At 49.2% G+C, this 54,013-nt stretch overlaps 2 protein-coding genes and 1 pseudogene across 5 annotated transcripts; 1 reads left to right on the top strand and 2 right to left on the bottom strand.

Annotated features, from left to right (window-relative positions):
• Positions 1 to 1,002: 1,002 nt before the first annotated feature.
• On the bottom strand, positions 1,003 to 21,816 carry TMEM43 (transmembrane protein 43). Of its 3 annotated transcripts, none has more exons than XM_070776980.1 (12): positions 21,598 to 21,816; positions 10,614 to 10,763; positions 9,570 to 9,704; positions 8,933 to 9,027; positions 8,518 to 8,567; positions 8,229 to 8,298; positions 7,472 to 7,542; positions 6,326 to 6,447; positions 5,968 to 6,042; positions 5,440 to 5,541; positions 4,739 to 4,856; positions 1,003 to 2,866 (listed from the first exon to the last, which is right to left on the bottom strand). In XM_070776980.1, the coding sequence occupies exons 1-12, from the start codon at positions 21,607 to 21,609 to the stop codon at positions 2,664 to 2,666; spliced, it is 1,203 nt and encodes a 400-aa protein (XP_070633081.1). In that variant the 5' UTR covers positions 21,610 to 21,816; the 3' UTR covers positions 1,003 to 2,663. The 3 variants fall into 3 exon arrangements, with proteins under 3 accessions (XP_070633081.1, XP_070633083.1, XP_070633082.1); XM_070776982.1 differs by lacking the exon at positions 21,598 to 21,816 and adding an exon at positions 21,101 to 21,294; XM_070776981.1 differs by lacking the exon at positions 21,598 to 21,816 and adding an exon at positions 19,159 to 20,838.
• A 147-nt stretch (positions 21,817 to 21,963) lies between these two features.
• Positions 21,964 to 28,611, top strand: CHCHD4 (coiled-coil-helix-coiled-coil-helix domain containing 4). Of its 2 annotated transcripts, none has more exons than XM_070776983.1 (3): positions 21,964 to 22,144; positions 26,775 to 26,873; positions 27,553 to 28,611. In XM_070776983.1, the coding sequence occupies exons 1-3, from the start codon at positions 22,123 to 22,125 to the stop codon at positions 27,846 to 27,848; spliced, it is 417 nt and encodes a 138-aa protein (XP_070633084.1). In that variant the 5' UTR covers positions 21,964 to 22,122; the 3' UTR covers positions 27,849 to 28,611. The 2 variants fall into 2 exon arrangements, with proteins under 2 accessions (XP_070633084.1, XP_019840602.2); XM_019985043.2 differs by lacking the exon at positions 21,964 to 22,144 and adding an exon at positions 22,233 to 23,032.
• A 13,624-nt stretch (positions 28,612 to 42,235) lies between these two features.
• On the bottom strand, positions 42,236 to 44,496 carry LOC109575912 (vomeronasal type-1 receptor 90-like; annotated as a pseudogene).
• Positions 44,497 to 54,013: the final 9,517 nt, after the last annotated feature.

The following is a 54,013-nucleotide window of genomic DNA, read 5'->3' on the forward strand; positions in this document are numbered from 1 at the left end:
CTAATGAATAGTCAGGGTTGATTTCCTTTAGGGCTGACTGGCGTGGCTCACAGCTCCACAAGTCTGGTCCATGAAGCAGGTACACAGATCAGGACTACATTAAAGATCGGAGTTTGTTTTCCCGCAGGCTGAGAACATAGCGTTACAGAGGAATATTTTTCTGTTTAGTTGAGGAGGTATTACTTAATCTTGATAGTAGCCATTAAAAATCAGAGTCTGTTTTATCCAAGGGAAACAAACAAAACCCTCTGGAGTGTGACTCATGTGGCAGGAACTGGCAGGAAGGCTCTTGTTGAGAAACACGGGGAGTTGCCATGGAAACCACTAGCTGTGGCACTTTCTGAGTCAGAGCTCGGTCTCACCCTCCTGCAGGTGAGCGCCCTGTTTTCTGGGAGTGGAGTCAAGCACTGCCCGCTTTCTGCAGGAATAACCTGTTCTTCAGGCAGACAGCAGGCAGCTCCTGGGGACACACTGTGGAAATGGAGCCTAACCTTGGGTTCTGAAAAGTTAGCACTCACCTGCCTCGAATCCTGTAATAAGGGGAAAAGACGTTCAAACTGCAGGATGGATGCTTGGCAACCGTCTGCTGCTTCAGAACGGGCTTGTGGGCTTCCTCTCGCTCCGTGCCCACCAGCACCCGTGGGGTAGACACACCCCCCACGTCACAGAGGAGGAGGCTGAGGCTCAGGTCACCGTCATGGCAGGTGCCACACAGCTCATCTGCCAAGGCGGGGGACGCCTTCTGCGCTGGGTCCCGCTCACTCCCTCCCACCTCCTAGAACCATCTACAGACGGGTGCCGGGAGCCACACTCGGTCCACACAGAACAAAGGTTTTCAAGTGCTACAAATATCGAGGTGCCGTTTAAAAAAATTTAAACCAAGTTTAACTACTAAAAGCAATATATAAGTTGCAAAAATTCATAGGTTCTAAATAAACTCTATGGCTGAATTCTTATGAGATAGAAATTTCAGAAAGAATGCAAAAAGGGGAATATGGCAAGTTCTATATCAAAAGATGTTTAGAAGTTTATTTTGAATTTTTGTCAAAAATACAAAGGTAATACAAGTTTCATTATGATTTTCCAAATGCTCAAAATATTTATTAACATTCTTTTGTTCTTTAAGAACACTTGAAATTGGCAGTAACTTAAAATCTGTACTAGAAAAAAGTCACACAGATGTCAAGGATTTTGTATTTGGCCATCATTTTGTTGCTGTGCTTTCCAAACGCACCTTTAGGAGTTGATAGAATAAACCATTGATTTAACAAGCAATAGTGAACACTATTTCAGTCCTTAAACCCAGATAACTCATCCCTGGGGCTGGCTGTTTTGTACATGAAAAATCTCAATTTACACCACAAGTCCCCCAGGACACTGAGAGAGATTACTCACTCACTAAAGCAGCCACCCCAGCAAGGCATAGCAAGTTCCAAATAGTCAAAGGACGTACCATCTCTTAAGACATCGACGTTACCACACACTTTATCTTTCGAAGGGTGTGAAAGCCGTTAGGAAACTTAGAAACTGTGAACTAAGTGTGGGTGGATTTGAGTTGGGAATAAAGCTGTGGACACTGAACACGTAAGGCCCCCAGGAGCAGCCACTTGGGGCCGGGTGCTAACGGCAAAGTGTGTGGTGAGCAGAGCTGGGCGAGAGCTTCCCGACACGCAGCCTCTGAAGCCCGACTGTGGTCGAGCTGTGTGTGTGCGCAAGGGGGTCAACGTGAAGCAACACACTTGGGACAGCTGAATAACAAAATCATCTTCAAGAAAACAGTGCGTTTTGATGCCAAAGAAAGGAAATGCCTTTCAGACGCAGAGACACCCGTCTCGTCTCAGAGGGAAAACAAGCCTTCTGCTAACACTGGTTTCAAAGCACCTGAAGCTTTGAAAACCTTCCCAGGGACCCAGAATACGGATGGGTAACTTCCTCAACCAGGTAAGTCACAGCCCCACCGAACTTCCCATGCTCTGAACTGACTTCAACAGACAGAACACAGAGGGCTTTTGTGTAACAGTCTGAGATATGAATCGTTCAGGAGGGATTTTGTTTTTTAAGTCTTATTTGAAACAACCCCCACTTAACAACGCCCCAAACAATCCCCTTGTCAGGGAGTTTCATGCAGAGACAGGAAGCGATAAGAAACTAAGTAACCAGACCTTCGAAGATCCTGTGTACCAAAAGGGTTCTGCCAAACTGCAACATGTGTGGGAGGCCAGACAGACATCCACGGTCCTCATCCAGACTCCCGTGGCCTCTGAGCACCCAGCTGAGTCGCACACAGAGTGGGTTTGGGGTGCCCGGGCCACCTTGTCCTGGACCCTGGTGTGGTGGTGGCTGTGGCGGGGCCTGGCACCGTCTCTGGTCTGAGTGTCACCACCTTTACAGACATCAGCTAAGAGACACAGGTGGCCACGCGGTGCCCAGAGAGGGAAAGGAGACAAGCAGGAAGGCGGAGGTCATGCTGCCAGACAGGAGCTGCCTCCTGCCAGCAAAGCTGCCCACTGCAAGAAGGGGCATGAAGGGCTAACTGACGGACACCAACCCGCTGCCTGTGTGCACGGCCGGGGCAGGGTGTGTGTGGAATCCGAGACCCAGGCAGCTCAGGGGAGGGCGGCCTGGGTCTGAGGTGCGGGGGTGTCTGCGGGCACTGCGCCCGCTCACTCCAGCTTCTTGGCCGGCACCCGAGTCCGAGCAATGATGATGGGCACCAGGGCCAGGCCAGCGATCCCGAGCGCCCACAGGGGCCGATAGAAGAGCCAGCCGGCGGCCACGGTCAGCAAGGTCAGTGAGGTGGCCACGCAGAAGGCAAAGGCCTTCACGCCGATGTTGACCAGGTCTCGGAAGACAGGGAACCAGTCCACTGTGGGGAGAGAGCGGCAGTCAGGGTTCCCAGGCCCCCGGCTCGGCTCCTCCCTCCCCCTGCCGGCAGCCCGCCTGTCTCTGGACCAGGTGTGGAGGGAGAGGCAGCGGTGGGACACACGCAAAGAGCCCCACGCACGGCCATGGCTTGGCTCAGCCCAGCCCCGGTGTGCCCTGGGGCAGATGAGCGATGCTGGCGAGCACCTCTCTGCTACCCGACAAAGCAGCAGGGCTGAACCCCCCGCGGGCCTGTTCGGCGCCCAGCCCTTCCTGGAGGAGCCTGTTGCTCACCCAAGCTGTGACCGGTCACCTGTGTGCCAGCTCCAGGGAGGACCTGTGAGGGCTCAATGGACCGGAGGAGCCGCCCACCCGGAGACCCCCACAGGCCGCCACCCAACGTGGGCTCCATCAGCCCTTCTGCAGTCGCCCTGTCCTTGCCTGTGGACTGCTGAGGCAGGCCTCCCGTGGCCGGCACGCACCGGGGGCCTGCACTCAGTTCCCAGGAGGCCGGGGTCTGGTGCCTGTGAGATGCAGGGGCCCGCAGGCCGCCTGGGGCCCATCTGGGTCCAGCCCCACGTGGGCCCGACAGCCCCCGCAACAAGCAGGGCTCGTGTGTGGGCGCTGGCTGGGGGACCACGAACCTCATCCAACCCTGCCCTCCTGTACACCGGTGCCGTTCCTAACCTCGGTTCACCCACAAGATCGCCGAGGCCTGGCAGTTAAGTTCACAGCCAGAAGGTGCCAGAACCACAGTTTAAACCCAGGCTGTCTGAGTGCAGAGCCTCTGCTCTTGGCCACCACGCTAAGCCCAGAGGACTGGTACCCTGCCCGTCCTGCTGGCGGCATGGCCTCCAGGGCCCGCAGCCCATGGTCACGCAGCAGGCTCTCAGAAGGTGCTTGTCACAGGAACAGAGGGTGGGGCGGGGTGGACGGGCACCCCGCTAGCAGCTTCCCTCGTCCCTTCCCTGCACCGAGTCCCTCTGTGCGCTCACTCTGTCCTGACCCTAGAGGCTCAGCCTCTGGCGTGGAGTGAACCAGTCAGAGGGCAGCCCCCGAGACAGACCTGATGAGGGGGGACTGGGCCCCGAGAGGAAAGGGCCTAACCGAGGTCGTGGCCACGATGGGCCTAGTGACCATGCAGGTTGCGTTCCTGGGTGCGGTTCCGCCATCTGGGGGAAGCGGCCTCCCCCACCCCCACTGCTCCTCAGTCTTCCCGCCTATAAAATGGGCTGATTGTCTGGGGGCTGCAGCCAGACTCTCCCAGCTGGAAAGGCTAAGCGGAGGAGGGGTTTCTGGGAACCATAACCACCTGACTGGATGGGACTCAGCCCCCTGAGAAGCCCCATCCTCCTGCACAGCCCCCAAGCCCAGCGCCAGTCACCCACCCTGGGGTTGGGTCCTGAGCCGAGCGCCTGGGCTCAAGCAGGCCAACCTGGGGCCATGAGCAGCCTGGCACAGCCTCCCCTGCATTCCAGACCTGCTGCGGCTGTGTCAAGTCTAGTTCAGGGTTTGGGGGGTGGGGTGTGAAGGATGACGGCTCTTGAGTGTTTCCTATTTGCCAAGCTCTTCACTAAACTCAGCAAGTTAGGTGTGAGGAACCTGAGGCTAGGCAGGAAAGGAACCTGGAGCTCTCCCAGCCGGCCAACCCCCAAGCACGGCTCCACAGCTGTGGGTGAAGGGGTGAAGGCTGAGGGGATGCGCAGTGGGCAGGGCAGGGAGACCGCAGCCTTGGGGGCCAGCGTCCACCCCCGGCTCACCCATCCCAAGGCCCTGAGGTCACAGCAGGGGCTGAGCACACCCAGTGGGGTCACAGCGGGGGCTGAGCACACCCAGTGGGTGGTGGGGGCCAAAGAGGCCCTGTCTGCCCACCTACCCAGCGTGTAGAGGATCCGCGTCATGAGGTTGAGGCCCATGAACATGGCAGCCCAGCCAGCCGCCCTCAGGCCCCACGTCTTCAGCGAGTTGCTCTTCTGTTCCCGCCGAAACACCTCCTGCAGGACAAGCAGGGAGGGGAGGTGGTCACAGCCCACCGAGGAGTCCCACGCCGCCCCGCCAGCAGGCGCTGGACTAGACGCCCCTCTCTGCGCCCTGTCCTCGGGGTGTGGGTGGGGGCTGACCCTGTTTCGGATGGGGTGCAGGTCTCCCTGGGGGCGCCCACTCTCACTCACCTGGTCCTGCACAGCTCACCCTTCACCCCAGCTCACCCCCAGCTCGCCTCCCGCTCTGCACAGGGCCACTCGGCGTCCCGGCCCCGGCAAGGGGGGCCCGGGGTTGCGACATGACTGACCCACCCGGCTCTTCACTTGGGACTCAGCAAAGACGTCGCTCGCCACCCACTGCCGAAGGAGGCTCCTGTTACCACGTCTGTTACCTCCGAGCATCTTGGGGGGTCCGGGGGATTCTCTGCTTTGCTCACTGCTCCCTCTCTCGGAGGGCAGCCGGGCCGCACACACAAGGACCCCTCACCCCTTCCATTGCCTTCTCCTGCCTCACGGCCCTGGCTCTGCCACCGTGGGGGCAGGCTGGTGACCAGAGCACTGAAGCGCGGCGCACAGGCGCACCGCGGCTGCTCACCTCTGCCGAGAAGTCCCCATGGTGCAGGAGAAGCAGGGTGTCCCCCGACTTGGTGGAGTAGGGGACCAGCTGGTCGCCCCGCTGCCGGGCAATCACGGTGACCTGGTCAGAGAACTCCGCCTCAGAGCTGCGGGGCCAGCGCCCTCCTCGCTGTGCGCCAAGGCAGTGGGGAGCCGCAGGCCGCCCCAGCCCCTGCCGCCACGTGGGCCTGGGGGAGGCGCTCCCGCTGGCCTGCTCTCTTCACAGCCCTGGGGAGGACCCGGGGGCGGGGGGTGGAGGCGGGGCTGGGGTGACAGGGTCTGGAGCGCAGGACAGAGCATTTACAGGGCAGAGGTCAGTGGTCGGGGAAAGCGCCTGCACAGGGCTGGAAGAACCTCTTCAAGCACCACGCTGAGACCCTCACCACTCCCCCGCCTGGGGCCCATGGAAATGCACACACACGAGGGGGAGGGGTATGCCCTAAGCATGCACTTGGGCCCGGGTCTGCACCCAGGAAGGCCCCCGTTGTCTGCCTGGGGAGCCGCTTACCACATGAGCTGGGCCCAGGTCGGGGTCGTCGCTGCTCAGGCCCGCGTAGGAGAAGGAGACACGCAGATCTCCAACCTGGGGTGGAAGAGAGGCGAGTGAGGGAGGTGGGAGTCCAAGCTGGGGCCCAGGGCGCCCACCTGCCCACGAGGGGGTCACACCACCCCCACCTGCACCCAGGCAGCCCCAGTGCGCAGACAGCCCCTCCCTCTACCCTCGCCAGCGCCGGCCGGCCGAGTGCAGCCGTGAGTCATGGAACCCGATGGGAGCTGAAGCGCGGCTCGGACTCTCCCACACTGTGGAGGGGCGGGACTCAGGGGCCCCGACCTCTGCCATCGGAGCGCCCGAACCCACTGGGTACCTCGGGGTACTTGGGGTTTTCACTGTGGTAGAAATAGTCCCCCCGGCGAATGATGTCCACATGCGGGTCCTCCAGCTTAGACAGGCTCAGCGTCTTGAAGTTGTCCACTTTATCGATGAGCCCTGAGAGGCCAGTGGTTAGAAACAGTGTGTCCACTGCAGCCCCGTCTGCAAACACGCAGCCTGATGGCCTTCCCAGCCCGCCCCACAAGCCCGGCTGCGCGGCCACCTGCCGGCTCGTCCCCCCGGGGCCTCTGCATGCCCGCTCTCCCACCCGGAGTCCCTGCTCCAACTCTGTCCGTCCACAGGACCAGCCCCTTCAGCCTCCAGCGCCTCCAGGAAGCCAACCCCGTCAGGCGGTGACCACAGCCCCGGGAGGGCCTCAGCCCTGCGGCCACTGCTCCCCAGGTCCCGTCACCTGCGTCCCGGCCTGGCTCCCTGCTGCCCTGCAGCATGAGGCCGGGCTGCCTGACATGGCTGGCACCGACTGGGGGCCAGAGCACACCACCGACAGGCCAGGCCCTGCTCACGCGGTCTCTGCACTGCCCCTCGACGCATTGGCCCCAGGGGTCCTCTCTCCCTCGTCAGGTCTGGCCCGGGGGCGGGCCCCAGGAGTGTCGGTGGCAGTCTCACAGCCACACTGACCCCTGCAAGCCCCTCTCTGTGGGAGGCCCTCCGGGGTCTGGCCCGGGGGCAGCCCCAGGAGTGTCGGTGGCAGTCTCACAGCCACACTGACCCCCGCAAGCTCCTCTCTGTGGGAGGCCCTCCGGGGTCTGGCTCAGGGCCGGGGGCCCGTGGGGCTCAGGAGTGGAGGCGGGGCCTTGTGTGCGCTGCCCTCCAGGGCTGCCTGAGGAGGGGCTCTCAGCCCCGCCTGCTCAGCCCGGCAAGGACCCACACCTGGCAGCTGCTCCCTGAACAGGTTTCGGGGGGTTCCACACAGACCCCCCTTCCTGGGGACAGACCTGCCCTTTGGCCCCAGCCCAAAAGTATGACGCTGGAGAAGTGCTGGCCGACCCCTGCCCAGGGCAGCGGGAGACCCCTTTAACCACCCAAGGAATGAGTGCAGGGCCCCGGCTCCTAGGAGGCGACCGGGTGGAAGTGCAGGGTTCTGGGTCCACGGTGGCTCATCTAATGGCCCTAGACTTACCCGCCGAGAGGAAAAACCTGCCGATCTGGACGAAGGGGGCTGTTGCGGTGAACGACTCCACGGCCATCGCGCTGGGGAGACAGGGGGAGCTGTTGGCGATGTGGGGTGCCAGGGGAGCTGCCTGGGTCCCCGGGGAGGTGCTGGGCAGGGTCCGCACCCAGGGGGCTCCTGCCAGCCCAGCCCAGCCCGGCCCCGCAGTCTTGTCTCTCCCCGACCCCATCCCCTGCCGAGGAAGGGCAGCTTCCGCTGGCTTCTGTCGCCCAGAGCTTCTTACGATCTTGCCTGGACCCCTGCCAGCCTGTCCCACCCTGCCCCCCAGCCGTCAGACGGCCCTGCCATGGACTTCACACCCTCCCCTCCAGACCCTTCCCGCCAGCATCCAAGCCTCACTGGGAACGTTCAAGGCCCTTCCTGGCCTTGCCCAGCTCGTCACAGCACACAGACCACACGGGGCCTGTCCAGTGTCACGCCCGTCTCAACACCCTGACCCCTGCCCCTGAGCTAACTGTCCTCAGCCAGACCCCTGAACGAGGGTGTCAAATGCAGCCGCTCCTGAAAGCCCTGGGGATGGTCTCCCCACACCCACCACTGACCACCCCTAGGGCCAGGGGGGTCAGGCCCCGCCTCTGCTCACAGTGCCGGAGCGGGCCTCCGAACCCTAGCCCACATTTCATCAGCCCGCGAGACAGAAGTAACTCAGCCCCATGACTCAGATGAGGACGCTGAGGCTGGGAACCTGCCAGGGGCTGGTTCTCACCTGGGGTTTTTGTGGCCAATCTCTCGGTCAAAGTTTCTGCTGTTGACGATCTCTGACCTCCATTCTGTGTCTGTTTTGAGCAGAGAGAACATGCGGAAACCACGGTAAGCCTCAGGTTTGAGGCCCGCCGGCCCCACGTCCTCTCATCCAAGCCTGGGACCACCTGGCAGCTCCTGGAGCCTCACTGGATAGACGGGGGAGCAGGGCTCCGAGGACCAGCATGCGGGGAGCCTGATGCTGGCTAAGGAAAGACACAGGCTGCGGGGAGCAGGGAGGGCCCGTGACTCACTGTAGGAGTACTTCCTCTCCGTCTTCACCTGCCCGTCCTCCGTGTACTCCCTGCGGGGAAAACACAGGCGCCCGAGTCAGCCCGCCACCCCCGAGGCAGCCCCAGCTCTGGGCGTATCCAGCCTGAAGCAGCCTCGGGGCTCCCAGGCCAGACTCCCCACACGGCGCAGGCTTGGTCCACACCAGCCCAGACACACGGCGATCCCTGGGAGCTAGCCCAGCCACTTTCTTCCCCCAGGCACTCCGCAGGAGACCCCTGCCGCCTCCAATCGAGACCACGGGCCAGTCTCTGGGGGACAATCTGATGTTCCTCCGAAAGGAAGACTTCCCATGGTAGCCTTCAGCAGTGCCGCAGTGAAGGCCGGCTGCCCATCCCCCTAACCCCGTGCCTCCCGCAGCCCCAGCCGGCCCCTCACCTGGACTCCTCGGTCTCCACCCACTGATACATCTCCACGTGCCGCCGCAGCTTCACGGCCGGGAGGTGGACCCCGTAGTTAGGATCAGACAGGAGCTTCACAGAGGAACAGACCAGGAAGACAAAGGACAAGAACGCTCAGCTCAGGGAGGCCAGGCTGGGGAGAGACAGGCCCAGAGGGCAGGCCAGCCCGGAGAACTCTGCGCTGCTCGTGGGGCGCCAAGCGGAGCCACCGCCCCAAGAGCTGAGCCTGTGACCCAAGCTGCACGCGTGGCTCAGGGTGCGAGCCCGGGGTTGCAGGGCCGGGCAGCGTGAAGGGTCTTCAGACAGGAGACGCTGCCCCAGGCACGCGGGCCCATCATCACTGTTAAAGCGCCTCTGTGTGAGGCTCTGGCCAAGGGCCATCGTGCCAGGACGGGAGACCCTGAATCTGGGCTGATCTGCAGAGCTCACTCAGGCTGTTACAAGGTTTCTCCCCATTTGACAGAGGAAGACTCTGAGACTCTGGAGAGACGGGTCCACAGCCACCGAGTGGTGTAGCGCGACTTACACCAGGAGTCTGTTTCTGAGGCCCAGGCCTCCAGACGACACCCACAAGGTGCCCGAGCCCCCGCGGTCAGTGGGTGCCACCGGCCTACCTTGGACGTCCGCAGGGCCCCGATGACATGCACCAGCCTCCCCTCGTTCTCTGGAGCCACAGTGTGGATGCTGCTGGGAGACACCACCAGCGACAGCCCCTCGGCCAGCGAGGTCGCCGTCTTCAACGCGCGGCCCTGTGCACGCCGGAGAGAGAGGATTTCAGCTGCTGGACACCTGCTGCCCGGGGCAAGGAGAACCCAGGACGCCCGCTCTCCAGGCCTCCCCGCACCCACGCAGCACCAGCTGCGCCAGGAAGAACGGCGGCTGCCTCTGCCCTGCACCCCTCCATCCATGTGCTTCACTAGGGCTGATGGCACAGCTGTTCAATGTGACCCAGGCCTCACCAACCGCATCCTGTGTTCACTGGCCCCACAGAGTGGTTCAGAGAGGACTGAGGACACTCAGAAGTCTCCCTGGGCCTTTGGCTAAACTGACTTAGAAACAGAGACGCGTCCTCTTTTCTCTGGGGTTGCTAAGCTGCTGGGATGTGACACAGGAGTTGCCGGGCCACCTTTGCCACCACAGGGGAAGAGCCCGCTGAACAACAGAGAAAAATGGGCAACAGACGGAGAAACGGAGGCTCCTAGGGGCCCAGCATGAATGCCTGGATCCAGCCACGCCTGCGGCTGAGACTGTCCCCATTTCAGAGTTTAAATAGCTCAGTTGGTAAAGAATCCGCCTGTAAAGCAGGAGACCCTGGTTCAATTCACAGGTTGGGAAGATCTGCTCGAGAAGGGATAGGCTCCCCACTCCAGTATTCTGGCCAGGAGAATCCCATGGACTGTACAGTCCATGGGGCTGCAAAGAGTCAAACACGACTGAGCGACTTCACTTTTCACCTTTTCTTTCACCCCATTTCAGGTACGTGAATTGATCCATTTCCCCTCCTGCCTCTGTTCGTCATGAAGTGGAGCACAACACAATGAATTGACTGATTCAACCCTCCTCCCCATAAAATCTTGACCCTTATTACCATATCCAGCCTCTGCACTGAGATGCTGCAGGGACCCTCACTCTGCACAGAGGGACCCCGAACATCATACCTCATTGGTGAAGATTAAGTAGAAGGAGACCAGGAAGGTCATGAGCCCCACAAACATTCCACCCGAGGTCTCGCTCAGCCGCTCCAAGAAGCCCGGCTGGGACTTGTTTGTGATTCTGACGTGATCTTTCTTGTTACTCGTACTGGAATACTGAAAAACACAAAAAGGAAACTGGTTTTCAAAAAACAAAGTGCATTTACACTCAGTCAAATGCACAGACTGAGTGTTCAGTTTTGACAAGTGCAGAGCCGTGTCCGTCAACATACAAAGTATGTCTCTCGCCTGAAAGCTCCCTGTGCCCCCTCCCTGCCAGTACCCCGTCTCCCCACCGCCCAGAGGTAACAGCGATCTGAATCTGTATCACTGCGATTTAGTCCTGCCTCTTCCCGAACGCGGTACGAATGGATCGTGACACAGCATGAGCTGCTTCTGTCCAGGTTCCCGGACTTGGCCTGACGCTTGGGGCCACCTGTGTCATGGCATCAGGAGTCCGCTCCTTCTTGTGGCCGAGTAGAATTCCCCATCTGTCAATTTACTCACCAGTCGATGGATACCTTGGATACTTCAGGTTCCTAGCGATTATGAGCAATGCTTCTGTGAACACTCATTTACAAGCTGGTGACACGTAATTTCTATCTGAGGGCAGGACATGAAAATCTGAACAGAAAACTCTGTGCCGTGTGGGTCTCCCCGCTCCCTAACACACAGTCTGCATCTGCATCAAAGACGGGGGCGCCTGCTCAACCATAAGGACCTTCTCCCCTTTCTTCTGACGTCTGCAGTGAAACTTCTTAAAAGAGCAGCATTCTTTCGCAGCTCTGCGAGGGGCCACGGTGACTGACCGCTCGCTTTGTACGCGTGCCTCCCTGGCCTCTGCGTCCCTGGTGAACCGTGTGTAAACCATCAGTGTACCCCTTTCGTGCGTGACCCTGTCCCAGCAATGCGCACAACTGTGTCTTCACCTTCCAGCAGGTGAGAGTTCTCAGAGCTTCTGGGAGGCTGTGTCCAGGGTTACAATCCTGTTTGGCTCAAATAAAATGCCTTTTTCTTCTTGATTTGATTAACTAAATTTTCATCCACTTTTGATTGGCGTAGTTGGGGGGCTGTCAGATGCATCCACCAGAGGACACTTGGAGTCCACCCCAAACTGGGGCCTGGTACCAGCACGGGCCCCTGGGGCACCACCAGCTTCTCTGTGTTCCTTTGGTGCTTTCGAGAGTTCTCCTGAGTTCTCCTGACACCTGGACATCATCGCTTTAAACCCCACTCTGAGTTTTACTCAAGCTGTTCCTCTTGGGACTTGGAGTCTTAAAAGGGTTACTGGACTGTCTCCTAGGCAGAGACCTGGGATGTGCTTTGGAGTGAACGGGGCTCTCTGGTCTTTCTTAACAGACTGACTTAAATTGGAAAGACTGTTGCATATATGGTGTGAACAAACCGCTGGTGGAATGAGAGATTGAGCCTGCGCAGCTCCACAGTTAAGGGACACTTGCTCCCTCAGCCAGAAGCAGCTCCCAGGCAGCGGAGGACCCAGCAGAAGTGCCTGAGCATCCGTCCCTGAGACGTGCAGCGGCCCCACAGGGCCCACTACAGCCACTAAGTCAGTTCTGCTCGCTGGGCAGCGCCGTGGCGGCTGGCCACCCGGCACTCCCAGCCCCTGCAGCACGCTCAACTGCTGGAGGGAGAAGCCGAGACACAGGAGAGCCAAGCCCACCCCAGGGGAACATTCCATCACAGGGCCCTCAGAAAGTTGTCAAGATCCTATCTGAACTGGGCTGCCAAAGTAATAACGGGAAACCATCCCTCAAAGGCCGAAAGGTCTCCTGGCTGGCATCATGACAAAACCAATGCCTGCAAACACATGACTCTTGAATGGCCAGGAGGGAGCTTCTTAGATGTTCCAACACCGTAGAGAAAGCTGGCTTGGTAAAACATCTGTTCCAAATTCAGACCTTGAGGGAACAGAAGCATTCCTAGGAGAAAGCCTGAAGTTATAATCCTTATCATGTTCCTGAAATGTGAACACAGCCCACACTGCCTTGAGTCTACAGTCTTGGCTTAGCATGCCAGGCCTCTCTGTCCTTCAGCATCTCCTGGAGTTTGCCCAAGTTCATCTCCATTGAGTCGGTGATGCCATCTAGACATCTCATTCTCTATCACCCCCTTCTCCTCCCGCCTTCAATCTTTCCCAGCATCAGGGTCTTTTCCAGTGAGTCAGTTCTTCACATCAGGTGGCCAAAGTACTGGAGTTTCCGTTTCAACATCAGTCCTTCCGATGAGTATTCAGGGTTGATTTCCTTTCGGATTGACTGGTTTGATCTCCTTGCAGTCCAAGGGACTCTCAAAGAGTTTTCTCCAGCACCACATTTCAAAGGCATCAATTCTTCGGCATTCTGCCTTCTTTATGGTCCAACTCTCACATCTGTACATAACTACTAGAAAGACCATAGCTTTGACTAGATGGACCTTTGTCAGCAAAGTGACGTCTTCGCTTTTTAAAACACTGTCTAGGTTTGTCACAGCTTTCCTTCCAAGAAGAAATTGTCTTCTAATTTCATGCTGCAGTCACCATCCACAGTGATTTTAGAGCCCAAGAAGAGGAAATCTGTCACGGCTTCCACCTTTCCTACCCTCTATTTGCCATGAAGTGATGGGACAGATGCCATGATCTTAGTTTCTTTAATACTGAGCTTTCAGTCAGTTTAGTTGCTCAGTCGTGTCAGACTCTTTGCGACCCCGTGAACCGCAGCACGCCAGGCCTTCCTGCCCATCACCAACTCCCAGAGTTTACTCAAACTCATGTCCATTGAGTCGGTGATGCCATCCAGCCATCTCATCCTCTGTCGTCCCCCTCTCCTCCTGCCTTCAATCTTTCCCAGCACCAGGGTCTTTTACAATGAGTCAGTTCTTCGCATTAGGTGGCCAAAGTATTAAGCCAGCTTTTTCACTCTCCTCTTTCACCCTCATCAAAAGGCTCTTTCGTTCCTCTTTGCTTTCTGCCATTAGAGTGGTATCATCTGTGTATCTGAGGTTGTTGATACTTCTGGCAATCTTGATTCCGGCTTGTAACTCATCCAGCCCTCATCCAGTACACCACACGGCATTTCGTGTGGTGTACTCTGTGCCTAAGTTAAATAGGCATGGTACCAGTAAACATTCTTGTCATACTCCTTTCTCAATTTTGAAGCAGTCAGTTGTTCCATATAAGGTTCTAACTGTTGCTTCTTGAGCTGCGTACAAGTTTCTCAACAGACGAGTAAGCTGGCCTGTTATTCCCATTTTTTTCCAGAGTTTGTCACAGTTTGTTATGATCCACACAGTCAAAGGCTTTAATGTAGTCAATGAAACAGAAGTCGGTGTTTTTCTGGAATTCCCTTGCTTTCTCTATGATCCAATGAATGTTGGCAATTTGATCTCTGGTTCTTCTGCCTTTTCTAAGCTGGTACATCTGGAAGTTCTCAATTCAAGTACTGATGAGGCCTGGCTCAGAGGATTCTGAGCACACGCTTACTAGCATGGGGAGTGAGCGCGACCATCCGACAGTCTGAGCATTCTCTAGCACTTTTCTTCTCGGGGACTGGGATGAAGATCGACCTTTTTTCTTCTTTCCAGTTTTAGAGTCTACTTGGCTTAATTAGTAGACTCAAAAGAAAAAAAGGGGGTGTGTATGTGTGTGTGAAAACAGATCTTTGTAAAACTCAAGCAGAACAGCTATTTCTGTGTGTATCTGGATATATGTACGTCTGTATACACAAGTATGATCCATCTCTAACTTCAGAGGTTACTATCAACGTTAATGTAAAAGAGTTCTACTTAATTAATTTAAAAGTAAATGTTTACAAATCAAATATTTTACTTAAACTAGCCCAAACTGTCAAAGGATCACATAATCTAGGATTAATCTTTAATGGAAGAAAACAAGTTAAAATTGATGGTCTAATTAATACAGACATGGATTTACACTCATCATTAAGTGTAATATTTTAGCTGTACCCAGGTTTCCTGAAAGTTAACATGCTCATGTTATTGTGATTATAAAATGTGTCAACAAGAAAATTAACTTGGTATGGTAATATTTTCATAAATAATGAATACGTTTTGGGGTGAATTCTTTTAAGAATAATTTTGTTTTAGGATATATGTACCCAAAAACAGGGCTTCCCTGGTAGCTCAGTTGGTAAAGAATCCACCTGCAATACAGGAGAGCCTGGTTTGATTCCTGAGTTGGGAAGATCCCCTGGAGAAGGGAAAGGCTACTCACTCCAGTGTTCTGCCTGGAGAATCCCATGGAATGTATAGTCCATGGGGTCGCAGAGTCACACACAACCAAGTGACTTTCACTTTCACATGTAAAAACAGTTTCTCCCAGTTTGGGGGGATTTGAAATTTTAGAGTTCTGCTGCTGCTACTGCTGCTAAGTCGCGTCAGTCATGTCCGACTCTGTGGGACCCCATAGACAGCAGCCCACCAGGCTCCACCGTCCCTGGGATTCTCCAGGCAAGAACACTGGAGGGGGTTGCCATTTCCTTCTCCAATGCATGAAAGTGAAGTCGCTCAGTCATGTCTGACTCTTCACGACCCCATGGACTATAGGCTACCAGGCTCCTCTGTCCATGGGATTTTCCAGGCAAGAGTACTGGAGTGGGGTGCCCAAATGATGGAATTCACTGAATGTCTAGATTGTTTTCTTAATAAGAAAATACTGGAAGATTAACTGCTAAATAAGTCTTTAATTACTTACTTTTATGGCAACCCACTCCAGTGTTCTTGCCTGGAAAATCCCATGGACAGAGGAGACTGGCGGGCTACAGCCCATGGGGTAGCAGAGTCAGACATGACTGAGCAACACACACACACACACACACACAGAGACTAAATGTGTTTGAGACTATTAATAAATATAATCTGCGCTTCACTCAAAGACTGAACTATAAAGTAACATATATTTTAAAAACGGAACCCTGAAAAAAGTTTTTGTACATGGCCAGGACTTACTAAGATCAGATTAAATTTAATTAAACGAATGAATTTTAATAATAAAGGTAAAATGGTGAAAACCAACTTTTTTATCTGTGAAGAGGACAAAGCATTCTTGAAACACTGATCTGGTTTTGGTAAAGATTAGAGAGTTTCTTTACCTCTAACTTATCTGATGTAGCTCTCTGTCATTTACTTTTGAAATCTTTTTATTATCCCTTTGGTTGAAGCGAATAAATAGTTTCACAGTGACTTATGATCCTACTTAGTCAAACATTTAAAACCTTTTCATATCTTTCACAAACTTCCTCAAATCAAATTTTTTTTTTTAAACTTTACAATATTGTATTAGTTTTGCCAAATATCAAAATGAATCCGCCACAGGTATACCTGTGTTCCCCATCCTGAACCCTCCTCCCTCCCCATACCCTCCCTCTGGGTCGTCCCAGTGCACCAGCCCCAAGCATCCAGTATCATGCATCGAACCTGGACTGGCGACTCGTTTCATACATGATATTATACATGTTTCAATGCTATTCTCCCAAATCTCCCCACCCTCTCCCTCAGTCCATAAGACTGATCTATACAGCAGTGTCTCTTTTGCTGTCTCGTACACAGGGTTATTGTTACCATCTTTCTAAATTCCATATATATGCGTTAATATACTGTATTGGTGTTTTTCTTTCTGGCTTACTTCACTCTGTATAATAGGTTCCAGTTTCATCCATCTCATTAGAACTGATTCAAATGTATTCTTTTTAATGGCTGAGTAATACTCCATTGTGTATATGTTCCACAGCTTTCTTATCCATTCATCTGCTGATGGACATCTAGGTTGCTTCCATGTCCTGGCTATTATAAACAGTGCTGCGATGAACATTGGGGTACACGTGTCTCTTTCCCTTCTGGTTTCCTCAGTGTGTATGCCCAGCAGTGGGATTGCTGGGTCATAAGGCAGTTCTATTTCCAGTTTTTTAAGGAATCTCCACACTGTTCTCCATAGTGGCTGTACTAGTTTGCATTCCCACCAACAGTGTAAGAGAGTTCCCTTTTCTCCACACTCTCTCCAGCATTTATTGCTTGTAGACTTATGGATTGCAGCCATTCTGACTGGCATGAAATGGTACCTCATAGTGGTTTTGATTTGCATTTCTCTGATAATGAGTGATGTTGAGCATCTTTTCATGTGTCTGTTAGCTATCTGTAAGTCTTCTTGGAGAAATGTCTATTTAGTTCTTTGGCCCATTTTTTGATTGGGTCATTTATTTTTCTGGAGTTGAGCTGTAGGAGTTGCTTGTATATTTTTGAGATTAGTCGTTTGTCCGTTGCTTCATTTGCTATTATCTTCTCCCATTCTGAAGGCTGCCTTTTCACCTTACTAATAGTTTCCTTTGATGTGCAGAAGCTTTTAAGTTTAATTAGGTCCCATTTGTTTATTTTTGCTTTTATTTTCAATATTCTGGGAGGTGGGTCATAGAGGATCCTGCTGTGATGTATGTCAGAGAGTGTTTTGCCTATGTTCTCCTCTAGGAGTTTTATAGTTTCTGGTCTTACGTTGAGATCTTTAATCCATTTTGAGTTTATTTTTGTGTATGGTGTTAGAAAGTGTTCTAGTTTCATTCTTTTACAAGTGGTTGACCAGTTTTCCCAGCACCACTTGTTAAAGAGATTGTCTTTAATCCATTGTATATTCTTGCCTCCTTTGTCAAAGATAAGGTGTCCATATGTGCGTGGATTTATCTCTGGGCTTTCTATTTTGTTCCATTGATCAATATTTCTGTCTTTGTGCCTGTACCATACTGTCTTGATAACTGTGGCTTTGTAGTAGAGCCTGAAGTCAGGTAGGTTGATTCCTCCAGTTCCCTTCTTCTTTCTCAAGATAGCTTTGGCTATTCGAGGTTTTTTGTATTTCCATACAAATTGTGAAATTATTTGTTTTATCAAATCAAATTCTTAATGAAGCTCTTTTGACCTCCAGCTAACTCTGGGATGCTTCAGAAAACCCCTGAACATCTCAAAGAGAAATATTAAGCTAATTGGGCTCATTTGGTATGTTACATTACATGGGAAACACTGAGTAATGATAAATTCTTAGGTCATATTGTGTGGATAAATATATTAATATAAACATTCTAGAACTTGTAGGAAGTTCCTAAAATTTGAAATCTTCTGGTATGTGTCAGTCATGATTCTGGCTACTCTCTTAAAATGTTGTATGCTACATAAATAGCCAGTTTCCTTGACAACTGTACTGTAATCAGGTCTTTAACCAAGATTTTAAGTCTTCTGTCATTTATACACAGTTACGTCTATACATAACTGATGCTTTTACAAAACTGTTTCATGACTTGCTTTAGGCTCTCAAACTAGACTCGGCAGCCAAGGGACTCCCTCCTGTACAAGGGCCATTTCGGCCACAGCTCTCCTGGAAGGCCCCGAGGAACGCGCTCCCCTCTCGGTTCGCGGCCGCACTCAGCTGAGTTTCTTTCACACTCTCACCACCCGCAGCGCCGCGCAGTGAGCTGCCCAGCTTCCCGTGAGGGTCACTGCCTGGTGCCACCTGGGTTCCACGGAATAACCCTGACCTGCAGCTCTGCTGCCTGTGCCACAGTTAGAAAACAGCCACGACTGCATTTTGTGAACCGGTTAGATCACCTTCTTGTTCCCAGGAAGCCCGTATCGATAATGCTGATCTCTAATTTAATTTACAGCTGGTCCCACTTAAGGGAGGAGCAGGGACGTTACCAAGATGGATATGCAGTAACGCCCACAGTGGGCATCATTAAAAGCTTTTATTTACGGGAAACAAAGCACAAGCTGAATGAACTGCCTTAACTCTAGCGAACGACCCCAGTGACACATATTCACATTGACAGTCGCTGTGCCTCTGGAGTGACAGACACCCCACTCTGGAATGCTATGGAAACAGTGAGGTGTTTAACCTCTTCAGGACAACCTAATAAAAAAAAAAAAAAAAAAAAAAAAACGGAAGAGTTATCGTTCTACAACTGCCAAAACAGTTTACTGCTGACAACACTGGGCGTTCTAAGGTCAAGGCCATGGAAGCTAAAGGCATTGGCGCGCTAAGGCAGGGTTAAACCCCCATGCTGTCCACCCTCCAGAACATCCGCGGCTCTCAGGGAACGCTCCTAACCCAGCGCAAGCGTTCCTTCCACAGGGTCAAGACACTGACACCCCGCCACCCAAATCCGGTTTAGACCTGATTTAAAAAACAAACAGCACACAAGGCTCACACCTGGAGCACAGATGCCGTCACCCCAGCAAGTATCTCCTTTAACTCTGTGCACCCAAGAAAATGGGTCATGGGGAAAACAGTATTTTTGGAAACTTTCCCCTGTGGTGGCTCAAGGGACACATTACATTATTGTCAGGGTCTTATTGAGACACTTAAAAAAACAAAGTTGGTAATAAGTTTTTTTTTACAGCTTCCAGAAAACCCTACAGATCACGGATTATAACAGAAATTTTGTCTATTGAAAAGGACATCAAATAAATGATTCTTTGCAACCACGACAGACAGCAAGTGCTTTATCCGTTGTTAACTTACCTCTGCTCAGCCAAATTGAACATTAATTCATGGATTCAAGTCTCTCATTTTGAAAAGGCACCTCGACTTCGACCCCTGTTTCTATACCCAGTTTCCTCTAACACAAACATCACCGATGGTCTTGACTTTCCAGGCCATTTGGAAACGTCAGTGGAGCAGTTTGCTGCAGGCAGATAGGTGACCACCAGCCATTATGATGATGGCAATGGCAAGCACTCCAGTCTATCAGACGCCAGTTCTGCACAAGCCCGAGGAGGTGGGCACCGTCACGACCGCACGTCACAGGTGGGAAAACAGGGGTCGGCCGTTACAGCACCAGTCCACACCACACAGCCTCTAAGAGGCGGACTCAGGACTCCTGTCTGGGCAACTGGGGGCCACTCTCTGCCACTCTACTCCGGACTGCCTTCCTCACGCCTGGGGCCACAACAGGAGCTGAACACTGGGAGCCCGAGTAGGCACGCAGCACAGGAAAAGAAGCCAGTCCCCAACTTGGGCCCTGGAAGGCCTGGCTTCCTCCTGGGCCTCCCCTCAGCCACCCCTAACAGCCAACATCAAGATAAGCGGCTCAAAGATGGCCTTCAAGAGAAGAAAGAAGGTGATCCTCAGGCTGGCATGACACACTCGGCCCGCATTCTAGACCAAATTCCCAGTAAACAAGGACAGGGAAGATTTCCTCCCTGCCCGCTCCCCTACTCCAGGCTTAGAAGCAATGAGCAGTGTGTGGCGGGATAGGGGCTGACCTACCAGGATTTTCAGGTCCTGAAAATCACTTCCTGTGCAACCCAGAGTCAGCTGCTCTACCCCTCTGATCCTGTTTACTCATTTATAAAGCACAGATGTCAACAGTAACTCCATTACTCGATGGAGTTTACGGTGATTAAGAACCCTGTGTCCTTCCTGCCCCAGCCCACCATCTGATCTTTCTTTGGCACCGGGCCTCCCAGTCCCTGTAAACGTGCACCCACTACAGGGTGAGTCAACGAAGGTTTGGTGGCAGAGGATACCCAAATTCATCTACACTCTTTGGCAAAGATCAGGACCCTACGTATCCAAGATTCTCTGCCCATCAGGACTGAAGATAAACTGTTTTTTAATGTAATTAAGGACCTACGGTGCACCAGGCACTGTGCTAAAAGCAGAGTCTTCCTTAAACTTCACAGTAACTGGGCCCATGAGGAAACAAAAATCCCAAGAAATTAAGGTCACATAGCTACTGAGAAAGAATCTGGATCTTTCCCCAGGTGGGCCTGACTCCAAAGCCTGCCACACCTTCCCATGACCCGCCAAGCTGGCTGTGGGGCCCTGGGCAAGCGCGTCCCCCTGCTGGGAAGTCCCCATCTGTAAGGTATCGTGGTGGTGGTCTGGGGCACACCTGTCTCCTGACACAGCCCAGGCCTCCCCCGGCAGACCCTGCATCTGGGGGACCACCTCTAGGTGCACCACTTAAGGCTTCTCAGCCTCCCAAACAACTCTAAACCAGGCAAGGTGTACTGGGGCCGTGGGTGACGAAAGCCCTGGCTTCTCAGGGGGTGTGGGAAGCAGAGAGAACGCTTAGGGACAGAGGAGGAGCCTGGAAGGGTGTAACAGAGCAGCGGAGAGTGGCTAGGACACTCAACCAAAGCAAGAGGGAGGGAGTGCCCAGGCTGGCAGGGCTCCGAGCTGGCTCCAGACACTTTCACAGAGGAGCAGAGCCTGAGTCACCAGCTCCTTCTTCGCCCAACACCCTGGTGGGAGGTGCCCCTCGGTTTGTTGAATGAATGTTTGGCTTAAATAGAAAGGTTCCTGAGAAAGGCTGGCTGCTGGCAGTAGGCCAGCAGCCTTTCCAGGGGCACCACATTCAGCGAGGGGCTCTGCAACTAAACCCCTGCTAGGAGGACGAGCGCCCGGCCGTAGGGAAATGCCCCCCTCTGCCCGCCGCCCTGAAGTCTCTGCTCCCCACCTGGCCTGCGCTCCTGTATCATAACAGCCCCGGTCTTACATATCCCTCTGGGCACGGAGCTCACCGCCCGCCCCGTAACAGCACGTCGCTGGACAGCTCCACCCGGGCGGATCGGCTTCCCCACCGCCCCCGTGGACTGGCCACCTCTCTGCGGCCCCGTCCGGCCCTCCAAGTCCGCACATGTGACAACCCCGAAGGTCCAGGAGGGAACCGGGAACGAAGAGAAGGGCTGCGGGGAGGGGCCCCGCGCCAGAGGACCCCGAGGCGGAGCCACGGACCAGAGGCCCGGTCCCCAACACCGCGGGACCCAAGGAGTCGGCCCGCGCTGAGCAAGACAGACGGCACAGCTGCCGGAAGGCGCGGACACGGGCGTGAGAGTGAGGCCGGCGGGCTGGACGGAGGGGACCACCGGGCAGGGGGCCGCGACACGCCCGCGGGAAGAGGGGGCCGGAGGACCGGGAGGCCTGGGTGTGGCCGGCGGACCAGGAGACACTCACGTTCGCGGCCATGGTGGGGCCCGGTCGCCGCCCGCCTCGCTCGGCTCAACGTGGAGTAGGGTTTACGCCAGCAGCACTGAGTCCGCGACCTCTCGCCAGCCGAAGAGCAGCAGAGCGCGGCACAAGCCCAGAGCCCGGGACACGCCACAGAGCTACCGTCCAGAAAGCCCAGGCTTTTTTGGCTCCCGCTCGCCGTGCCGCACTGCCTCCTGGGAAACGTAGTCCTTTCGGGTGCTTTGCGAAAGTTGCAACCCACTGACTCCTCACTGACGAGCCCGCGCACTGCAAGCTATTCTGGGAAATGTAGTTCCTACTGCCTGGGGCGTGGCCGCGAGGCGCGCAGCCTGCCGGGAAATGTAGTTATCGGCTGAGAGCGCCGAACTGGAAGCGCCGAGGCAGGCGCGCGGCGGGCAGGCCTGGGGGGCGGGCCCGTGCGGGCCTCCGAGCCGCCCTCCCCGCCGCGGAGAGGTCACGGCGTGAGGCCGCCGCCGCGATCGCCGCGAGGTCGGAGCGCCGGGCTGCATCATGGCCTACTGCCGGCAGGAAGGTAGGAGGGCGGGCTGCGTGGAGACGGCCTCCGAGGCCCTGCAGGGGACACGCGGTCCGTGCAGCGCCCCCACTGAGGGCGCGGGGCACAAGTTCTCGGGAGGAGGGTGCGGGTTGGCGGCGGGGTCGCCAGCCCCACTTTTCGGATGAGAAAACCGAGGCCCGCGGAGGAGCAAGGCCGTCCCGGGTCGCCGAGAGACTCGAACCTGGACCTCGGAGGGAACAGCACGTGGGGAGACTCGTAAACTAGGCCCGGGGGTTAGGGCGGCACGAGTGCGCTGCCTGAGGCTGGTAACGGGAAATGTGCTGATTACTAATTATGTTGCTACGCCGCTCGCCACACACCACGTGTTCCCGTTTGCACCGCCTCTAACTGTCCCGGAAGGTCGCCCCTCGGTGGGCGCGACGCTGGCGGTGGGAGTGCCGCCGGCGGGCACGGACCAGGCCCTGCGCCAGGAGCCTTGAGTGGCCTGTCTCGCAGCGACTTTACTAAGTCAAGCCCTGCTCTTAACCCAAAGTAAACCAAGACCCCAGAGGTGACTTGCTTGAGCCACGCGGCCGGCTACTCGCGGAGCTGGGGTTGGAGCCCCGCGGTCTGATTCCAGAGCTTCCCCGTCTGGTGCCCAGTGGACTCCAGGGAGCCCTCCGCTGGGAAGACATCCCGCAGAGAAAAACAAAAGTTGGTCCCCGCTTGCCAAAAGTTGGTCCCCGCTTGCGGTCTCTCACCTAGGAAGTCTCCAGGCCGCGGTCCGAGTGTCTCCCCGCGCAACCACGAACTGTCCCTGAGCTGACACCCAAACCCTCCAGGCCCAGTTGTCCAGTCTTGTAAAATGAGAAGTTAGTCTTCATTCATTCCGCAGATATTCATGAAGCACCTTCGCCATGTCAGGTGAGGGGGAGGGAGGATATCTGAGACTATGAAGTTACAGAGAGAAGTGGAACTCCCTGGAAATTCTCTAGTGAATACTCCAGCTCCCTCAGTTATTTCAGGAAATCCTGAGCCCAGAGATGGAGGTGACCTGCCCAAGGTCATGTTTCAATTAGGAGAAGCGTGTCAAGCTTCAGCTCACAACTCAATTTAAAATGCTAAGCCTTTTTGCCAGTGGCCTTCCCTGGTGGTTCAGATGCCAATGCGGGAGACTGGAGTTCGATCCCTGGGTGGGGAAGATCCCCTGGAAGAGGAAAGTGAAAGTGGCTCAGTCCTATCTGACTCTTTGTGACCCCAGGGAGTATACAGTCCATGGAATTCTAATAAATGGCAACCCACTCCAGCGTTCTTGCCTGGAAAATGCCATGGACAGAGCAGCAGTCCATGGGGTTGCAAAACAAAGAGTTGGACACGACTGAGCGACCACGCAACAATTTCCCAGTACCCCATTCTGCCTCTGGAACCCTCCTTCCCTGGGTCGCAAAGCCATAATGCTCAGTGATGTCTCTGAGAAGTAGTTTCCATTGACTGATATTGAACTCTGCCATGAGCAGAAGTCCTCTGCCCTCACCAGTTTGTTAGAGAGTAGGTCTCTAGTTTTTTATTTCATTGTCCTGAGTCTAATGTACTCCTTTATGTAGCAGATTTTTTTTAGTCTTTTGAGTATAATGAGGCTATAATCCTCATTCTTGTGGGTTTCTAGGAGTCACATGTTATCTGGGAAGCAGAGGTAAGTGTTCAGACCCATATCTTTTCCTGGATCAAAGATCTCTTTCTTTCTTTGGGGATAAGAATTAAAAGCACTCACTTTAGGCCTTGCCTAGTTTTTATCTATCCAGGCCACTGTCCCCTCAGTGCCGAACTTCTTGTTTTGCTATCCATGGCTTCTTTATGCTTCCCATGGGACTTAGAGAACTGATCCCAGCTCCTTCCTGATTAAGGCCTATGTGACTGAGGCCTGACCTGGCTCCTGCTGGTCTCTACGCACCAGTCACTGTGCAGCCAGGCTGGCCTCTGGCTATTGCCTTTGCCTGGTGCATCCCTCCCCCAGCTCTTCTCACGGCTGCTTCCTCATCCTTTAAGATTCAATGCAGATGCCACCTCCTCAGTGAGGTCTTCCTTGGCCTGTGCGTCTTCCACATCCTAAACTCTCTGAAATACCTGGTGTATTTTTGTCCTCTTTCGGCTTGTTTGCGTTGCAGCAGGCTGAGAGCATTAGATGGGCCGTGTCCCCGCAGCATTACCCAGTGAACCGGTACACAAGGGAATCACTTGCCCATGCACTTGACTTCAGGGGTCCGCCCCCTGCCTTGGGGTCAGAGGCCGAAGCTGGTCATTCAAGGTGTTAGGCAGCATGGACTCAGGCTGGCTCCCTGGCCCAGGGCCACACTGCTCCTGTCTTTGTTCCCCCTTTTCTAATGCTGGTGCTGCTCTTTCCTGTTCCGTCAGCAAACAGTTACTGAGCACCTGTGATGTGCCAGCCCTGATCACATGGCAGAGGCAGCTGGCACAGGTGGGTAGTCTGCCTTGTGGCCTGGTGGAGGCAGTGGAGGGGGCAGGTTGGATGTTGCAAGAGATGATGTGTTCTAGGGGAAACGAGACCACCCAAACAAGGTTTGATTTTGTTCCCTGTAACCTACTTCATGGTGAGAGCCATCTGTCCTCCATACTCAGCTGGGCCTGGGATCTTCATGTCTGAATTCAGAGTTCATTTCCCCATTCACTTTTCCAACAAATACTGATTACTCACTATGTCTCGGGCACTGTACTAGGCTCTGAGGTACTGCAGTGAATGGAACAGATACATCCTTGCCCCTGAGAGCTGACATTTCAGTCGGGGAGATGGATGGTAAACAGATATGTAATTGTGGGTGAGAGAAGGCGGGTTAAGGGCAATGGGGAGAGATGAAGGAAGATGCCATCTGAGCAGGAGGTCTAAAGTCAGGGAGAGGTGGCTGTGAGGTATCTGAATACGCTCCTGGACGACAGAACGGCCTGGCAGGTCCCCGAGGTAGGCGTGTGCTCAGCGTCTTCGGGTAGAAGCAAGGAGACGCTGAATGGAGGGAGCGGGGGTGGGGGTGGCGTCCTACAGGTGAGGGATGCGGGTCTTTCTGGATGGACTTGAAGGCAGAGCCCGCCGGGCGGATGAGGGAGGTGGAGAGAAGGACGGCAGTCAGTGTGACTGCATAGAGTACAGCTGCGGATCCGGGCGTCGGCGTGTCTCTCCGCTCTGTGCTTCCTCTGTCCTCAGCCAGCCCTGAGCTCCTGCTTTCAGAGCCTCCGGCGCCCTGACTCCCAGTCCTGCCAGGCTCTGGCTGGGGACTGCCCCTTCTGGGGACTCTGCGGGCACCTTTCTTCAGTCTTTCAGGGAAGAGCACGGCTCTACCCGTTTTCCCACTTCCAATCCTTACTGACATCTCCAGCCCCGTTCGCTCTTCACAGAGATGTTTGTCATTTGATGCCGCTGAAAGAGTTACTGTGTTTTGAGCAGAATTCCAGGTGCAAGTAGAAACCCAGTTCACCTCCTTGTTTTCCCGATGTCTCTTGATCCTTGCCCGAACCAGGGAGAGAAGTGGGCTGAGCTGGGAGGTGCCTGAGCGCACACAGCTGTTGTGTGCTTATGCCCCGATTTGAACCCCAGTCTTGAGCCTCTGGGATGCTGATGGCACCAGGAGCCAGAGCCTCCCAAACTGGCCCTACCTCTCCCGCGCAGGGCCGCGCTCGCGCTCTTCCTGCAGATGGTGTCGAGCCCTGACTGTCAACTGGTCTGTTCAGCCAGCATGGCCATCGAGCACCGGGGCTGGAGATATAAGATAAGTCACTGCCCAGGCTTGGACCCCTTGGCTCTGGGCCTAACACCAGCCTCCGCACTGGGCTGGGCCTGGCTGAGATCTTGGTAAACAAAACTGTCAGAGCGGAGCTGAGCAGTCGTGTCAGCTCATGTCTTCTGCTTAGCACAGCACTTCTGTGGACTGCTTTCGAGTGTTCTGAACTCTGGCCGGAATGACCGAGGTCTTTAGGTTCTTCAGCGTGCCCTGGCTGCCTGGCCTCAGGCCGTGTGGGACAAGCCGTCTTCTCTGAGGTCAAGTGTGGGGTGCTGGAGCGGGCCGTGGGCCTGTGTGTGTGGAGTGTCAGCCGTCATTGCTGTCACCCGCCTCTGAAATGGTGTACCGCCCCGCACCTTCCCTCTGTCTTCGCACTGCCCTCTCCTGCACGCCTCTCTGAGCTCCATACGGTCACCCTGGCGCTCTTCGCAAGCCTCTGCCGGAGGAGCCTGGCGGGCGGAGTGTCATCTGAGGGCGCCTGCTGGCAGGTCCCTCGGGGCCTGGACGAGGTGCTCCCAGGCCACGGGAATGAACAAAGCTGTGGAGCCATGGGAGTTCAGAGCAGGGCAAGACCGCCTGTTAGACATCATCAGACTCGGGGGCTGAGAGCAGCTGCAGTTGAGGGGTTGGGGCGTCTCGTCTCCACCGAGGATGCGCAGTGGCACCAAGACGTGCTGTCTCCCTCTCCCCACTCCAGCCACAGGCTCACGGTGTGCTGGTGCCGCTGGACTGTCCCCCAGGTCGGCAGCGGGTCCCCGGGGGAGCGCATCAGGGTTTCAGAGGGGACAAGCTTCACACAAGGCTTCCGTGGCTGCTTGGGTTCAGGCTGAGCCACAGCTCCTGGTGAAACATGGCTCCCTCTGTTCTCCAAACTCTAGGGAAGGATCGAATCATATTTGTGACCAAAGAAGACCATGAGACTCCAAGCAACGCAGAGCTGGTGGCCGACGACCCCAATGATCCATACGAGGAGCATGGTGAGCGTGGGGGCCGGGGTCGGAGGGTGGTAGTCCGATGTTCCTGGCCGCAGCTGGGTGTTCACCTCGGCCAGCACTGCTCCCAGGACACGAGTGCGTCTCCCTCAGGTGGGAGGGGCTGTGCGCTGACCAGGCCATCAGGCCAAACCTAGGAGTTGCTTCTGAGTTTTGAACAGTTTTCCACTTTGACAAAATGGAGGAGCCTCAGTGCTCTGACACGCCCAGCGCCCCTTGGACACCATCCAGCCTCGCTTTTTCCAGTCCTCGCACTGTGCTGAGAGCAGCTGAGGAACAGGAGGGGCTTGAAGGGAGGGCGTGGGGGGTCCTGACCGTCCATGTGGAAGGGGGAGGCCAGGACTCCTCCTTCAAGCCTTTGGACTAAACAATTTCCCCTGTGTAGTCCTGAGCACAGGCACGGCCACAGCCCTAAGGGGTGGCTTAGCACATCCAGTGGAGCTGCACCTGGAGAAAGTCGTCCATGGTGACTTCTCTTCAGCTGAGCCGAGAACGCTCGGTGGGTTTCTGCCGGGAGTTTAAACCCCATCCCGAGGGGGAAGCAGGGCCACCAGCCGGTGCCAGCCAGGCAGCAGTTTGTCTTACCATTATTCCTGTGAGGCCCAGCCTTGGGTTTGCTTTTTATGAAACCTGTCTCACTTCCTTGCCCATCTTCCCGTCCCAGGACTGATCCTGCCAAACGGAGACATCAACTGGAACTGCCCGTGCCTTGGGGGGATGGCCAGTGGCCCGTGCGGAGAACAGTTCAAGGCGGCCTTTTCCTGCTTCCACTACAGCAAGGAGGATGTCAAGGGGTCGGACTGTGTGGACCAGTTCCGGGCCATGCAGGAGTGCATGCAGAAGTACCCAGACCTGTACCCCCAGGAGGAGGAGGAGGAGGAGGAGGAGCAGCCAGCAGACCCCTTACCGGAAGCTGCCTCCGAGGCCAGCGCAACCAAAGAGGCGGCGGCGTCGAGCTAATGACGGCCGGGGCCCTGGGCTCCAGCCGCCTTCAGAGCCCAGATGAACCTCTCCAAGAAAGTGTCTTTTCCCTCCGTTGTTCTGTGCACTGTAATGTACAAAATAAGTTATTGTGCTGATCAGGGGTCTTGGCCCCTTGCCGTATTTACACTGAAAGATGGGGTTGTGTGTATGTGTGTCTCACATGAACCTGTCGGTGAATGTAGCTGCCACTTTTGAGTTCGCAGATTGTCCTGAATTTTGCCACTTGGAAATAACGTGCTGAATCATCTCAGCAACCAGAAGTCTCTGTCTGGGAGGGACTCTTGTGAGTGAGCTGATTTGTTTTGACTCTTTGTGTTCCTTTTAGTAGATTTTATACCCAGTTGGAAAGTGAAATAGAAACAAAACGTTTTCCCTTCAAATGCTGGGGTGGGGCCATTCCTTGTAAGCAGAGGTGAGTTGATCAGACCTCGAGTATTTGAGGAGGCGCTATGCTTCATTTCCGGTTCCTTCTGGTTTCCAGTTTTGCCTTGAGCTCCAGGTTTTCTGCAGTTAGAAAGCAGAGCTTTGGACCCTCTGAGTGAATCCCTTTGTAAGTGAAAAGAAAGGCTGATTTTTGATGTTCTTATTATTCCCAAAGCTCTGCTCTGGGACCGTGTTCACACTGGTTCTGTCTCAGCCTGTCCAGATGCAGTGCTCCTGAGAGGTGGGGACCTAATCATTACCAGAGTGGGAGGCAAGAGAGGACACAGTGTCAATTAAAAGGAAAACATGGTTTTTACCTGATTGTGAGTGTGTCCTCTGTTTTTACTAATTAAAAATATTTCTGATACAAGGAAATAGGAATTGTGAAAAACTCAATTGAAATTCTCTGAAGATACCGGTAGATCAGTTTGAGTCAAGTTTTCTGTGTTACATTCAAACAAAGCTCAGGTGATTTTGTCTGTGAGCAGATGCTGTCACATGGGCATTGCTGTCAACGTTTCTGTTGTATTTGTCAGAACTAAGTCACAGCCCACAGTGCCCAAGGGACATGGAGACACAGCACAGGAGGCTGCCTCTGACACCAGAGAGTAAGCCTGCAGGCCCAGCTCCGGGCGAGGGCACGGAAGCTGGAATGGCCAGGTTTGGAAGCCTTGACACCTGGAGAAGCCCTGGGACTTCTTTGAACTGCAGGCAGAGCCTTGCGCGTTTAACAGACATACCGGAAACATTTTGACCAAGACGTCACTGATCTGTGACCATGTCTTGGATCCCATGCATTCCATGCATTCAGGGAACCTCTACGGTCCATGTCCTAGGGACATGGGAAGGTGACCCATCTTGTCCCTAGCTGCATGAAGATACAGTCCAGCCAGGGGTCAGCATTTACTTAAAAGCAGAAAAGTAAGGAGAAAGGCAGATCCCCGGGGCTAGGACAAAATGGCCAGCAGACGGACCTGACCTCACCTTCTCTCATGAAAACACCAAGATCACAAAGAACCGCTGAACAACCTTCGACGAAAAAGGATGGTCTATGTCCAGAGAAAACGGAGCCACTACGAGACGCGAGGGAGGGGTGCGCTCACAACATAATCGAGCAGCACACCCACTGAGTAGGTGACCTACAGACGCAAAGAACATATTGCAGAGGTTCTCCCACAGGAGTCAGAGTTCTGAGAGCCTGGGGGTCTGGCAGTGGGAGGAGGAGCCCCAAGAACATTTGGCTTTGAGGGCCCTAAATCCCATGGACAGAGGAGCCTGATGGGCTGCAGTCCATGGGGTCGCTGAGGGTCGGACACGACTGAGTGACTTCACTTTCACTTTTCACTTTCATGCATTGGAGAAGGAAATGGCAACCCACTCCAGTGTTCTTGCCTGGAGGATCCCAGGGACGGGGGAGCCTGGTGGGCTGCAGTCTATGGGGTCGCACAGAGTCGGACATGACTGAAGTGACTTAGCAGCAGCAGCAGGGCTTGATCACAGGAACTCCATAGGACTGGAGGTAACAGATGCCACTCTTGGAGGGCACACACAAATCTGGTGCACACTGGGACCTGGGGGAAAAAACTGACTTCGTAGGAGCCTGGGCCAGACCTACCTGCTGGTCCCGGAGGGTCTTCTGGGAGGTGGGAGGTGGTGTGGCTCACTGCAGGGACAAGGACATTAGTGACACAGGTATTGGGGAGTACTCACTGGTGTGAGCTGCCCTGGAGATTTTGGCGCTGAGACCTAACCCCACCCATCAGACCTTAGGCTCAAGTGCTGGGTGGCCTCAGGCCAAACAACCAACAGAGTGGGATCACAGCCGCACCCGGCAGCAGACAGATGCTTAAAGTCTTCCTGAGCCCTCAGCCACCTCTAAACGATCCTTGACGTGACCCTGTCCACCAGGGGGTCAAGACCCTGCTCTACCCACCAGTGGGCAAGCACCAGTCCCTCCCACCAGGAAGACTGCACAAGCCTCACTGACTAGCCTCACCCACCAGAGGGCAGACACGAGCAAGGGGAGCTACTGTCTTGCTGCTGCAGCATGGAGAACGCAAATAAGGCGGCGGAGGAATAGGTGTCAGGTGAGAACAAGATAAAACCCCAGAAGAACGGCTAAAAAAGGGCTGATAGGCAATCTACCTGAAAGAGAATTCAGAGTAATGATAGTAAAGATGATCTAAGATCTCACAAAAAGAATGGAAGCACAGACTAAGAAGATACATGAAATGTTTAACAATGAGCTAGAAGATTTAAAGAACAAACAATTGAACAATAACTGCAATGAAAAATACAGGAGCAGGAATCAATAGAACTAATGAGGCAGCAGAATGGATAAGTGAGCTGGAAGACAATAATGGAAATCACTGCTATGGAACAGAATAAAAAAATGACAGTTTAAGAGCCCTCTGGGACAACATTAAACGTACCAGTGTTCACATTATAGGGGTCCCAGAAGAAGAAGAGAGAGAGAACCTGAGAAAAAACTCAAAACAAAAAAAAAAAACCTCAAAACAGATAATAGCTAGAAACTTCCCTAACTGGGAAAGGAAATATTAGGGGAAGGAAATAGTCACCCAAGTCCAGGAAGTACAGATAATCCCAGGCAGGATAAACCTAAGGAGGAACACTCCAAGACACATAGTAATCAATTGCTATTAATAAAAATTAACGACAAAGAGAAAAATATTAAAAGCAACAAAGGAGAAAGAACATACAAGAGAATACCTATCAGGTTAACAACTGGTTTTTCAGCAGAAACTCAGGATAGAAGGGAGTGTTGTTGTTTACTTGCTCAGTTGTGTCCAATTTTGTGTGACCCCATGGACTGTAGCCGCCAGGCTCCTCTGTCCATGGGATTCTCCAGGCAAGAATACTGGAGTGGGTTGCCATTTCCTTCTCCAGGGGATCTTCCTGGCCCAGGGATCAAAACCCCATCTCCTGCATTGGCAGGCAGATTCTTTTTTGCTGCTGCTGCTAAGCCGCTTCAGTCGTGTCCGACTCTGTGCAACCCCATAGACAGCAGCCCACCAGGCTCCCCTGTCCCTGGGACTCTCCAGGCAAGAACACTGGAGTGGGTTGCCATTTCTTTCTCCAATGCATGAAAGTGAAAAGTGAAAGTGAAGTCGCTCAGTCGTGTCCGACTCTTCGAGACCCCATGGACTGCAGCCCACCAGGCTCCTCTGTCCATGGGATTTTCCAGGCAAGAGGACTGGAGTGGGGTGCCATTGCCTTCTCCTCTTTCCCGCTGAGCTACCAGGGAAATCCAATAGAAGGGAGTGGCATAATATATTTAAAGTGATGAAAGGGAAAAACCTACAACCAAGAATACTCTACCCAATAAAACTCCTGTTCAGATTTGATAGAGAAATCAAAAGTTTATACAGAAAAGCAAAAGCTAAGAGAACTCAGCAACAGCAAACCAGCTTTACAACAACTGGTTTCTGGAGAACGGCAGCTCAAGACCAGCTCACTTGGAGGTGCCAGTTGCCCAGTGGTTTGTGTCGGTTTTATTTTGTGACGTAGGCAAGTACCCCAGCCAGGCTTTTTAGCAGGACACTGGATTTTAAGTCCTCAGGAAGTTATGTGACTGCACACATCTTAACTTAGTAATATTTTAGTAACCCGTATTGTCTCACATGATTAGAAACTATAGACCTCATGTAAAATAAAAGGTTCCTCACTGACCTGGAAGAACCAAAGAAAAGTCATGCGTGCCTGGATGGTTTCACCAATAACTTTCATGATCCGCTGGGTGTGAAGAGCTGCTGGAAGACAGCTGTCAGGGGGCTAAGCAGACAGACTTCCTCCTTTGCTCATCTGAACAGCAGAGAAAGGGGACACTCAGTTCATCGAAACAGGGCAGGAAGAAAACAGAGCCGGGGCCCCCATGAATTGGTACCTGAATCATTCTACTTTCCTACACGTCTGAAACTTTCCATGGAAAAAGTTAGAAAGGCATAGGCTAAGCAACACTGTTTAACCATGCTGGTGCAGGTTCAGGGCCACATTGCTCCATCCCACACGGTGGCTGCCTGAGCTCAGCTATAATTAACACTCCAAGCTTCAAATCAAGGCTGATGGGAAAGTTGTTTAAAAAGATACTGATCGGGTTGACGTCCCTTTAGTCCCCATTCCTGCCCTCTGCGTCTTCAGATATAATTTAGGCTCTCTTTCCAATCTACCTTTTTATGATATGTTTGGAATTTTTTTTGGCTGTGCTGGGTCTTCATCGCTGCACATGGGCTTTCTCTAGCTGCGGCAAGCGGGGGCTACTCTTTGCTGTGGCGCGAGGGCTTCTTGTCGTGGAGGCTTCTCTCGTTGCGGAGCACAGGCTCAAGGCACACAGGCTCTGGCAGGTCAGCGCGTGGGCTCAGTGGTTTGCAGGGCCGGGGCTCTGGAGAGGTGGCTCAGTAGTTGTGACACACGGGCTTAGTTGCTCCGTGGTATGCGGGATCTTCCCAGACCAGGGATCGATTGGCAAGCAGCTCTTAACCACTGGACCACCAGGGAAGTCCCTAAAAAGCTGTGGAAAAATAAACATAACATAAAGTTTGTCATTTTAACCTTTTTCAAGCCTGTGGCATTAAATCCATTCACATTGTGTAGCCAACATCATTATTCATCTCCAGGACCGTTTCATTTTCCCAAACTGAAACCCTGTCCCCATTAAACACCAGCTCCTCTCCTTGCCCCTCCCACTGTCTGTGACTATGACTTTGACTCCTCTAGGGACCTCACATGAGTGGGGTCAAACGTAATGTTTGTCTTTCTGTGACTGGCTTATCTCACTTGGCATGATGTCCTCCAGGTCCATCCACGTTGTCGCATGGACATTTGGGCTGCTCCCGCCTTTTGGCTTCTGTGAATAGTGGTGCTGTGACATGGCTGTACACCTTCCAATGTATTTTTAACACATCTGTCACCAATACTACATTTTAAAAAATTTGACACTAACACACTAGACACAATCAATGTCTTATAGCCAACTTTTGTCATTCACATTATTTCTAAAGTGTGTGTACTGCTAGGTCATTTTGAGTAACATATGGCATTCTTCGGGTCTTCTCTGGTGGCTCAGTTGGTAAAGAATCTGCCTGCAGTGCAGGAGACCTGGGTTCAATTCCAGGGTCGGGAAGATCCCCTTGGGAAGGATATGGCAACCCGCTCCAGGATTCTGGCCTGGGAAATCCCATGGACAGAGTAGCCTGGTGGGCTACAGCCCGTGGGGCCGTAAAGAGTGGAATATGGCTGAGTGACTAACACTCTGACTTTTGATGGCATTCTTATAACATAAGGTAAGTATATCTTATCAAAATCTTAATATATCTCTTAAACTTTTATGCATTTATTCTCTCGATGGCTTTAGATGGTTTCTAACTTATTTCTGACCTGTTGAAGGTCATGCTGGTGGGGACACCTTTGTACAGCCTCTCTGTGCACAGATGCCTCTCCAGAGACAGAACTACTCAGTTGTAGAATGGACACACTCCCATTTTATTTGATTTTCTGAATTTCCCTATAAAGTCGCTCTGTCAATTTATATGGTCAGATATTTGGAACCAAGAAGGGAGGAGTCTCCATTATGATGACACCATTATGGTGACTCCCCCTTATCTGAAATTTCACTTTTTGCTTTTAGTTACCACTGTCAATCTCAGTCCAAAAATATTACATTAAAAAATTCCAGAAATAAAAAACTCATTCTTAAGTTTTAAGTTGTGCACAGTTCTGAATAGCATGATGAAATTTTGCACCATCCTGTTCCCTTCTGCCCAGAACGTGAATCATTCCTTTGCCCAGCACATCCATGCTGGCTACCTAGCAGTCTCCATTATCAGATCCACGGTATCACAATGTTTGTGTTCAAGTAACCCTTAGATCAGAGAAGGTGACGGCACCCCACTCCAGTCCTCTTCCCTGGAAAATCCCATGGACGGAGGAGCCTGGTAGGCTGCAGTCCATGGGGTCGCGAAGAGTTGGACACGACTGAGCGACTTCACTTTCACTTTTCACTTTCATGCATTGGAGAAGGAAATGGCAACCCACTCCAGTGTTCTTACCTGAAGAATCCCAGGGACGGGGGAGCCTGGTGGGCTGCCGTCTATGGGGTCGCACAGAGTCAAACACGACTGAAACAACTTAGCAGCAGCAGCAGCAGCAGCAGCAGCAGCTACCCTTATATAATACTTAACAATGTCCCCAAAGTGCAAGAGTACTGATACTCTGGCAAATTGGATATTCTCTTACTATGTCTAATTTATAAATTTAACATCTTCATAGTTATGTTTGTATAGGAAAAAGCATAGTATAGGTAGGGAATAGTACCATTCATGGTTTGAGGCATCCACTGGGGGTCTTGGCATATATCTTTCCCCACCCACTTAAAACTGGGACTACTGAGTCATTTTCTTCTCCTTCAAAATCACTTAATGGAAAATATGCTTAATTTGCCGATTTATATACCCCAAATTTGAAATCTGTGATCATTCAATGACTGGATTAAAATTCTACTTAACTAATATTTTGGGATAAAAGTTCTCAATGAGAACATCATCACTTAAAATTTGGGAGGAAGGAACAGTGAAAAATCCTTTAGAAGATAAACTATTATTGAGCAAGAGATAAAATAAGCTTGTCTAAACTATGATAAATTTTCTTATTTATTACAGAAAATTCAGTGAGACTACAACAAAGAAATTTCTTATTTCTAGAGGCTTTAATAAATTTAATGTAATGAAATCTTTTAAAATAGTATCTGGAGTTAAACTCAATATCCTCTCCTCCATGATTATAAGTTAGTAAAGAATAACTCTAAAGTTAACAGATCACCTAAGAGAAGACGCTGTATGTATGTATGCTCAGTCACCCAGTCATGTCTGACTCTTTGCAACCCCATGAACTGTAGCCCACCAGGCTCCTCTGTCCATGGGGTTTTACAGGCAAGAATACTGGAGTGGAGTGCCCTTCCCTTCTCCAGGGAATCTTCCCAACCCAGGGATCGAACCTGAGTCTCTTGCATCTCCTGCATTGGCAGGAGGATTTTTTTACCACTAGCACCAGCTGGGAAGCCCCAGATATCAAGGAAAAATTTCCCCAGGACATATAAAGTGTAGTTAGATAAATGGACCCCTGTACTTACCTATGATCATATCCCTATGCTGAGCCATGAAAAACACCACGCTTTATTTTATCCACAAATTTAAACTTAATCTGCCATTTTAGCATCTCCTTACATCCTGGAATGTTTAAAAAAAGCTTAATATGTACCTGGCCTAAGTTTAAAAAAATATCTACGTGGTAGTGAAAAGGCTTTCCCAGTAACTCAATCGGTAAAGAATCTGCCTGCAGTGCTGGAAACCCAGGTTTGATTCCATGGTCAGGAAGATCCCCTGGAGAAGGCAATGGCAACCCACTCCAGTATTCTTGCCTGGAAAATCTCATGGACAGAAAAGCCTGGTGGGCTACAGTCCAAGGGGTTCCAAAGAGTTGGACATGACTTAGCAACTAAACCAGTGAAAAGGAAGGTGAAATCATTCTAATATAGAGTAGCCAAAAACATTTTATGAGAATGCAATGTCAGTTTCATGGAAATACATTCTATACAGAAAATCAGATTACATTAATAGCATTTTTAATATTCAGGTTTCTCTCTGAACTTGTGAATTACCAAAACAGGATATGAAAAGTTTTAAGTCGTAGAAATGAATGTAAGCCTAGGAATTCCTGGCTTTTTGAGATGGTTTTACTTATGTAAGCCTTTATTCAAGAAGAGTCACTCATCTAAGACAAGCTTCACTAAATACTAATGCTATCAAAGTTCAAAGACATTCTGTGGTGCATTTAGAGATAAACACCTATGTCCAGGTTCTGATTCAGTGAAAGTCAGAATTCAGGATGCCTCCTCTGCTTCCTCTTCCATTTAGATTTTCCAAATCTGAAAAATCAAGAGAGACTCAGCTGGATCTCTCTGTGTTGAGGCTGCCGGGTGTGCTTATATGGAAAGATGGCTTTAGCTCATCTCTTCACAGACCGGTAATCTTGCTGTTGCATCAAAAGTCTGACAGTACCTGTCATGTCACAGGGAAAGAGGGAGTCCCCAAAGTAAAAGACGTCTTTTATCCTCAGAAAATGATAAAGAAGTAACATGTGGATGAAAACTTTTTTGTGTATAGTTCTCAGTTTCCAAGGCCATATGAATCTGGGTTTTTTATCAGGTGCCAATCATGGAATATTCTCCAGTAAGTGATTTTAGACCCTGAGGCATCGCAAGGTGCGTGGACAGCTGCAAAGGGAGTGAGCAGTGCTGGCTGCTACCACCCAGCAGAGCAATCCCAGCCCCAGACTCCAGGCGGATTCCACGGAGGCACAGCCTCCATGAAGCATTGTTGCTGAAAGGGTTTGCTGCTGCTAAGTCACTTCAGTCATGTCCGACTCTGTGCGACCCCATGGACGGCAGCCTACCAGGCTCCTCCATCCATGGGATTTTCCAGGCAAGAGTACTGGAGTAGGGTGCCATTGCCTTCTCCGGCTGAAAGGGTTTAACTTGATCCAATTAAGGGTTTAGCTAGAGCTTTAATTGTTTTACCTTCTTCCAGAAGATAAAGGAGGTTGATTATGGTAATTAGCTGATATATTCTCATTATTAAAGAGAAAAACCATTATAGAAACTACATCAGCCAACTTTGTTCTTTGAAAGAAATTCACCAGCTCCTGGAGACTCCAAATTAGCCCACAGTGGGTATGACAACACTGGATGCCAGTCACCCGAGACTCTCCCTACCAGCATAGTCGCAGCATAAGACAGCATCTTTACTTCCCTGGTGGCTCAGCTGGTAAGGAATCCGCCTGCAATGCAGGAGACCTGGGTTCGATCCCTGGGTTGGGAAGATTTCCTGGAGAAGGGACAGGCTACCCAGTCCAGTATTCTGGCCTGGAGAAGTCCATGGACTGTATAGTGCATGGGGTCACAACGAGTCGGACACGACTGAGCGACTTTCACTTACCTGTTAACACTGGCAAAAAAACGTAAGGGAAGCTAGTGGCTAGTCCACCTCCCCAGGTAGTGCAGCGGTGAAGAGCCCTCCTGCCAATGCAGAGACTCGGGTTCCATTCCATGGTCAGGAAGATCCCCTGGAGGAAGAAATGGCAACCCACTCCAGTATTGTTGCCTGGGAAATCCTATGGACAGAGGATTCTGGCGAGCTACATACAGTCCATGGGGCTGCAAAGAGACAGACACTGAAAGTGAAAGTGAAGTCACTCAGTCGTGTCTGACTCTTTGCAACCCCATGGACTATAGCCTACCAGGCTCCTCTCCTCCATCCATGGGATTTTCCAGGCAAGAGTGCTGGAGTGGATTGCCATTTCCTTCTCTAGGGGATCTTCCCGACCCAGGAATCAAACCCAGGTCTCCTGCATTGGAGGCAGATGCTTTACTGTCTGAGCCACCAGGGAAGCCAGACAGACACTACTTAGACTAAAACTAGAGTGTAAACTGTAAAAATGGATTTGGTTGACCTGATGATTGGAAAGGACCAGCAAGACCTCAAAGGGAAACTAAAAGGAAGGCAGAGTTTGTGCAGGTAACCAAGGCTCTATACAGTCACCTGTGTTCACTGGGCAAGAGCTGGTCCTCAAGTTGTGTGTGACCAAGCCGGGAATTCTCCTAAATCTGCTATATTTAATATATGTTATCTTTTATTGAGATATAATTGACATATAACATTAGGTTGCACTTCCCTGGTGGCTCAGTGGTTAAGAATATGCCTGCAGTGAAGGAGCAGTGAAGTGTGTCTCCTGTCCAGGAGACACAGGTTCAATCCCTGGGTCAGGAAAATCCCCAGGAGGAGGGCATGGCAACACACTCCTGTGTTGTTGCCTGAAGAATCCCATGGAGAGAGGAGTCTGGTGGGCTACAGTCCATGGGGTCGCAAAGAGCTGGACACGACTGAGTGACTGAGCACGCATACATGCAACATTATGTTCGTTTCAGGTGTACAACACAAGGACTTGAGATACGCATATACTGTGAAATGATCGCCACAGTAAGTTAACACCCATACCCATAATTGTTACACATTTTTTTCTCGTGATTTTAAGTTTTAAGATCTACTCTCAGCAACTGTCATCAAACACGTAATACAGTATTATTAACCACAGTCACCGCATGTTGGGGGCCAGAGTGAAGTACTCCGCCCGTGACAAAGGTCATGAGGAAGGAGGCTCAACATACGCAAAGGCGGGATCGAGCCTCAGGAGTCCCCCTGGAACTCCTCGAGCATCTACCCCCATAACCAGAGCCTGCCTACTTTACTACTTTGTGCTCTCACCTACATCTCTGACTTTACGGGGGGCTGTCCCCCACCACCTCTTTCGGAGAAGGAGTTAACCTAGAGCTCCAGTTAATAATAATTCCTGGGCATGATAAGAGTGTTTTAACCTACAAACTCCTCTGAAGGTTCTCTAGCCTGCCTGACAGGCTTGTCCGGCCACATGTGATTGCTCACAGCCTCCCAACCGTGAGAGGCACGAGATGCTTTAAACCTTCTAAAAACAGGTTCCTTAGAAAAGTTAGAAAACTATAAGTATAATGGGCTGATTAGAAACTGTATTGGTGAAGGGTTTTTCATTTGTTGAGCCAATGTTTGTTGCTAAGTCTCCACATCCCCTGCCCTTACACACATTAATGAATATATAGAAGAAATAAGTATTAACTTTTGATATTAATCACGTTAGACCTTAGGCTAAGTAAATTCTTTCCTTAACTAAAACCCACTACACCCTCACCCTGTAGGAATGTAACTTTATTTGTGTGGCGTCTGTTTTGAGAATAATCAGCCCTGGAGAAATAAGTGTCCTGGTTGACTGACCGCTGTCACAAGGAGAGGGTCGTAAATTGTCAGCAGGCCCCCCCGGCCAGAAGATGATGTAACACCCCTAAGACCTCTGTATACATTTGTATGAAGCACCTGACTTTGATAAAAGTCAGGACTGCTGACCCCGCGTGACTTTTGCATAACATCTCAGTGTATAAAAGTAGACCATGGAAAATAAAGAATTGGGATCAGTTTCTCGAAATACTGGTCTCCCCGTGTCGCGCTCTCTCTCACTCTGGTTGAGTCTCCATCTGGAGCGAGGAACCCGCCATGCTTACTAATTATGCCTGGGCTTCTAAGATCCAACCAGGGAGGCCTCAGTGTCTCCTCTCCTTCGGGAGAACGGAAGGACGCCTGCGGCCTACGTAAGTGGTGCAAACTTCTTGTCTTGAAGTTTTATTGGTCTCCCGCGTAAACCAAGCTACTCAGCCTCTTTTCTCCACTGAATTTTCCTACTGAGCTATCCTCATCCTATTACTCTTTATATCTTTGATAAAATATTTAAATAAATAGGTCGCCGACACCGTCCCCGCTTCGAATACCCTGGATCAGCCGGGGCAGGACCCTGGCAACCGCACTCTACATCACACCTCATGCTCTGCTTCATAACTGGAAATTTGTGTCTTTTGATCCCCTTCACCCATTTTGCCCACCCACACCCTCGCCTTTAGTGAGCGCCAGTTTAGAAGGCTCAGTGGATCCCATACAGGACGAATACTTAACCAACAAACTGCTTAAAACTAAAGGCAAAGAAAATATTTGAAGTCTCTCAGGAGAAAACGATGCATTTTGTGTACAGGAACCAATATTCAAATTACAGTGTCCTTTAAGAAGTGAATGCATGAATAAATTGTGTTATTTTACTTATAACTCCTGAGAGCTTCTTTAAGTCTATAACTTCAATATCTGTGCTATCTTGGGTTTGGCATCTACGTATTTATGGTGCCTTAGTATATTGGTCACATTTTCCTATTTCTTTATATGGTGAGTAATTGTGAACTGTATTTTGGACTTCTGAATATTGTACTATGTTTTCAGTCCTGTTACAATCCTCTGGGGAATGTTTATGCTTTTCTTTTAGAGGAAAACTGAAAGTTCTGCTTCATCTTCTTTTTGGTCTATTCCAGTCTCAGCTGTGTTGGTTCAGGTCTGTCCAGTGTGTGTATCCAGTTGTTCCGAGACTTGTGAGGGGTGTACACAGCATTCAGTTCAGTTCAGTTCAGTCACTCAGTTGTGTCCAACTCTTTGCAACCCCATGGACTGCAGCACGCCAGGCTTCTCTGTCCTTCACCATCTCCCAGAGCTTACTCAAACTCATATTGAGTTGGTGATGCCATCCAACCATCTCATCCTCTGTCGTCCCTTTCTTCTCCTGCCTTCAATCTTCCCCAGCATCAGCATCTTTTCTAATGAGTCAGTTTTTTGCATCAGGTGGCCAAAGTGTTGGAGCTTCAGCTTCCGCATCGGTCCTTCCAATGAATATTCAGGACTGGTTTCCTGTAGGATGGACTGGTTGGATCTCCTTGCAGTCCAAGGGACTCTCAAGAGTCTTCTTCAACACCACAGTTCAAAAGCATCAATTCTTCGATGCTCAGCTTTCTTTATGGTCCAACTTTCACATCCATACATGACCACTGGAAAAACCATAGCTTTGACGAGGTGGACCTTTGTCAGCAAAGTCATGTCTCTGCTTTTTAATACACTGTCTAGGTTTGTCATAGCTTTTCTTCAAAGACCAACTGTCTTTTAATTTCATGGCTGCAATCACCAGCTGCAGTGATTTGGGAACCCCCCAAAATGAAGTCTCTCACTGTTTCCATTGTTTCCTCATCTATTTGCTATGAAGTGATGGGAGCTGATGCCATGATCTTCGTCTTTCGAATGTTGAGTTTTAAGCCAGATTTTTCACTCTCCTCTTTCATTTTTATCAAAAGTCTCTAGTTCATCTTCGCTTTTTGCCATAAGGGTGGTGTCATCTGCATATCTGAGGTTATTGGTATTTCTCATGTCAATCTTGATTCTAGCTTGTGCTTCATCCAGCGCAGCATTTTGCATGATGTACTCTGCATATAAGCTAAATAAAAAGGGTGACAATACACAGCCTTGATGTACTCCTTTCCCGATTTGGAATCAGTCTGTTGTTCCATGTCCAGTTCTAACTGTTGCTTTTGATTGGCATACAGATTTGTCAGGAGACAGGTAAGGTGGTCTGCTATTCCCATCTCTTGAAGAATACATAGAATTAGAAAGGCCTTCTCTGGTTGTCTCTCCTGTGGCATTCCCTCCACGTCTCTGGCCCTCCCAGGCCCTTTGGCCTGTTTCCTCTGGGCAGAAGTATATTATTTCTGTTATCATTGTCGTGTCAATTCATGAGCTCTTTAGAAGTCCATGTGAGAAAAGAAGTGGAAAACTGACGCCTAGGTAGGCTGCGTCTCCAAGACATGACTTCTTCCACAAGCAGCTTGTATTTGTGTCTGTATCAGAGTTCTCAGGTAGTCTTGAAAAAATATTGTGTCCAAATATATCAGCCACAATTAGCAAGAGGAATGGGTTCCACTGGTCTAGAACTGGACAGTATTTTTTAATTTCAATTTCTAAAAATTTCATGTCTAGAATTTTTATGAGTGTTTTTTATTTAACAGGTGTCATGTTTATTTTAGATTGGTGGTTATTCCGGTATCTACAACCACAATCAACCCCCAAATTTTTTGAGCCCCTTTGTTATGTTTTATTTTTGTTTTCTCTTGGCCCTTTGTCCATCTCCAGATAGTAATTGTTCTATTTCATCTCACTTTAGAGTTTGAAACTGTGTTAAGAGCTCTGTCTCAGGAGACTGATTAGAAGTTCGTGTCTTCTTAGATAGTTGTAGAGCTACATTATCTACTAGGTACTTGTCAGCCACAAATATCAAGTAAATACATTTAGGAGAAAAAGCATAACTCCATATATTTAAATTATTCAAGACAGCAAATCCTCTATACCACCATTAATCATTCCGAAACTAGTGAATTGGCTCACTTAAGAGAAGCTATCTATCAGTGAATAATTAGACATCTACTGTCCTTCCCTTCATGAATTTTAAGAACTCGATCCTTTGTTTTTAGTGTGGATTAGCACAAAAGGACTGATGGTGGCATAGCCATTGCCCACCAGCATCTGGACAAAAAGAAGACCTGGGTTACTCTTCCTCAGCATTCCTGAGAAGGAAGTGATCATGCAGTCCAGAAAGTACAAGACAACAAAGACTTACTCATGAGCAACAGAATGGTCTCAGTGGCCCCTTCTTCTGGGGATGTTTTTGGAGAAAGCTTGGTGCTGTGAAGGTGCTGTGACTGCCTCTTATGCCTGTATAAGAGAGTCACCATGCATCCACTTGAGACTGCAATGAGCCCTATGAGAGAGACGTCCCAGAAGGTCGCTGGGGAGAAATGTATGTACCTGAGAACGTAACTCAAGGTCCAAAGTGAGCAGGATTCAGTGATAACCAGAAAACTGCCCGAGGTCACATTGGGAGTGGCAATGGTTGAGACTAAATAGCGACTACTAACGGACATGTTAAAGACCCAGAGGAGGACAAAGCAACGTAGGTTGTGATTTGACGCTTCAAGTTTGAATTTTGCCAAACAGGAGTTTCTGAGGTTGAGGGTGATAGCCTGGAAGACGCTCAGCAGGCAGGTGGTACAAATGGAGAGGCCCCTTGTCAACCTGTTTGAGTAGAAAACTGACTTACATTTTATGTCATCCCTAGCGTTCTGAGACCCAAAGATGTCTGTACCTATGAACCCCACAGCTACCGGCATGACTATGTGGATTAGGGCCAAGTGACTAATCGTCAGATCCAGCGGGCTCGGGTCTGTGCTCGAGAAGGAAGGTGTAGACGTGCAAGAGAAGAAGGATGGTGTCGGCTGAGATCCCAATACCAACCTCGCAGAAGAATGCATTTCTTACAGCAAAAGAACTGGAGGGTTTATCTTTATCCATCTCTATGGGGACATATATTTGTAGTAAACATCTGAAGAGAAAAACAAGAAAAATTCTCTTTACCACAAATATTACCTTCACCATTTTCAACCAACTCTATTACCATCATGAAAACACGTGGACTGATCCAAATGCATCCGTGTTCGGGTCCACGCATCCATGGGCTTGATACTCAAGTCTGCCTTCGCGCCTACCTGGATGCCGTTACGTTTCTCTCCCCCAGCCCACCCCTGCGCAGCCCATCCACGGTGGATAATGTGCCCCACTACTGGGCTGGGCTCTAGCGGCACCGCTACAATTAAGTGTCATGCTTTATAGGCGTCAGTTGCTCATTTTTACCTTACTTTTTACTTTTCACAGTCAACAGTCACTATTAAAACCACTGGCAAATCTTATTTCTCTATAGGAAAATTCCATAGTAGAAGCAGAAAAGTTGATCTCCTTTCTCCAAAATATTGATCCAGGAAGGTAACAAACATTAACACAATCAAAAGCACCCATTTACATTAGCTGGCATGGAGTGCCAGGAGAGACAAAGGGAATTATGACTCTAATCATCCAACTACACCCGGACTTCAGGGTTCACAGACAACTCTATTAGTGAGAAACATACTGCAAATATTCATTTATCTGTTTATTTTTACATGAACATGATAAAGAAAGATCCCGAGTGCCACAGCTAAGACCCAGCGCAGACAAATAAATAAACATTTTTTTAGAAAAGAAAGATATATGCCTATTTCTGTGCTTCATTAGCAAACATATTCTGGAAAATATGAATATTTCATTAAAACAAGCTAAAATAAATCCTACTGTGTGAGTCCTCGCACATCCATGCTTCATCACGCTTACTGCTTGAACTGCACATCACTGTTCAGGAGAGCAGTGACAGAGCGGAAACTTTTCCCGTCAGTAGGGTAATAATCCATGAGACCCTCCTCAAGTAAGCCTCTCAGCAGTGACTGATGTTCAGAGGGTATCTGGCTCACTAATGTACCAAGCACAAAAAATCTCATTTATACACCTGAGATGCCCTCAAAGGGGCTTGATCATAATGACCTAAGTCACAGGCACACACACACACACACAATAACATAAACGAAAATTCGGAAACAGGTCATATTCTAAGAGGCTACACGGAGAAAGAGGAAAGAAAAGCTATGTGGGAAAATTAGGAAACAAAAACGAAAGATAAAACAAGGAAAAGAAAACAACACATACATGGAGTGATACACGTCAGTGAGAAGCATCGGCTTCATCTGGGAAAATCACCGCCAGGAGCTGCTGTGACTGATGGCGCAGACCAGGGCTCATAGCTGAGGCGCCTTTCAAACACCCGGTCAAGGAAGCAATCACTTTAGACATTGTATCACTGTGCGATTATGTGAATCATGGATAATCATGTGGTACACAGTGCCATCAAAACGGGCCACACACTGCTGAAGAATGTTAAGGTCATTTCACTCGAGCCAGGGGTCAGAGAAGTGACGAGTGTGCGTGGAAAGAGGACACCCCGCACCAGAGCCCAAGGTAAACGTGGGCGTGGTGACCTTGTGGTGACCTTGTGGACAGACGACAGGGTGAAGGAAAGGAGAGAGCATCTTGTTCGCTCTACACGAGCAGAGTAATGGCTTGGGATGGAGATGAGGCATAAACAGCATGGTCTATGCTCAGCGATGTGCAGTGTGCCCTAGTCACACGAAAGAGCACGTCTTGGTACCGCTGTGTGACGCAGGACCTCCACTCCCATCGTTGCTATCCTCTGTCATAAAGCAGGAATGAACAGAAAGCATCTGGGAGGAGAGAGTGACCATACGCCGTGTATGTGGGTTTGGACTGTGGGTGTGCTAGAAAACACGTTCCACCTTGTGGCACCTTTCAGCTGGAGAACCGGGAAGAGAGCGATGGAGAAAGAGCCTGAAAAGTCAAGGAAGCACAATCACCACCGTCCAGATGCCAGTGATGGGTACAGAGCATCTGAAAACATGAACCTCAGGAGAGCGAAAAACAGAAACCTGAGGTACAGTCGAGTGTAACAGCAGCAGTTTCCTAAACACACAGGTGAGAATTATCTACTGTTTTTACAGATTTCAAGGATTGTGAAGTATAGCTCGGGGTGGTTGCTTACCCATGGCTGTTTGGGTATTTACAGCATCGATATTTTTACATCTATTCTGTGAAAAGGCAAAACAAGAGTAATCATTATCCCGAACACAAAGGAAAACCCCACAGGTGCTTTATCACAAACCCAGAAAGCCCTAGATGAGAATGGGTCTGGTTTACTTGCTTCAGAGTTTTTACTTTATCATCCTCTTCTTTGTATTTCAGTAACAAAAAAAGATCAATTCCCATTTCTCTCATAATAAATTCACAAGACATAGTTTGGAAAAAAAATCTAAAACTCAAGCATAGAGGTCAGGGCAGATGAAAATGGTTTTTGTTCCAAATTTTCCTTCTGATGAAATGGGTTCTGGCATATCCGAAATGAAAGGGAACAGATATTTTTAAAATGAATAACCTATGAAGAAAAGAGAAGTAGACACAAAGTCTTTCTCCTCACCACATACTGTTGACTCTACTTAGGTCTTCAGTAGACAAGCAGAGGACATGCCTACCATCAGCACTATATTTTCTTTATTTTTCATGTAATCCCAGCCTCATTTTCACTGTCCTCTGATTTGAAATTCCCTAAGTGCTAGAGCATAGTCCTATCTACATTAATTTGAAACTTATGAAGGTAAAACTGGGACAAGAAAGATCTTCATGAGAAAAAAGTGGTAAATATTTTGTAGGAATGTGAGGTTAAACTCTCTTTACAAAGTGATGTTTCAAACAAAGAATCTGGTTTTCTTCTAAATGCTTAGTTTTTTGTTTGCTTTTTTTAAAAAAATAACCCAAACCCCAGAGGGCACTTATTTTTAAAAGCTCTAATTGATTTATGAAAATGAGAGAAATGAAACTGAGCATATTTAATGAAAACCCAGTCAGAGCTAAAAATTTGTTCCTTTAAGAAAAATATGATTATATTAGTAATACTCTAACATAACAGTATAATCTCTTCCTTGAGAACTGAAATAGCAACTAAATAAAAGTAATTTTATTCGGGGAAAAAACACCTATCAGCAATTAATTAATTTAGCATTTCACATGAAAAGACCCATTATTTTTATGAGTCACCAACTTAAAGGACTAACTACGCTGACAGGAACATTTCCCCACTGCATTAAAGAGAAAGCCATCCTCTGACCTGGGAGATGGTTAGAGTAGAAGGGCTCATCTGAAAAAACATCTCTATTCGACCAAATCTGCCTCTTTCTGCAGCCTGCCTACAAGCGCATCCAGCACTGGTTCTAAGTGTGTGGAACAAAGAGGCACTTGCTCAGATGGGCGTGTGGGGTGATCTGTGTGTGTGAGATGGACTGGAGCAATTTCAAGGCAAGGATGTCATTAGCTCATCTCTCTGCAGGCCTGTAATTTTAGTGTCTAGAAAGGTGACAAGATCCAGCTGGGGACAAAAGAACCATGCTGTCCCCAATGGAACATTTTACTTGTCTATTAATTTTAATTCATTCTCTCCAGGAAAATAAATATCCGGGAAGATCTGTACTCAAAACTTTTCTGTAAATTCCCTTGCCACATCTGAGTGGAAGGATCAGAAGGGTAACAGTCATGGTAGAAAATACTAGTTCTCCCATTTGGATGCCAAGATCAAACTAAAATAATCCCATTTCAACTCTGTAATGTCCTTCTCTGGGGTGAGAGATACCTGATCCCTCCAGCGAGTTCCAGTGGCTCTACGTGTCCCCCACCTAGAGTATGTGATGGACACCCTCACCCTTAGGTCAATTCTCAGGTGGAGCATGTATTACCAGATTCTGAGTATCAGTACTCATATAGTTCGTGATTTCAAAATCTTCGTTTATGTTCCAAGCTGTGAGTCAATCTTAAAAGTGAACTGAAAGGAAATAAAAGAAAAAATAGAATAAAAGAGGCAGAGCTAGAGGTTGAGAGCTGAGGTAATGACAGGCATATTGAACATAACTAAAGCTGAGGGTGTCGCCCACCTCAACTCAACTGTATGAGGAACCTGAATGACCTGGGCCTCCTCCTAACAGAGACAGCCAAGAGCCTTCATTTTCTCTGAAGTACACAATATCAAATTATGCTTCAATATCAAATGTAGTTTACACAAAATTATATAAACAACTATAAAACATGTGACAAAATGGGGCCCCGTAACTTGTAATCAAAAGAAAACATAATCTCTGGAAGCAGACCCACCCATGTTCTAGGTATTAGAATTAGGAGACAGTGCTTTAAAACAAGTGGGGCTTCCCAGGTGACGCAGTGGTAAAAGATTTGTCTGCCAAGGCAGGAGATGTAAGAGATGTGGGTTCAATCCTTGGGTTGGGAAGAGTCCCTGGAGTAGGAAATGGCAACCCAGTCCAGTATTCTTGCCTGAAAAATTCTGCGGACAGAGGAGCCTGGCAGGCTACAGTCCATGGGGTCGCAGAGTTGGAGACGACTAAGCAACTTGAGTGCGCACGCACGCACGCACACACACTCTTTAACACAACTACTATCAATACTTTGAAGGTTAGAGCAGATATAACAGATGAAAAGATTGTTTCTGTAGAGACATTAAAACCTAAAAGGAACTAAATAGAAATGTAAGAAATAAATATATAATGTCTACAATCTAGAATTTCACATGGGAGGATTGGATACCACAGAGAAAAGCTTCAAGGAACTTCAGAACAATTAACAGATATCCAAACTCATTTAGGGAGGGAAAAGGCTTTTTTAATGAAATAAGCCTAAGTAGGGTAATAAGCACTCTCTAATATGTGTTATCAGGGTCTCTGAAAGAAAAGAAAATGAGAAGAAAACACTGGGAGAAAATAAAGGTCAAAGTCTTCCCAAATATGACATAGACCAAGAATCTGAAAAAATGCTAAGAAAAACAGAAAGAAAACAAGACCTCAGGGACTTCCCTGGTGGTCCGGTGGTTAAGAATCTGCCTTGCAATGCAGGGGACGTGGGTTTGATATCTGGCTGGGGAGCCAGGATGCCGCATGCTGTGGAAAAACGAAGCCCACATGGGAAAACTACTGACTCCGAGGCCACAACTAGAGAGCCCACAAGCATGCAGTGAAGACCCCCGAACGCCGCGACTGAGACGCGACGCAGCCAAATAAATAAACAAATAATGAATATTAAAAAACAAGACCTCAGCACAGTACAGTGAAACTGCTCAAAAACAAAGATAAAAGAGAAAAACCTTAAAGTAGCCAAAACGAGAGACATTTTAAAATGGATGAAAAAAGACAAAAATCAGAGACATCAGCATATCAAAAATCGTGCAATCAGAAGACAATGAAAATGTTTTCCTACAGATTCCTATATCTAGTGAAAATCATATTTGAAGATGAGAACAATATTTTTTAGAAATATAAAAGTTGAGAGAGCTAATCACTAGCATAAACAAATAAATGATATATAAACACATACAACAGAAGGTTCTTGAGGATGTAATTAAGAAATAAATGATTGAAACATGGATCCACAGGAAGAAATAAAGAATAAAAATGACAAATATGTAAAAAATACAAAAAGCTATGCTTTTTTTTCTCTTAATTTTAAAAAAACCTAATGACTGTTTAAAGCAAAAGGAACAATACATTGTGGGATTGATAACACTTGTAGAACTAAAATACAGGACAAAGGATAGAGAAGGGATATAGATGCAAAAATCCTTAACAAAATATTAGCAAGTCAAATCCACCAACACATAAAAAGATATAAACCGCAGGACTATGTGGATTCATTCCCACCTAGGGTGGGTCAACACTTAAAAATCAATGATCATAATCCATTATATCAACTGAGAAAAAGAAAACATCATATATAATAATTATATCAATAGATGCAGAAAAAACATTTGACAAAATCCAACACCCAGTCTTGATGGAAAATAAAAAAAAAGAACTCAACAAACTAATATGAGAAGGGGATTTCCTTTTCCTGATAAAGAGCGCTACCAAACGTGTACCGTTAACATCATACTTAAAGGTAAGAGGTCTTCCCTCTAAGATCAGAAACAAGGTAAGGTAGTAATACTCTTTTACGCATCCAGTAGGATATATGAAATTATAGACCAAAACCAAAAATGTGGCAAGGATGTTAATCAGCGAGTCTCAGGCATCGCTGGTGGGAATGTAAAATGATACGATGAGTCTGGAAGATTGCGGCAGTTTCTTATTGAGTCAAACATAAACCTACCCTTTTGCTCAGTGATTCCACATATTAATATGCATTTATCCCAGAAAAAAATGCAAACACATCCACAAAAAGAAAAAAAAAAAAGACTTGTACATTCACGGCAGCATTCACAGTAGACAACAGTTGGAAACAATCCAAGTGTCCTTGAAGAAGTGAATTGTTATTTCACTTCAGCAGGATACTGCTCAACAATCCAAGTGACAGAACTACTTCCTCAGGCATTGTCATGCCAAACAAAAGAAGCCAGACTCTGAGTAAACACTGCCTGATGTCTCTGTTCTAGGGAGTCAGAGGTGACCTAAGGGGAAAATGAAACGGTCATGGTGTTGCCTGTAGGATGTGGAGGGGCTGACTGTGCAGGCACCTGAGCAAGTCTTCTGGGAAAGTGGAGATACTCTATATTGTCTGCTTGGAGGTTTCACAAGTGCCTCCATTTGTCAAAATTGTATGGGTAAAGTTTGTACATTCAAACAATAAATTGAAACCTCTAAATGAACCGTAAGTGGTGATGAACGATGGGCTGGTGTGCAGTGGACGAAGATGCAAATGACAGAAAGACCATAACTACCAAAGCTGTTAATAAGCGTTCATTGAATTATTCTGCAGGCTTTACATTTTAAATCATGTATAATAAACTGTTAAAATAACATCAACACTGGAACGCAAGAATAATAAAAAACCGAGAATGAGTTTTTTCATTTCTAGATCAGATCTTTGGAATTGTCTTGGTCAATGTCAAAAAGTGAGACAAGCTTTTTTTTTTTTTTTTTTGCTCAAACTTTGGAAAAGAAGCAAAAAGTAGGCTTCTCATGATTTTAGTTACTTCCTTACTGACGGTGCACAAGAAAAAGCCAAACGTAGCTGACTGATCTGTCTGCTAGGTGGTGTCTGGTTGACACGGTTGGGGGAGAGAACGTCACTGCTTTTGCGTGTGTGGTTACCACTCCCACTCCCTTTCATGGTTTCTCCTTGTTGTTCAGTATGTCTGATTAGCAACCACAGATAAAGCTTCCACATTTCTGAACAGAGACAGCAAGTGCAGATCTATGTGATGGACCTCACACGTCATGGTGTGGGTTAGCCCACAGCACTGGAAGACATGAGATGGTTTAGGGTCCTTTTTTATGAAGACTCAGTTGATCAAATATCAGTGGTGTGTATTTAGTCTAGGTAAAGTGAAAGTGAAGTCGCTCAGTCATGTCCAACTCTTTGCAACCCCATGGACTGTAGCCTGCCAGGCTCCTCCATCCGTGAGATTTTCCAGGCAAGAGTACTGGAGTGGGGTGCCATTTCCTTCTCCAGGGGATCTTCCCGACCCAGGGATTGAACCCGGGTCTCACACACTGCAGGCAGACTCTACATTCTGTAGGTATATAGTAATTTTTTTCCTGAGCATTTTAATTTTCTTTTTTAACTGCTTTGAATGGGCAGAAACTGGTCTTTTTTTCTGGTTCCCTTTCTAATGAATTGGAAAAGAAAAGCTAAGAATCACTCAAGATCCAACTGTGTGGGATTTTTGCTTTTACAAACTATGTCACTGAATTCCGAGGTACTTCTACTGCCAGAATCTACGGACAGCTCCACACTGGGCCATAACAATATAGTTCTCGCTTGTTGCCCTAGAAGAATCAGGAGCTGGGCTTCTCAGTGCCTTGGTCACAGAATGCAAAAGATTCCCAGATCTTTTCAGAATGTGTATTCCATCTTAGAAAGGGCCATTAACATATAGGGGATGAGTCTTTATATCACATTACGGGGCTACTTTAGGAAATTGTGGAAAATGAAAAGAAATTGGCTCCAAGGGGTGTCTGCTGTCTTCACCTATGGCCATAGGGATACTTTAATATCTTATTTAATCTGAAACTGGGCTTCCCTGGTGGCTCAGTTGGTAAAGAATTGCGTGCAGTGCAGGAGACCCAAGTTTGATGCCTGGGTTGGGAAGATCCCCTGGAGAAGGAAACAGCTACCCAGTCTATATTCTTGCCTGGAGAATTCCATGGACAGAGGACCCTGGTGGACTACAGTCCATGGGATCACAAGAATTGGACACAACTTAGCAACCGACTCAGTCTGAAACTGATAGGATAGGAATCATGGAATAGAAGGACAATAACACCCAGAAACCACGTACTGTCCTGAGAACCAACCCCAGGAAGAGGGTGCCCATCACATGTTGTGGGGACAGCACACACACAGCCGCTGTGAACGCATGTGAGGCACCGGAAATCTTTCACCCCCGAGAGTGACATGACAGAGTGTGGAGTGAGATAACACTAATGTGATCTCAGGACGAAAATGAGAGCACTCGGTACTGTGACCTTTCGCCCCTCCACACAGCTATGGCAAGGGAATGGGTGGAAAAGTTTTGAGCTCAAATCTTCCCAGCTTGTTATTTTCCAAGAGAAAATAAAGTCAAGGGACAAGTAAAACATTCCACTGGGGACAGGATGGTTCTGTTGTCCCCAGCCAGATCTTGTCACATTTCTACAGACACTAAAATTACAGGCCTGCAGAGAGATGAGGTAATGACATCCTTGCCTTAAAACTGTGCGGGCCCTTCTCACGTGCACAGGTCACCCCACACGTCCATCTGGGTAAGTGCCTCTCTATTCCACACACACAGAATAGTGCGTGGGTAGGGTCTAGACAGGGCACGGAAGGAGGAAATGGGGTCTACGGTGAGGCTTTTTGGTAGCCTCAGATTAGGCATCCAGCTAAGCCATCTACCATAGCTCAGAGGACTGCTTTGTCTACAAGGCAATATGAACATTCTAAATATGCTTATCATTTAATTTCATGACTCATAAAAATTATTTGATTCTCAAATGAGTAGTCAATTAATTTTAGGTACCCATTCAATTTCTCTGAATAAAATTACTTTCATTTATTAATTGTATCAGTTCTCAAGTTACATATGATTATATTATCTACTCATTTTAGACTGAAATTTTACTAATTCATATGTATACTCATCATGAAAGGGTAAATTTTAGCTCTGGTTTTTAATTAAATATACTCAATTTAGTTCTCTCCACAAAGCAACTAAAACTATTATATTTATTGTGTCTTCTGTAGTTGGTATAGTTTTAAAAATTTAGATTCCTTATGAGGAAATTAGGTTCTTTGTTCAAAAAACTGTTTCATAAAGAGACTTTAACTTTGCATAACTATAAAATATCTACAGTATTTTTTCATGAAAACCTTTTTTGTCTTGGTTTTAATACCACAAATTTTAATGGTGTCAGCACTTAAACCTACGTTTTAGCAGCTACAAAACCTCAAATCACAGAACAGTGAAAATGAGGCTGCAATTACATTAAAAATTAAGAAAATAAAGTGATGATGATGATAGAGATTTCCTATGCTTGTCTAAGGATATTATCTCCCAGAAATCTGTGAGGAGAAAGACTATTTGGGTCCATTTGTTTATCTTTAATCCATATATTATTTCATATTCATTAAAAGATTTCCATTGGTATGGATATGCCAGAACAAATTTCATTAGGAAGAAAATTATAACCCTTATCTCTGTGCTTGGGTTTTGCATTTTCTTTTTCCTTTCTTTGTGATTTTTCAGTTGAGGCATAATTGACACACATCATATCAGTAATTTCAGATGCACAACATAATGATTTGATAGTTGTATGTGTGGTAAAATGACCACCACAATCAGTCTCGTTAACATGCTCACTGTAAATGTTTACAGAATTTTTTTTTCCCGTGGTGAGAACTACATTTTACTTTTCAAACTATATCTTATCATGCATTTATAATAATAAACAGATAGATGTTAACCAATCTCCCTTCTTGTTACTAAAATACCAAGACTGTGATGATAAATGAAAGTGAAAGCAGTTTAGCAAGAAAGCCTTTCTGCTCTTATTTTGCCGTTGGTTGATTAGGGAAACCAACTCTCACACAGGACTCTGTATTCTCGAGGTTTGACAACTTAATATTTGTGACATGTAGAGCCTCTGGGGTTTTACTGTTCCTTTAATTGGAAAAAATAATTACTCTTCTCACTATAGATAAAACATATTTACACTATAAATACTGTGGTTCAAATGAGCACCTGAGATTGGACTTCACAATCCTTTCACTTAGGAAAATCAATAGATAATTCTCGCCCATGTTTTCTGGGAAATAGCTGCCATCCATCAACTCACATACTCCCCATGTTTGTCTTCCTCGTCCCTCTGGGGTTTACACACGTCACCAGTGCTCTGCACGCCGCACTGACATCTGGCTGATGCTTGGGCTTTCCTGAGAGTGCTAGACAGTTCCCTGCAGTTCTCTTCGCAGTTTTCCAGCAACAGTTGTGCTTCAAGGTAGGTGGAGAATATACCCAATATACCCGCAGCCCCAAACCCACTAGAGTGGTACATGATCAACTGCATCTTATAAATGCCTCTGGACCATTTTAACTTGATTTATGGATGACAAATGTAACAGCAAAGATGAAGCTGACCTATAAGATAATGAGAAACCAATATACATGCTCTTTCACATCTCAGGCCAATTCCTAAGTGCTGACATTAAACATTATTTACACATTACCTCCACCCTAATAAGTGT

The sequence above is a fragment of the Bos indicus genome, chromosome 22, assembly GCF_029378745.1.
Source record: "Bos indicus isolate NIAB-ARS_2022 breed Sahiwal x Tharparkar chromosome 22, NIAB-ARS_B.indTharparkar_mat_pri_1.0, whole genome shotgun sequence".
NCBI lineage: Eukaryota > Metazoa > Chordata > Mammalia > Artiodactyla > Bovidae > Bos > Bos indicus.

What these genes read in the sequence shown, in the direction of transcription:
- TMEM43 (XM_070776980.1), bottom strand. An exon ending in ACTTAATCTTCACCAATGAG is followed by an intron (nt 9,705 to 10,613) that starts GTATGATGTTCG and finishes CGGCGTGCACAG; the next exon opens with GGCCGCGCGTTGAAGACGGC. An exon ending in ATGGGGACTTCTCGGCAGAG is followed by an intron (nt 4,857 to 5,439) that starts GTGAGCAGCCGC and finishes CTTGTCCTGCAG; the next exon opens with GAGGTGTTTCGGCGGGAACA.
- CHCHD4 (XM_070776983.1), top strand. Translation starts at nt 22,123, where the DNA reads ATGGCCTACTGCCGGCAGGAAG. An exon ending in GGCCTACTGCCGGCAGGAAG is followed by an intron (nt 22,145 to 26,774) that starts GTAGGAGGGCGG and finishes TCCAAACTCTAG; the next exon opens with GGAAGGATCGAATCATATTT. An exon ending in TGATCCATACGAGGAGCATG is followed by an intron (nt 26,874 to 27,552) that starts GTGAGCGTGGGG and finishes TTCCCGTCCCAG; the next exon opens with GACTGATCCTGCCAAACGGA.